A 72089-nucleotide genomic window follows, 5' to 3' on the forward strand; every position below is an offset into this window, starting at 1 on the left:
AGATGTGTGCGTGGCTACAGGGATATGATGTCATTGGTATCACAGAAACATGGTGGGATGGCTCCTATGACTGGAGTTTTGGAATGGAAGGTTACAGGCTCTTTAGAGAACACAGGCCAGGCAGACAGGGAGGGGGAGTAGCTATTTATGTCAGTGATAGGCTGGAGAGTATGGAACTCTGTCTGGGGACAGGTGATGAGTCAACAGAGAGCTTGTGGGTCAGGGTCAAAGGGAGAACAGCAATGGGGGACATTACTGTGGGGATCTGTTACAGGCTGCCTGATGAAGAGGACCCTGTGGATGAAGTGGTATATAGACAGATAGGTGTGGCCTTGCGTTCACAAGCCCTGGTCCTCATGGGTGACTTTAACTATCCTGATATCTATTGGAAGGACGATACAGCCCAGCACAAGCAATCCAGGAGGTTCCTTGATTGTGTGGAAGACTACTTCCTCTTGCAAGTAATAGAGGAGCTGACAAGGAGAGGTGCCATGCTTGACCTCGTGCTCACCAACAGGGAGGGGCTGGTTGGGAATGTGATGCTCCAGGGAAGCCTTGGCTGTAGCAATCATGAGATGGTCAAGATCCTCAGGACAGTGAGAGGAGCATGCAGCAAGCTCACTGCCCTGGACTTCAAGAGAGCAGACTCTGGCCTCTTCAGGAACCTGCTTAGTAAGGTTCCATGGGATAAAGCCCTAGAGGGCAGGGGGGCCCAAGACTGCTGGTTGATATTCAAGGATCACCTGCTCCAAGCTCAGGAGCGTTGAGTCCCAACAAGAAGGAAATGCGGCAGGAGGGCCAGGAGACCTCCATGGATGGATAAGGAGCTGCTGAGGAAACTTAGAGGGAAAAAAGAAGTTTATAAAAGGTGGAAGCGAGGACAGGTGGCCTGGGAAGAATACAGGGATATTGTCCGGGAAGCTAGGGACCAGGTTAGGAAAGCTAAGGCGCAGTTAGAATTAAGTATGGCAAGGGATGTGAAAGATAACAGGAAAGGCTTCTATAGGTATGTAGCAAACAAAAGACAGACTGGGAACAACATGGGCCCTCTCTGGAAGCTATCGGGAGAGCTGGCTACCCTGGATTTGGAGAAGGCTGAGGTTCTTAATGACTTCTTTGCCTCAGTCTTCACTGGCAAATGCACTGACCATGCTGCCCAAGTCTTGGAAGGCAGGCGCAGGGACTGTGACAATGAAGACCTCAGGCCCACTGTAGGAGAGGATCAGGTTTGAGACCATCTTAAGAACCTGAACGTGCACAAGTCCATGGGACCTGATGAAATCCATCCGCGGGTCCTGAAGGAGCTGGCGAATGAAGTTGCTAAGCCACTGTCCATCATATTTGAAAAATCATGGCAGTCAGGTGAAGTTCCCGATGACTGCAAGAAGGGTAATATAACCCCCATTTTCAAGAAGGGGAAAATGGAAGTCCCAGGGAACTACAGACCAGTCAGCCTCACCTCTGTGCCTGGCAAAATCTTGGAGCAGATTCTCCTGGAAAGCATGCTAAGGCACATGAAAAACAACGAGGTGGTTGGTGACAGCCAACATGGCTTCACTAAGGGCAAATCCTGCCTGACCAATTTGGTGGCCTTCTATGATGGGGCTACAGAACTGATGGACAGGGGCAGAGCAGTTGAAGTCATCTACCTGGACTTGTGCAAAGCGTTTGACACTGTCCCACACAACATCCTTGTCTCTAAATTGGAGATAGATCAATTTGATAGATGGACCACCTGGTGGATTAAGAACTGGCTGGATGGCTGCACACAAAGAGTTGTGGTCAACGGCTCAATGTCCAGTTGGAAAACAGTAATGAGTGGTGTCCCTCAGGGATCGGTGTTGGGACCTGTCTTGTTCAACATCTTTGTTGGTGACATGGACAGTGGGATTGAGTTCAGCCTCAGCAAGTTTGCCGACGATGACACCAAGCTGTGTGATTCGGTTGATACGCTGGAGGGAAGGGATGCCATCCAGAGGGACCTTGAGACACTTGTGGGGTGGGCTAATACCAACCTCATGAAGTTCAACCAAGCCAAGTGCAAGGTCCTACACCTGGGTCAGGGCAATCCCAGGCACAGCTACAGATTGGGCAGAGAAGAGATTCAGAGCAGCCCTGAGGAGAAGGACTTGGGGGTGTTGGTTGATGAGAAACTGAACACGAGCCAGCAGTGTGTGCTCGCAGCCCAGAAAACCAACCATATCCTGGGCTGCATCAAAAGAAGTGTGACCAGCAGGGCAAAGGTGATCCTGCCCCTCTACTCTGCTCTTGTGAAACCTCACTTGGAGTACTGCGTACAGTTCTGGTGTCCTCAACATAAAAAGGACATGGAGCTGTTGGAGCAAGTCCAGAGGGCCACGAGGATGATAAGAGGGCTGGAGCACCTCCCGTGTGAAGACAGGCTGAGAGAGTTGGGGCTGTTCAGCCTGGAGAAGAGAAGGCTGCGTGGAGACCTCATAGCAGCCTTCAATATCTGAAGGGGGCCTACAAAGATGCTGGAGAGGTGCTCCTCATCATGGACTGTAGCAATAGGACAAGGGGTAATGGTTCAAACTTAAATAGGGGAAGTTTAGGTTAGATATAAGGAAGAAGTTCTTTACTGTGAGTGTGGAGTGGCACTGGAATGGGTTGCCCAAGGAATTTGTGAATGCTCTTTCCTGACAATTTTTAAGGCCGGGTTGGATGGAGTCTTGGGTGACATGGTTTAGTGCAAGGTCCTTTGCAACCCTATTATATGATTCTGTGATTTAAAATGAAGTGCAAAATTGTAAGTAAGTCCAGTCACAGATGAGTCTGTAGAGTTGTGCTCAAGATAGACGAGGTCTACCTATGGCAGGCACAGCTGCACACTCATAATCTAACTGTCTTAGCCATGAATCGTGAAGATCTGAGCAACACTGCTGATTACATCAGTTTGATTTACTTAACATAATCTCTTCCTTTCGAAGAAGGATATTAACTAAAGATTTCAGTTAAGCAATAAAACCTTTCTAATTAGAATAAAAAAATTACATGCTTGTTCTCTTTCAGGCACTTTTAAGATCATAGTTTATTTACTGTAGGTAAAAAGCTAGTGTACAGATTAAGGGATCCCTTAAATTTCAACTTTACAGTTATATACCATCTAGTATTCTTGCTCTGAATATTAACAAAAAAAAACCCCCAACAATGTTTCTAAACACCTGTAAGCCCCACTATAAATCTTTATTGTTATGAGGAAAAAAAATCAATGCTTAATTTGTTCAATACATATTTACACTATGAACTAAATGGGAGATAACAAGCAGTGGCAAAGAGGCAATTTTAAAAAACCAAAGTTTTATATATATATTTTTTTACAATAGTGTGATAATCAGCATAATTGTATAAAAAAAATTAAAATATAGCAGAACATCCCATTAGAGAAATTTTAATCATCTGAACTGCAGTCATTACTTGCTAGCCATTTATACGCAACACCTGCTAGGACTGACTTTTTGTTTTTAAAGTGTAAAATAGATTGCAAGGTCTAAGAGACAAACATTAATTTGTGTACAAACAAAATTAAAAACTGCATTCAAGAATTGTACTTGTCATGAGTCTCTTCCATACGGGGGTGGGGTGGGAGAATTAAAAAAAAAATACAATCAATGACAGAAAGTGGTCCCTTTCTACACACTAGTTATCAAAAGCAATGCATAGACTGAGAATACCTGGATGGCAAACTCTGTAGACACTGGAAACAAACAGCTTACACATACATGCTCTTTATAGAAGGCCTTTCTTTCCATCAAAGAGTGGTGGTAAATGGTATCACATCTAGTTGGCAACCAGTCACTAGTGGTGTCCCTCAGGGCTTGGTATTAGGGCCAGTGTTGTTGAATATCTTCATTGATGATCTGGACAAGGGGATTGAGTGCACCCTCAGTAAATTTGCGAACAACACCAAGTTGGCTGGGAGCGTTGATCTGCTGGAGGATAGGAAGGCATTGCAGAGGGATCTGGACAGGCTGGATTGATGGGCTGTGGCCAATTGCGTGAGGTTCAACAAGGTTAAGTGCTGGGTCCTGTATTTGGGCCACAACAACCCCGTGCAACACTAAAGGCTTGGGGAAGAGTGGCTGGAAAGCTGCTCGGTGAGAAAAGGATCTGGGGGTGTTGGTTGACAGCTGGCTGAATATGAACCGAGAATGTGCCCAGGTGGCCAAGAAAGCCCATAGCATCCTGGCCTGTATCAGAAATAGCGTGGCCAGCAGGGCCAGGGAAGTGATCATCCCCCTGTACTCAGTACTGGTGAGGCCACACCTCAAATACTGTGTTCAGTTCTGAGCCCCTCACTACAAGAGAGCTATTGAGATGCTGGAGCAGGTCCAGAAAAGGGCAACAAAGCTGGTGAAGCATCTGGAGAACAAGTCTGATGAAGAACGGCTGAGGGAACTGGGATTGTTTAGTCTGGAGAAGAGAAGGTTCAGGGATGACCTTATCGTTCTCTACAACTACCTGAAAGGAGGTTGTAGTGAAGTGGGGGTCGGTCTCTTCTCCCAAGTAACAAGTCATAGGACAAGAGGAAACAGCCTCAAGGTGCGCCAGGGGAGGTTTAGATTGGATATTAGGAAAAATTTCTTCGCCAAAAGGGTGATCAGGTATTGGAACAGGCTGCCCATGGAAGTGGTGGAACACTGTCCCTGGAAGTGTTCAAAAAAAAAAACCCCGTGTAGATGAGGCCCTGAGTGACATAGTTTAGTGGTGGCCTTGGCAGTGCTGGGGGAACAGTTGGACTTGATGATCTTAAAGGTCTTTTCCAACCTAGTTGATTCTATGATTGTAAATGGCAATGGCTGATAGCAAATAAGGGACACCGGGTATACAACTAAGTGGATCTTGCAAAATACTAAGATGGGGCAGTTGTTAATATCCAATTTGAACTATACATACAATATAATGGAATGTATCCCATCCCAAAACTGATTTATGAAACAATTGTATCTTTCTACACTAGCCTTTCAACTCAGCTATCATTCTAATGAAAACATAAGTGCATAAGAGACTTGCATGAAAAGTAAAATTTACGGGGCATTTCACAGGAACTATTGACAAAGCTGCTTAATGGCATTTTTGCTTTTAAAGTAATTTTGTTAGATATAATTGAAAAAATGTCTGTGTATAAAATGTCCTGACAGATACTTCAATGTGGAGCTTTGGTGATTTTAAAAGGCCCTTTTTCAATCTGTTATGAATTATACTGCAGATGTATTGATGGATGCACACATCTGTGTCAGCTGAGACTAGTGATCCAACTGCATACGCATGTCCTCCTTGAGGCACTTTCCATGTTAAACCACTTCAATAACAGTAAGATGAAAAATAGATTAAATAAAGTATTTCAGATAAACTGAATAGGAAATAGAATGCCAATATGGCAATAAAACCTTTTTCTGTTGTTTTTAAACAGGAAGGTCTCTTGTACCAGCAGAATCCTGTATACAGATACACAGAGAAGGAGGGAATGCACCACTTACTTACTTATAATTCTCATTAAATAAGAGCTGATTCATCATGTGAGAAGGTACAAATGACAGAAAACATGAATAGTTAATAGAAGAGAAACAATTGGTTTACATGAAAGAGAAAATTTCAGTCCGAACAGTTATTTTGTGAAAGCTGCTACAACAGCCCACAAAACCTCATTTGTGTTGGCTTTCATACATTCAGCCTCAGGGTCTAAATCCAGAAGCTGCCGCACTCTCTTTGTGGCTAAATCATACTGCTCATCTAAAAGGGGGGCAAAAGCATTCTCCAGAACATCTGAAGCATGGGCTAAATAAACAAGTGCCAGCAAGCGCTTGTCCATGCGGTGAGGGTCATTCACCCATTTGTCAACAACTGCTTCTTGAACCTTCTTGATGAGGCGCTGTTTGATATTGTTGTTGGTGAGAGGGTGCGTAGTCATGTCAAAAAGAAGGAAGTTCTGTTTCTCTGTTGTCAGTACACCTTTTTCCACTAGATTTTTAGCTAACCGTTCACGGACATTTCGTAGTTGGTAGTGCAACTTCAATGGGTTCCATGTTTCACCTAAAAAAAAACCCAAGCAAAAAAGCCAAGAGTTAGGCAAAGTTTAAGCTGTACTATTACAGTGATTCCCCCCCCCCATTGCAGAATGAGCTATCAAATTCATATAGTTGACTATTACACTAAGATATTGTGCCAAAACCAAACACCACACACAGTCATGAAGAAAGAGTTAATAAAAACAAAAAAAAGCATCTCCTCCAATCTTGCCCATTTGTCTACTTCCAACCTTTTATCAATTCAGAAGCTGGAAGAAGTGCCATTGCCATTTTTCTGCCGCAGAGACAAGCTAATGAACACATACCCTATATGTCTTCATTTCTCTGTTTCTTCAGGTTTACACTCTTCTCTCCCTTCCTGCCCCCACCAGGTGAAACAATGACATGCACTGCGTGAGTGTGGGTGTGTGCGTTACACATGGGCACATGTTACACAAGGGCTTTGATGTTTCTATAAAAAATATTTCTAATGTTTTGGGTTGTTTGTTTTTTTGGGTTTTTTTCTGTTAAGGCAGAAGAACTGAGCACTTCAGAGTGTATGTGCTTAGAACAGGGAATTTTAAAAGCACAAAATCAGCATCAAGAGCTACTGAGAAAGCTAAAGTCACTGAGCACTGAGAAATCCATCTTTGCTTAAAAGTTTATTTAACAAGCTAAAATTTTAGGTCCAGCCTACCTAAGTATTTATTTTAAGTATGTCCTGGGTTCAGCTATAGCAGTCATTTTTCTCCTTCTTAGTAGCTGGTGCAGTGCTGCGTTTTTGACTTTCAGCCTGGGAACAACGCTGATAACACCGATGGTTTTAGTAGTTGCTAAGTAATGTTTACTCCAACCAAGGACTTTCTCAGTCTCATGCTCTGCCAGGGAGGAGGGGAAGCTGGGAGGAAGCAGAGACAGGACACCTGACCCAAACTGGCCAAAGGGGTATTCCATACCACGGCACGTCATGCCCAGTATATAAACTGGGGGGAGTTACCCAGAAGGCCCAGATCGCTGCTCGGGTCGGCCTAGGTATGGGTCAGGAGGTGGTGAGCAATTGTATCCTCTCCCCTTGTTATTTCCCTTATCATTATTATTATTGGTGGTAGCAGCAGTAGTTTTGTATTATACCTTAGTTACCGGACTGTTCTTATCTCAACCCATGGGAGTTACATTCTTCCGATTCTCCTCCCCATCCCTCCGGGAGCAGGGGAAGGAAGAAGGGGGGGAGTGAGCGAGCAGCTGCATGGTTCTGAGTTACCGGCTGGTAGCCCAGGCCGCCCAGCCGATAAACACTAAACCAGCAAATATTGGCTGCAAGTAAGGTACGACATGCTGAAACTCTGAGATCAAGCACAACAACTCTGAGAGCCAACAAATCAACATTGTGACGAGTGACTATTAATCCAAAACAATGAGTGCTTATCACAAATATGATTAGACACACTCTGGTCAGATCTGTCGTTATCTCAACCCTTCGTGACTCATGTTGGGCATCACAAAGAACTGTCATGGTTTAAGCCCAGCCAGTAATTCAGAACCATGCAGCCGCTCGCTCACTCTCCCCCTTCTTCCTCCCCCTGCTCCCAGAGGGATGGGGAGGAGAATCGGAAGAATGTAACTCCCATGGGTTGAGATAAGAACAGTCCGGTAACTAAGGTATAATACAAAACTACTGCTGCTACCACCAATAATAATAATGACAAGGGAAACAACAAGGGGAGAGGACACAACCACTCACCACCTGCCAAGCGATACCCAGCCCGACCCAAGCAGTGATCTGGGCCTTCCGGGTAACACCCCCTGGTTTATATACTGGGCATGACGTGCCGTGGTATGGAATACCCCTTTGGCTAGTTTGGGTCAGGTGTCCTGTCTCTGCTTCCTCCTGGCTTCCCCTCCTCCCTGGCAAAGCATGAGACTGAGAAAGTCCTTGGTTGGAGTAAACATTACTTAGCAACTACTAAAACCATCGGTGTTATCAGCGTTGTTCCCAGGCTGAAAGTCAAAAACACAGCACTGCACCAGCTACTAAGAAGGAGAAAAAATGACTGCTGTAGCTGAACCCAGGACACCTATGGAGGAGATATTCCCTCACACTCTCCAGTCCCCCACCAAACTATTTACAGTAGGAGTAGATTCTGGAAAAGTTAAAGATCCTGAATATCCTTTCAATGCCCTTGAAAGCATCCTACTCCTTTTGCTGGGAACCAGCTTGTTGCTGCATATGCTCTCCATGTTTTTACTATGGCATGACCACCATGAGAATGCCCGATCATGTCCAATCTCAAAAGGTAAGCAGGGTCTGGCTCAGGTCTTGTCTAAGGTTAAATGACTATTTAAGAATACTACCAAGAGATCCTCCCTGAGGTTGTACAGTCATGAGTGGCAGGGTGTGTGGGATCGTATGGCGAAGCACTTAAGCCAGTTGGCCCCTCCAGTGCTTTGGAATTTCACTCCTAAACAAAAAAATTAGCAGAACACTTAGACGAGGTGTGCTGTTGTTCTGGCAATACCAGAGAGGGACAACTAGCTGCAATGTGCTGGGGCTTGGCCTATGCCTATAGGGATGAGATAAAGAAGTACGAATTTTCTGTAAAGAGTTAAATTCAGTTAGACTTTGTGGCCTTGTAATAGATGACATTGAAAAAATAGGATATTATAATAGATGACATTGAAAAATAATATATTGTAATAGATGACAGTGAGAAAGTATCTTGGGTAAATGTTTCACGATGACCAGCCAGAACTGGACTAGTGGTAGTTGGCTTGACAACAGGACTTTCAAAACTTGAAGTTTAGCCAAAGGACAAGGTGATGAAGAGGAAGATGATGAAGAAATGACCACCAGGGGTCCCAAAGACCACTACCATAATAGAGTGAGCATGCGGGAAGAATAATCTAGAAATTTGATGCCATGTATAAGTAACTTCATAAATATGCATGTAATGTAATGAATATGTATAATTAACAAGGATATAATCACAGTTTGTTTGATGCTCGGATGGGACACGCTAGGAGAAGCTATCCCCCGTGTTCCCCAGCGCCGCAATAAAGAATACCTGCTTGTCAACTTAAAACTTTGTTGGCGAGTTCTTAACGAGTTCTACGAATCAATCTGGTGACCCAGATGGGACCCTCTCTGCTCGGCTGCAGGACCCACTGAGGGCTCCCTTGGGTACCCCCAGGGAATTTTCTTGAAGGGACCCCTCAACTCATTTGAATCACTGCGGGAGCAGACAAGGACCATCTCCACACTAAGGTATTCTTTCTGATATTGATTGAAAGACCAGTAGTGAAAAAGAGAGCTTTATTGTGTGGTGCCTCCCGTAAATTGTGGCAAGAGCTGCATAGGCAGAGGCATATACCCGGCTGCTAGTGTCCGTATGGTATACACTGGGTTATAAAGTGGAAATTAATATAGACTTGGGAATACAGAATAATCCTAATGGGAAATCAACAAGGTGGGGAAATATTAAAAAAGAGCCCATTGGGCTGTATTCTGAGTCATTGGAAAGAGATCGGGGGATGTCCGGGCAGATCGGTAAACAAGAAAACATTGGTATTGTAATCAATGGTGGCCATTATATACATTAGAAGATCAGGAAAAATGGCCAAAAAATGGAACTTTGAATTATAACACTTTGTTACAATTAATGTTGTTTTTAAGGCAACATGGAAAATGGGATGAAGTAATGTATGCAGACATGTTCTTTATTTTAAGAAATCATCCCGAGTGGCAGAAAGAATGTGAGATTATATATATATTATGATTATAATACTAATCATTGTTGGTGTAGCTGGAATTTGTCTTTGTTTTAAAAGATTGTGTGTCTGGTGGGATCCCGTGTGTGAGTGTATAAAATGAGTAATATGAAACCAACAGAGTGGCAAAAGTTTTGAGTTAATCATTAAAAGCCAAGATCCTGACTGGGGAGAAGTAGATGTAATGCTGGATGCATTAACTGAAACAGAAAAACAGCTGGTGTTAAAAACTGCCTGCACTCATGTAATTAAGTGCTCAGATTACTGCAGGATCATTAGCAGGCAGAGTGGAAAATCATATTCCCACCACAACACCAGATTGGGACTATGATATGCCTGCAGATTATGCTGCTTTGAAAAAAATATCAAAATTGGATAAAATTTGGATTGGAAAATGCAATTCCAAAAACAGTAAATTGGTCAGCCCTATTTGTTATAAAACAAGGGCAAGCCGAAACACCGAGTTTTTGGATAGGTTGAAAGCAGCAGTGTAAAAGTTCACTACATTAGATCCCTCCTCAGAGGAAGGGAAGCACCAGGTAGCCAATCTATTTTTAGGGCCATCATCAGAAGATGTTAGAGAGAAGCTTCAGAAGTTTAAAAAAACAGATAATTGTGATACAGAAAAATTGACAGAAGAAGTGTGGAGAGTATACAGAAACTGGGAACAGATAGAGAAGAAAAGGTTGGGTCATACTATAGCCACAGCCACAGTGGCAGCTTTAGGACAGGCAGGGATTGGTAGAGGAATTAGCACAAGAAGTTGGGGCAGAGGTAGAGGAGGAATGTCAGGAAGAAGTGAAAGAGCAAAACCTTTTCTTGTGGGATCAGACCAGTGTAAGGAGAATGGACACTGAAAGCAAGATTGTCCTAAGTTGAAGAATGCCCAGATAGATAGCTCCGGTGATGGAATTGGAGCTGGATTGACAGGGACCTGGGGAATCTACCCTAGTGGATCCACTGGTTAAATTGAAGCTAGGGACTGGAGAAAATGAGGCGGACTTTTTAGTGGATACAGGAGCAACTTACTCAGTGTTAAACCAGAGTTTGACCCCATTAGCAAAAGAGTTTGTTATGGTTGTGAGGGCTACTGGCAGCCAAGAAAATAAAACCCAACATTCTTTTTGAAACCTTTAAAGCACAAACTGGAAACAAATAGGAATGCATAAGTTTTTATATATGCCAAATTCTCCAAAATCTTTGTTAGGGCGAGATTTACTAGAGCATTTGGAAACGTTTAAGGAAGGAGAAATGGAATTAAGAGTTAAGGATGAACAATTAATTGAAATCCTGAGTTTATCTTTAATTCAACAGAAAAGCGAAAAAGGAGGACCTCCCTGAAATAGAAGAAGTCTTTAATCAGGTATATCTGGGGGTATGGGCATCTGAGGTTCCAGGTAAGGCAAAAAATGCTTTGCCTGTCAAAGTAGAAATAAAAAGGGAGGCCCACCCAGTTCAAATAAAACAATATCCCTTAAAATTGGAAAATCGGAAAGGAATCAAAGAAATTATAGATAAATTCTTGAAGTATGGATTATTGATTGAATGTAAATCAGAATATAATACTCCCATTTTACCAGTAAAGAAACCAGATGGGAAGAGTTATAGGTTAGTTCAGGATTTAAGGTCAGTCAACAAAATTGTGGAGGATATTCATCCAGTAGTGGCTAATCCATATACCTTGTTAACCAAATTAAACAATAACCAAAAATGGTTTACCGTCCTTTGGACTTAAAGGATGCATTCTTCTGCCTGTCTCTAGCAAAAGAGAGTCAAAATTTATTTGCTTTTGAATGGGAAAACCCTGACACAGGGAGAAAAACTCAGTTAACTCGGACAGTGTTACCTCAAGGATTTAAAAATAGCCCGACGATCTTCGGAAACCAACTGGCATGAGAGTTAGAGTCTTGGAAGACACCTACTCAGATGGGAACCCTGCTGCAATATGTTGATGATTTGTTAATTGCTACTGAAACTAGAGGAATATGTTCAGTGGACTGTAGAGCTGTTGAATTTCTTAGGATTAAGTGGATATCAAGTATCCAAACAAAAGGCTCAACTAATCCAGACTCGAGTGTCTTATCTAGGATACGAAATAACAGGAGAACTACGAGAACTTGGAGCCACTCGGAAGGAGGCTATTTGTCAGACACCACAACCAACTACAGTCAAAGACCTTCGGACGTTCCTAGGAATGACAGGATGGTGTCAACTTTGGAATCATGATTATGGTATCCTGGAGACTTCCACTGAACCATTAACTCATGACTGTCTGACCACAATAGAAACTGTATACTCCAGTCGACCAGATTTAAAAGAAGAACCTTTGGAAAATGCAGATTCCTGGTTTACCAATGGCAGTAGCTTAATGAAAAACGTTAAACGAAAAGAAGGATATGCTGTAACCACAACCTCATGAGTGAAAGAAGCAAAACCCTTGCCCTGTAATACATCTGCACAAAAAGCAGAAATAATAGCCCTGACTAGGGCTTTGGAGTTGGCAAAAGATAAACAGAAAAATACATGGACTGACTCTAAGTATGCCTTTGGTGTAGTTCATGCACATAGTGCTATTTGGAAAGAACGAGGACTTTTACCACACAAGGAAGACAAATCAAACATGCAACAGAATTTTTGTGATTATTGGAAGCTGTGCAACTACCTAAAGAAGTTCAACTACCTAAACGAGTTCTATGAATCAAGGGCCCTGTTCTATAAAGAGCAGGAAAAAGATGTCCCTGGATCTGATGGCAAAGCAAGAGACAACGCAGCTACCCCAAGCACAGCAGCTACACCGACCCCAGTGACAAGCACAGCAGCTACTCAAACCCGGACCACAACAGAAAACGCAGCTACTCCAACTCCAAGCACTGCAGCTACACCAACCCCAGCGACATGTACAACAGTTACTCAAACCCCAACAGCAACAGACAATGCAGCTGCTGGCGCTACTCAACCGCCAAGTACAGCTGGTGCACCAACCCCGGTGACAGACACTGCAGCCGCTCCAACCCTAGTGGCAGAGAGTGCAGCCACTCCAACCACAGTGAAAAACACTGCAACTAAACCAAATGGCCAATTAGTGTCAATATTGGTTGCCCCTGTAAGCAAGGAGAAAACCAAATAAGAGGCACAAAGGGCAACCCGTGCAGTAAAGAAAGATGAAGACCCAATGCGCCGACTACAGGGGACAGCATCTGAACAAGAGTTATTACTACGTGAATCAGAGGAAGAAGAAGAGGTGACGTCTCAACCCCGGACCTCGACCGAGCTGCGGAATATGCGAAAAGATTTCACCCTTCTTCCAGGGGAGCACATTGTCACCTGGTTGCTCCGATGCTGGGACAATGGGGCCGACGGTCACGAACTAGAAGGTAGGGAAGCCAAGCAGCTGGGATCACTTGCTAGGGAAGGAGGAATTGACAAAGTGATTGCAAAAGAGAAACAAGCCCTCAGCCTTTGGAGGCGGCTCCTGGCACCTGTGAAGGAAAGGTTTCCCTACAAGGATGATGTTATGAGTCACTCAGCCAACTGGACCACGATAGAGAGAGGCATCCAGTCCCTGAGGGAATGAGCCATTCTAGAGATGATCTATCAAAGGCCAGATGCCGGGAATGCATTCGAACATTCAGATGAAGTCAAATGTACGTGACCCATGTGGCGGAAACTTACACGGAGTGCGCCACCATCATATGTCCACTCATGGGCATCAATGACTTGGAATGACGCAGCACCACCAAGAGTGGATGAAGTGACACATCAACTCTGAGAGTTCAAAGAAAATCTCATCCCTTCCATCATTTCAGCTATGGAAAAACTGCCCCAGGATTTCAAAAAATTGAGAGATGATCCATCCAATCTATCCAGCTCCCCAAGGGTACAAATCCCTGTCTCAGCTATTAAAAGAAGGTGCCCTACTGCCCAAGAGAGAAAATATAGGAGGTACACGCCACGGGCCACCCAATGGTTTTACCTACGGGATCACAGAGAAGACATAAGAAAGTGGGATGGAAAACCTACCTCAGTTCTGGAGCAACGGGTGCGTGAACTGAAGAGGAGAACAATGGTCAAGGATGATCCTCCCATGAAAGTTGCTGCTCCAGTCTCTGGTAAGCAGCTTCCCAGATGGAGTGGAAGAGCTGATTTTACTCCAACTCCTGTGATAAGGAATACTAATCCTTTTCTACAAGACATAAGTGGACAATCTTATGATCACTATTAGAGGGGCCTTGCCTCCAGCCAGGTGGAGGAGAGGGACAATTGGGTTTACTGGACTGTGTGGATCAGATGGCCTGGCACATGAGTCCCACAGGAATATAATCATCCTAACTAGGAAGGACTGGCAAAAGCACCCCATTGTGACTGGTCCAGACACTCCATGCATCCTTGGCATAGACTATCTCAGGAGAGGGTATTTCAAAGACCCAAAAGGGTACTGACGGGCTCCCCGATTCCAATCCATAAGCTGATCCGTAGACTGGAGAGCCAAGGAGTGATCAGCAGGACCCGCTCACCCTTTAATAGCCCCACATGGCCAGTGCAAAAGTCTAACGGAGAGTGGAGACTAACAGTAGAATATCATGGCCTGAATGAAGTCACACCACCACTGAGCGCTGACGTTCCAGACATGCTAGAACTTCAACATGAACTGGAGTCAAAGGCAGCCAAGTGGGATGCCACAAGTGATATTGCCAATGCATTTTTCTCAATCCCTTTGGCAGCAGGCTGCAGGCCACACTTTGCTTTCACTTGGAGGGGCGTCCAGTACACTTGGAACCGACTGCCCCAGGGGTGGAAACACAGCCCTACCATCTGCCATGGATTGATCCAGACTGCGCTGGAACAGGGGCAAGCTCCAGAACACCTGCAATACATCGATGACATTATCGTGTGGGGTGATACAGCGGAAGAAGTTTTTGAGAAAGGGAGGAAAATAATCCAAATCCTGCTGAAGGCCGGTTTTGCCATAAAATGGAGTACGGTCAAAGGACCTGCACAGGAGATTCAATTTTGGGGAATAAAACGGCAAGATGGATGTCGCCAGATCCCCATAGGTGTGATCAACAAGATAACAGCAATGTCTCCACCAACTAACAAGAAAGAAACACAAGCTTTCTTAGGTGCTGTGGGGTTCTGGAGAATGCACATCCCAAATTACAGTCTGATTGTAAGCCCTCTCTATCACGTGACGCAGAAGAAGAATGATTTCAAATGGGGCCCTGAGCAACAACAAGCCTTTGAACAAATTAAACAAGAGAGACTTCATGCAGTAGCCCTTGGACCAGTCCGGACCGGGCCAGATGTGAAAAATGTGCTCTACACCACAGCCGGGGAGAATGGTCCTACCTGGAGCCTCTGGCAGAAAGCTCCAGGGGAGACTCGAGGTCGACCTCTCGGCTTTTAGAGTTGGGGATATAGAGGATCTGAGGCCGGCTACACTCCCACTGAAAAAGAGATACTGGCAGCCTATGAAGGGGTTCAAGCTGCTTCAGAAGTGATTGGAACTGAAGCGCAGCTCCTCCTGGCACCCCGGTTGCCTGTGCTGGGCTGGATGTTCAAAGGCAGGGTCTCCTCTACACATCATGCAACTGATGCTACATGGAGTAAGTGGGCCGCGTTAATTACTCCACAAACTCAAATAGAAAATCCCTGTCGTCCAGGAATTTTAGAAGCCATTATGGACTGGCCAGAGGGCAAAGATTTTGGGATGTCACCAGTGGAGGAGGTGATGCATGCTGAAGAGGCCCCACCATATCATGAACTGTCAGAGAGTGAGAAGCAATATTCCTTGTTTACTGATGGGTCCTACTGAGTTGTGGGAAAGCATCGGAGATGGAAGGCAGCTGTGTGGAGTCCCCTGCGACAAGTTGCAGAAACTGCTGAAGGAGAGGGTGAATCGAGTCAGTTTGCAGAGGTGAAATGTCCAAGCTGGCCTTGGACATTGCTGAACGAGAAAAATGGCCAGTACTTTCTCTCTGTACTGACTCATGGATGGTGACAAATGCCCTGTGGGGTGGTTGCATCACTGGAAGTAGAGCAACTGGCAACGCAGAGGTAAACCACGACAAAGTATTAAAATCCCCTCCTGATATAAAAGTACCTATGCATTTTAAGAGGCGAAGGAAGAAACAGCGTAAAGTATTTCTTACAGAGATATTTTTTTTTCCCATAACTAATGTGAGAATTTCTACATCAGAAAGCTTTTTTAAAAAATCACTGGTTATTGAACACTACTACGACTAAACAGATTAAGGTTAAGGTTTAATTTCCTTACCGTGTTTCACAGGGCAGAGGTAATTTCCTTGATTTTTCTAAATTTGGAAATTTGGAGGTTCCTCGATTGTGTGGAAGACTACTTTCTCATGCAAGTAATAGAGGAGCTGACAAGGAGAGGTGCCATGCTTGACCTCGTGCTCACCAACAGGGAGGGGCTGGTTGGGAATGTGATGCTCCAGGGAAGCCTTGGCTGTAGCAATCATGAGATGGTCAAGATCCTCAGGACAGTGAGAGGAGCATGCAGCAAGCTCACTGCCCTGGACTTCAAGAGAGCAGACTCTGGCCTCTTCAGGAACCTGCTTAGTAAGGTTCCATGGGATAAAGCCCTAGAGGGCAGGGGGGCCCAAGACTGCTGGTTGATATTCAAGGATCACCTGCTCCAAGCTCAGGAGCGTTGAGTCCCAACAAGAAGGAAATGCGGCAGGAGGGCCAGGAGACCTCCATGGATGGATAAGGAGCTGCTGAGGAAACTTAGAGGGAAAAAAGAAGTTTATAAAAGGTGGAAGCGAGGACAGGTGGCCTGGGAAGAATACAGGGATATTGTCCGGGAAGCTAGGGACCAGGTTAGGAAAGCTAAGGCGCAGTTAGAATTAAGTATGGCAAGGGATGTGAAAGATAACAGGAAAGGCTTCTATAGGTATGTAGCAAACAAAAGACAGACTGGGAACAACATGGGCCCTCTCTGGAAGCTATCGGGAGAGCTGGCTACCCTGGATTTGGAGAAGGCTGAGGTTCTTAATGACTTCTTTGCCTCAGTCTTCACTGGCAAATGCACTGACCATGCTGCCCAAGTCTTGGAAGGCAGGCGCAGGGACTGTGACAATGAAGACCTCAGGCCCACTGTAGGAGAGGATCAGGTTTGAGACCATCTTAAGAACCTGAACGTGCACAAGTCCATGGGACCTGATGAAATCCATCCGCGGGTCCTGAAGGAGCTGGCGAATGAAGTTGCTAAGCCACTGTCCATCATATTTGAAAAATCATGGCAGTCAGGTGAAGTTCCTGATGACTGCAAGAAGGGTAATATAACCCCCATTTTCAAGAAGGGGAAAATGGAAGTCCCAGGGAACTACAGACCAGTCAGTCTCACCTCTGTGCCTGGCAAAATCTTGGAGCAGATTCTCCTGGAAAACATGCTAAGGCACATGAAAAACAACGAGGTGGTTGGTGACAGCCAACATGGCTTCACCAAGGGGAAATCCTGCCTGACCAATTTGGTGGCCTTCTATGATGGGGCTACAGAACTGATGGATAGGGGCAGAGCAGTTGACGTCATCTACCTGGACTTGTGCAAAGCGTTTGACACTGTCCAGCACGACATCCTTGTCTCTAAATTGGAGATAGATCAATTTGATAGATGGACCACCTGGTGGATTAAGAACTGGCTGGATGGCTGCACACAAAGAGTTGTGGTCAATGGCTCAATGTCCAGTTGGAAAACAGTAATGAGTGGTGTCCCTCGGGGATTGGTGTTGGGACCGATCTTGTTCAACATCTTTGTCGGCGACATGGACAGTGGGATTGAGTGCAGCCTCAGCAAGTTTGCCGACGCCACCAAGCTGTGTGGTTCGGTTGATACGTTGGAGGGAAGGGATGCAATCCAGAGGGACCTGGACATGCTTGCGAGGTGGGCCAATGCCAGCCTTATGAAGTTCAACCAAGCCAAGTGCAAGGTCCTACACCTGGGTCGGGGCAATCCCAGGCACAGCTACAGGTTGGGCGGAGAAGAGATTCAGAGCGACGTGGTTTAGTGCGATGTGTCCCTGCCCATGGTAGGGGGGTTGGAACTCGATGATCTTAAGGTCCTTTCCAACCCTAACTGTTCTATGATTCTATGATTCTAAATTTGTTAAGTGGATGTGGCTATACAATAATAAAAATCAGTACTGTGGTGACACCTTGTGACCAATATCTTCAATTACATAGGCACTTGCTTTAAACACAGATGCTTATTAGATCTACAGGAAGACCTGACATTTTGATCCAAACTTCTGTATTACCTATACTTGCTTCCCTTAGAGGTTATCTTATAAACAAGATCAGCCTGACAATCATTGCCTTAAATGTCCATATAAATATTTCCATGATGGCTTTGAACACTAACTTCAAGCAGCACTCTTCACATCACTGATAATTATGGATAGAGTAGCTATTTTCCAGGATAAGGCCCTAAAGAAAAATTCTAAGAGTTTATCAACAACCCAAAAGAAAACCAAAATATTTGTCTTCAAAGGGCAGTTCTGTAACCATGTAAAACACAAAGAACCCTAATGCCGTCCAAGAACTAGTAATTAAATACCCATGTGTAAGTAAAAATTATTGATCTAAGTCTCAAGCCACAGCAGTGACAATAACTATCTTCCCAGAGCCAACCAAAAATTATCAGGTCAGGAAAACCTTAGCTTAGCTCAAGAAAAACCTACAACATTGTTCATTCATTAGTTGACCTTTTTTGAATGTGCTCCGCACTGTGAGAGAAGGTGAAATGTCAGCACAAATTATGTATCTGGGACAAGAAAAAATGTTTGTGCAGGCTGTAAAAGTGAAGGAGAGCTGAGCAAGAACTAAACTGCAAGGCTACGCAGCAGCCATGCCCCCTACTGACAAGGGCTGCTTTGTTCTCCTCTCTCCCCCCTCTGCCTGACAGTCAAGGAACAAGAAGGAAGGGATGGCAAGGGTACAAGTATGAACTGTATGTGAGCATGCAAGGAAGGCTGCTCCAGGTGGTACAGGACAAATGGGAAGAACATAATGAAAACAAGAAGGCAGAGAAAGCTGGAGGGATTTTGCTCATTTTTGAAACTCTTAGTTATCTGTTGTTACAAGTAACAGATTTAGACAGACAACTTCAAGTCTCATTACCCCCTACCTCCCAAAACAATGGGTTTTCTTCCTGCACTGTTTGCACAACTAAGTACAGCTCTGATCTACTCCAGGGAAGCAGCATTTTGTGTGTTTTGTATAAACAGACAAACCTTAGTGATGAATTTTGGCTACAGGGAAAAAAAACCAAAACCCCAAACAACCAAAACCACAACCCCCCCCCCCAACCAAACCAAAAATAAAAGCATTGCATGTTAATGGTCATTGTTAATTTCATTTTAATTTATGCAGCCTGAGATTACAAACATTGGTGAGGTATATGAAAAGTGTTAACTGCAATTGTAAAGATGAAATCTAATTGACATTTCATTTTTTCGGCAACAATTTATTAGCTTTACAAGAAGAGCTGTGTGCAAAGTACTCATCTTGAAGACTTTGTTTTGAATAACTAGAAGTATCTAATATTTGAAAATATTTGTTACATTTTGCCAGTTAATGGAAAAATAGAAAGAACTCCTGACTCTATTGTCTCTTTATGACTAATGGCCAAATCACCCTCAGTTTTTACATCTGAACGGTGAGCTCCTTATCTCCTTTATCAAAAGATCTGAATACTGAATCTATACAGCTATACTCCAAACTTCCACTAACCCTAATTTCCAATTACAGAGAAAGGCAGTTATATCTCCAGGGTGCTGTCCTGATTTACTCCAGTCAGCAGAAGACACCTCTTCCACAGAGTAGAGATATCCTCTGACACTTCCATCTAGATCCTTTCTGTACCAAGTTAAGTCAAAAGCAACAGTTACTTTTATTTGATTAAAGGCTACAATCAACAAGAGACTATTCTAGAGGACAGACTAAGTTTTTTGCATACTATCTCTCCCAAAATCCTACAGTATAATCTCTAGTGATGCCAGATAATTATCTTGGGGGGGGGGGAATAGATTATGTTCAAGGCTTACCACTAAGCAGTTCAATCCAATTTTGTACTGTTTCAGGAGGTTGGGTCTCTTTTATGTGTTTAAGAGCTTCATCAAGCAGAACATCCCCTGTAGGAGCATCTGATTTGCAAATCACCTAGGATAGAATAAAACACAGGAAGTATTTTGACTTAATTAATATACCATAAATATCCAACAATAAAAACTGGAAAAGTCTACCTGTTATCAGAACCAAAGAAAAATTTAAAGATTGAGGAATCTTCTCTAAATATATGCAAGTTTAAAAAATACCTAGTTGTTAAAAAAACTATTTAGGATTTTAATTACAAAGCTACGTTAAGTCTTAAGTTATCTAGAACTTAAATTAACCTTAATTGACTAAAACTATAGTATTAATAACATGCTTAATACCTAATTTTTTAAGGAAGATAATCCACTAACCTGGCCAAGTCCTTTACTTCCTCCCCAAAACAAAGTATACTAACAGTGTCAAATTGCTCTCTGATGGCAGTCAATTTTACTGCTTCAAGTCAATTTATTCAGAATACTGCAGTTAAACAATTAGGCCATGTAAAATTGAGAAATCAATTAGAAAGTGAAAAAGGAGGAAACATAGTGTTTTTCTTCCATACATGGATGGATAAAAATAGGTTCAAGACAATATCTATAAGTTTACAGCTCTAAAGAACATGTTGACCAGCAAGGACTTGGGGTGTTGGTTGATGAGAAACTTAACATGAGCTGGCTTCAGTGTGCGCTCTTGAGCTTATTATCCCTTTCCAATGCTAATACCATAGGATCTTCAGGTATATGTATACACCCTTTTCACAAATCTGAATTACTCCGCAAATCAAAGAATAAATCGACATATGGTAATTCACCCCACTTTGCCTCCCTGCAGCAAAACAGCATCACTTGCAAAATCATAACCAACAGTTATGTTAACAAGCCATTTCTCCCAACCTTTTAACTTATACATTGGCCACCAATGTACGCATCAAGGGGTCACCCCCAAACTTCTTCCAGTACCTTAGGATACAACCTAAAGGAGAATGCTTTGGAATCCCTTCCCCTTGGGATTGCAAAGACTGTCCTGCACCATCCACTGTGGTACCCAAAATTCCAAAACCTGAGCTGTACTTCAGGCATCCCCATAGTAACGTACAGCTTTATCTAACGCCAGCAGCAAACCTGTACCAAACCCTTTTAGCCCAGCACTGCGTATTACCACTGAGTGCAACCTACGTGCAAGCAAATACCTTAAAGTTAATGTCTGTCATGGTTTAAGCCCAGCTGGTAACTCAGAACCACACAGCCACTCGCTCACTCCCCTCCTTCTTCCCTCCCCCCCACTCCTGGAGGGATGGGGAGAAGAATCGAAAGAATGTAAATCCCACAGGTTGAGATAAGAACAGTCCAGTAACTAAGGTACCATACGAAACTACTACCACCACTGCTAATAATAATAATAATGATGATAAGGGAAATAACAAGAGGAGAGAATATGAAACTAAAAGTGGAAAGGAAAGGAAAACAATAAACACAAGTGATGCACAATACAATTGCTCACCACCCACCAACGGATACCCAGCCTGACCTGAGCAATGAACTGGGCCTTCCGGGTGACTCCCCCTGGTTTATATACTGAGCATGATGTGCTGTGGTATGGAATACCCCTTTGGCTAGTTTGGGTCAGGTGTCCTGTCTCTGCTTCCTCCCGGCTTCCTGTGCCCCTCCTCACTGGCAGAGCATGAGACTGAAAAGTCCTTGATCGGGGTAAGCATTACTTAGCAACAACTAAAAACATCAATGTGTTATCAGCATTGTTCCCAGACTAAAGTCGAAAACACAGCACTGTGCTAGCTACTAAGAAGGAGAAAAATAACTGTTACAGCTGAAGCCAGGACAATGTCTTTACCTATTTGTCAGAAGGAAATGTGCGGAGTACTTGCCAGACCAGGGAATTGAAAGATCTCCTCAAAAATACTTCAGTGTGTGCTGGAGCTCTAGTGATTCCTCCAGTCTGCCAAACTCCCAATGCAGGGTCCCATCTGGGTCGCCAAAAACTGTCACCGAAATCCGGGAAATAAACTCTCCAACCAGAATGACAGGTTAGAAACCGACATTACCTTATTACAGTACCAGGTGCATGGGGGATCGCTCTGCCTATCATGCACACCAAAAAGAGATAGCTTACAGCTTATATATCTTCATTATATACATATTCACCATAATTCTGTGAAGTGCACACCCAATTCTTGTTACTCAGTGCATATGGTAATTTGGGTAGATAAGGCTGCGGCGCAGGCACTGTGAATTTGAGGAATGGTCTCTGGGGGTCGTGGTGGTCATTTGGGGAGAAATATCCCACTCATTTTACTCTTTTATGGAAATCCATTAGTTAAGGACATTGGAATGTGTGTTTAGTCTTTCCAATTACCTACATGTTCTTGTTTGGGCTAATTTATGACCCTGAGAGGCTCCTGTAGCTGTTTTCTTTTGCAGCTGTTTACCTATTTCTCAGGCCTTATCAACAGGAGGAAGGCCCACATCGATTTGAAAGAAGACATCTGGTCCTCTTGTTGAATGCCTTCCTTATCTTGAAAGTCCTTGTAGCTTTGTCTATGTCTAAGTCTCTATATACAGTGAAATACTAATTTAATTTGGTATCAGAGATCTTTGGCTAGAAAACAGGAAAAAAGAAAGTTTATGACCGTTGGAAGAAGAGGCAGGCAACTCAGGACTACAAAGATGTTGTGAGGCTATGCAGGGAGAAAATGTGAAGGGCCAAAGCCCATTTAGAACTTAATCTGGCTACTGCAATAAAAGATAATAAGAAAGGTTTCTATAAATATATTAACAACAAAAGAAGGGCTAAGGAGAATCTTCAGCCGTTACCGGATGCGGAGGGAAACGTAGTGACAGAGGATGAGGAAAAGGCTGAGGTACGTAATGCCTTCTTTGCCTCAGTCTTTAATAGTAAGACAACTAGTAAGTTATTCTCTGGATACCCAGCCCCCTGAGCTGGAAGACAGAGACAGGGAGAATGAAACCCCCATAATCCAAGGTGAAATGGTTAGCGACCTGCTACACCACTTAGATACACACATAATTTTATGGGGCTGGATGGGATCCACCCAAGGGTACTGAGGAAGCTGGCAGAAGTGCTCACCAAGCCACTTTCAATAACTTATCAGCAGTCCTGGCTAACTGGGGAGGTCCCAGTTGACCGGAAGTTAGCAAATGTGACACCCATCTACATGAAGGGCCAAAAGGAGGATCCGGTGAACTACAGATCTGTCAGTCTGACCTCGGTGCTGGGGAAGGTTATGGAGCAGATCATCTTGCGTGCTGTCATGTGGCACGCACAGGACAACCAGGTGATCAGGCCCAGTCAGCAGGTGTTTATGAAAAGCAGGTCCTGCTTGACTAACCTGATCTCCTTCTATGACAAGGTGACCTGCTTAGTGGATGAAGGAAAATCTGTGGATGTTAACTAGACTTCAATAAAGCCTTTGACACTGTTTCCCACAGCATTCTCCTAGAGAAAATGGCCGTTCATGGCTTGGACGGGTGTACTGTTTGCTGGGTAAAAAAATGGCTGGATGGCTGTAATGGATGGGAACCTAGCTGAGAGTTGATTCCCTCTCATGACTGAGAGACATAACAAAGTATGTTTTTGTCAAAGTGTATCCAGTAGAGTATATATGTTTATGTTCATTGTGACCGTTTGTTGGAAAGAGGCAGGAAAACAGGTGTGCAGCTGTCCTATGACCTTCATACTTGGCCACACTGGGGCACCTGGCCAATGTTCTCAGCGTGGATAACAGTGAGATCATGAGAAACTGCATGGCCCCATGAGTAAACAATTAGAGATCTGGCATAAAGCTGGTTGTTCTTCTAAGGGTATAAAAGCAGGACCCTCTTGTGGCCGAAGCCAAAGCCTCACCTATGGGTGGACTCACCGTGTAGGAATTTTCCCTATTACCTAAGACTCCCAAGATCAGCTGCAACAGGGCTTCCCAGCTTGAAGTGCGGGCCTGGATGATGATTTGGTGGTAATTGGTGATGTATTTCTTCTTAATCTCTGTTCTCTCTATGCAGTAATGATTTGATACATTGCTAATTTTCCTCTGCACTTTACATTTACATATATCTGATTTACTTTATTGTACTTATTAACTATATATATAGACATATACCCAATTTGCATCAGTGTGCTTATTTACTTTAGTGTGCTTGTTTAATAAACTGTGCATATTATACAGCTAGTGTGTGGTCATTTTCTGGCATACCCTGCCTGTCAGCGGAACAATGGCCAAGCCCAAAGAGTGGTGGTGAATGGAGTTAAATCCCGTTGGTGGCCAGTCACAAGTGGTGCTCCCCAGGACTCAGTATTGGAGCCAGTTCTGTTTAATATCTTTATCAATGATCTGGATGAGGGGATCGAGTGCACCCTCGTGTTTGCAGACAACACCAAGTTGGGCAGGAGTGTTGATCTGCTTGAGGGCAGGAAAGGCTCTACAGGGGGATCTGGGCAGGCTGGATCAATGGGCTAAGGAAAATCATATGAGATTTGACAAGGCAAAGTGCCAGGTCCTGCACCTGGGCCACAACAACCCTGTGCAACACTACAGGCTTGGGGAAGAGTGGCTGGAAAGCTGCTCGGTGAGAAAAGGATCTGGGGGTGTTGGTTGACAGCTGGCTGAATATGAGCCAAGAACGTGCCCAGGTGGCCAAGAAAGCCCATAGCATCCTGGCCTGTATCAGAAATAGCGTGGCCAGCAGGGCCAGGGAAGTGATCATCCCCCTGTACTCGGTACTGGTGAGGCCACACCTCAAATACTGTGTTCAGTTCTGGGACCCTCACTACAAGAAAGACATTGAGGTGCTGGAGCATGTTCAAAGAAGAACAATAAAGCTGGTGAAGCTTCTAGAGAACAAGACTTATGAGGAGCACCTGAGGGAACTGGGGTTGCTTAGTCTGAAGAAGAGGAAGCTCAGGGGAGACCGTACTACTCTCTACAACTACCTGAAAGGAGGTTGTAGTGAGGTGGGTGTTAGTCTCGTCTCCCAAGGTAGAAGCAATAAGACAAGAAGAAATGGCCTCAAGTTGTGCCAGGGAAGGTTTAGACAGGATATTAGGAACAATTTCTTAACTGAAAGGGTTATCAAGCATTGGAACGGGCTATCCAGGGAACTGGTGGAGTCATCATCCCTGGAGGTATTTAAAAGACGTATAGATGTGGCGCTTAGGGACATTGTTTAGTTCTGGACTTGGCAGTGTTAGGTTGTCCTGGGTTCAGATGTAGCAGTCATTTTTCTCCTTCATAGTAGGTGGTGCAGTGCTGTGTTTTCGACTCTAGTCTGAGAACAGTGCTGATAACACATTGATGTTTTTAGTTGTTGCTAAGTAATGTTTACCCCGATCAAGGACTTTTCAGTCTCTCATGCTCTGCCAGGGAGGAGGGGAAGCAGGGAGGAAGCAGAGACAGGACACCTGACCCAAACTAGCCAAAGGGGTATTCCATACCACAGCATGTCATGCCCAGTATATAAACTGGGGGGAGTTACCCGGAAGGCCCAGATCACTGCTCGGGTCGGGCTGGGTATCGGTTGGAGGGTGGTGAGCAATTGTATTAAAAGAAGGCGCCCTATAGCCCGAGAGAACATATAGGAGGTACACGCCATGGGGCACCCAATGGTTTTAACTGCGAGATCACGGAAAAGACGTGAGAAAGTGGGACGGAAAACCTACCTCAGTTCTGGGGGAACGGGTGCGTGAACTGAAGAGGAGAACAATGGTCAAGGATGATCCTCCCAGGAAAGCTGCTGCTCCAGTCTCTGGTAAGCAGCTTCCCAGATGGGGTGGAAGAGCTGATTTTACTCCAACTCCTGTGATAAGGAATACTAATCCCTTTCTACAAGACGTGAGTGGAGAATCTTATGATCACTATTAGAGGGGCCCTGCCTCCAGCCAGGTGGAGGAGAGGGACGATCGGGTTTACTGGACTGTGTGGATCAGATGGCTTGGCACACCAGTCCCACAGAAGTATAAGGCTCTAGGAGATACCGGTGCACAGCATACCCTGATGCTGTCAAACTGTCAAGGGACAGAACCCATTTGTATTTCTGGAGTGACAGGAGGATCCCAAGAGTTGACTGTACTGGAGGCTGAAATCAGCCTACCTGGCAAGGAGTGGCAAAAGCACCCTACTGTGACTGGTGCAGATGCTCCATGCATCCTTGGCATAGACTATCTCAGGAGAGGGTACTTCAAAGACCCAAAAGGGTATAGATGGGCTTTTGGTATCGCTGCCTTGGAGACAGAGGAAATAAAGCAGCTGTCCACCTTGCCCGGTCTCTCAGAGGATCCTTCTGTTGGGGGGTTGCTGAAGGTCGAAGAACAACAAGTGCCAATCGCGACCACAACAGTGCACCAGCGGCAATATCGCACCAATTGAGAATCCCTGATTCCCATGCGTAAGCTGATCTGTTGACTGGAGACCCAAGGAGTGATCAGCAGGACCCGCTCACCCTTTAATAGCCCCATATGGCCAGTGCAAAAGTCTAATGGAGAGTGGAGACCAACAGTAGACTATCGTGGCCTGAATGAAGTCATACCACCATTGAGTGCTGCCGTACCAGACAGGCTAGATCTTCAATATGAACTGGAGTCAAAGGCAGCCAAGTGGTATGCCACAACTGATATTGCCAATGCATTTTTCTCAATTCCTTTGGCAGCAGAGTGCAGGCCATGGTTTGCTTATACTTGTAGGGGCATAAAGTACACTCGGAATCGACTGCCCCACAGGTGGAAACACAGCCCTTCCATCTGCCATGGATTGATCCAGACTGCACTGGAACAGGGGCAAGCTCCAGAACACCTGCAATACATTGATGGTGTTATCGTGTGGGGTGATACAGTGGAAGAAGTTTTTGAGAAAGGGAGGAAAATAATCCAAATCCTTCTGAAGGCCGATTTTGCCATAAAACGGAGTAAGGTCAAGGGACCTGAAAAGGAGATTCAATTTTTGGGAAGAAAATGGCAAGATGGACGTCGCCAGATCCCCACAGATGTGATCAACAAGATAACAGTAATGTCTCCACCAACTAACAAGAAAGAAACACAAGCTTTCTTAGGTGTTGTGGGGTTCTGGAGAATGCACATCCCAAATTACAGTCTGATTGTGAACCCTCTCTATCATGTGACCTGGAAGAAGAATGATTTTAAAATGGGGCCCTGAGCAACAACAAGCCTTTGAACAAATTAAACGAGAGAGACTTCATGAAGTAGCCCTTGGACCAGTCCGGACCAGGCAAGACATGAAAAATGTGCTCTAACCGCAGCCGGGGTGTAGGAATGGTCCTACCTGGAGCCTCTGGCAGAAAGCTCCAGGGGAGACTCGAGGTCGACTCCTCAGCTTTTGGAGTCAGGGATATAGAGGACCCGAGGCCAGCTACACTCCCACTGAAAAAGAGATACTGGCACCCTATGAAGGGGTTCGAGCTGCTTCAGAAGTGATTGGCACTCAAGCACAGCTCCTCCTGGCACCCCGGTTGCCTGTGCTGGGCTGGATGTTCAAAGGCAGGGTCTCCTCTACACATCACACAACTGATGCTACATGGAGTAAATGGGCCGCACTAATTACACAGCAAAATCCCAGTCATCCAGGAATTCTAGAAGTCATCATGGACTGGCCAGAAGGCAAAGATTTTGGAATGTCACCAGAGGAGGAGGTGATGTGTGCTGAAGAGGCCCCACCATCTAATAAACTGTCAGAAAGTGAGAAGCAATATGCCTTGTTTACTTATGGATCCTGCCGTATTGTGGAAAGCCAGCTGGTTGGTTAACACTAGGGGATCTGCCAGCAGGAAGAACAAAGCATTTAATATTGGGTAGCTTTTAGCGCTCCTTAAACAATGGGGGAAAAAATAAAAATGGAAACAAACACACCAACCCACTCCCAAAATTCACATTATAAAATTAAAAATGAAAAAAAAAAAAACACCACCAAAAAAAAAAAAACCCAAAAAAACCCAAAAAAAGGAAAAGAATAATTTTGCTTGTATTCTTTATTGAAGATATGAACAGGTTATTTTTCCATTTTCCTGAAAAGACACAGTTGAAATTTCAGTTAGAACCGACAAGGTTTTTGTAGAATGAAACTAACTGATAAAGAACATTCCTGAATGCCTAAGGAGCCAAAAGATTTGGAGAGGGGGAAAAAAGTGCAAACTAATCAATGCCGAATATGCTTAAATGAAGCTAAAAGAAGTAGGAGCTGTTTGTCTGAATAGAGATTCGATTCTTCAGAAGAGAAAGAAGCTGGGAGAAGGTTAGGGAATTTGTAAGCTTACCTTTAAAATAATTACCAAGGGATAGTATTGACAGAGAAATGTGCCATAAAAGAGAATTTATTTGTGATGGATAGACAACATTTGACTATGTTTTCAATAAACTTATTTTAAAAGTATCATCTGATGCTGATGAAGTAAAATTCTTCAAACAGTGTGACTTTGCACATTCTGTAGTAAGGAAAAAATCAAGTGGCAAAAGTAATAAATTAAGGCACTTTAAACCTTCAGCCTAATTCAATAAAGAACCTTAAAAATGTGCCCATCTTAAAGGTCAGTGAGTGCAACAAATTTAACACACCAGTCACATGCTTAAACTAGATACAGTTTTGTGTTCTCAGGGGCCTGAGGTACAAGGATCATTACCTTCCCATGCATTGCAAACACTAGCTGCAACACTCTGTACACCAGAATTAAACTGGTGACTTGCAGGATACATCTGGCAGGCTGTCAGTTAGCCATCACTCTCAGCCCCAGCCCACCAACACTGCAAAATCCAATTCCTTCAGCAGATTACAACTGGTGCTACTGGCTCTCAACAGCAACTGCTGCCACTGCACCCTGACCAGAGCCACTGCCAACTGTGCTAGGTTCCCAACAGCAGCAGGAACACATCAAGAGAACAAACAGGAGCAGAGAACAGAAGATTTTACAAGGCACTTCAGCTCACCATTTAAACTCTTTAGGCAATAACTCTCTGCATATAACTTAGGTCACTACTCAGAATTCCTATTCCCATATAAAGAAAGAAAAAAAAAGTCTTTTTCTTACAACCAGTTGTAATTTATAGCTACTGTATTGCCTGGAGCATAACACAGAAGTAAACGTGACCCTTTTTCTTCACTTACCTTTCTTGATAATAGACTTTTGCGCCTCATTCCACAAGCCTCTAACTGAAGACGCCCTCGCAATGCCAATTCAATTAACATACAACCGCGCAATCCCGAGGAGATGCAATCATTCCAGAATGATGTGTAACCCTGTGAAGAATGAAAGACAGTAAGATATTTCCACCTCCACCTGAAAGCAAATAGAAAAAGAGGCTTCTTTAAGCAGTTCTCTGGCCCTCATACACTTCTGAAGTACCATCCCTAGTCAACTACCATTTCTGTACTGAAAACATGAAAGAGTAAACAGAATCCTCCCCTATTAGTTTTGACACTTAGTCTCTGCTCTTTGAAGAGCAGGGAAACTTCAGAAAAGTGATACAAAACAGCAAGATATCAAGAATTGTGAGATATAAAGTGTAGTCTATATGAAGTCAAAATAAACTTATTACATTTTTAAGACATCGAGCATTTGGTATTACCAATATCACACAGGCTTATTCAAGTTTCCAAAGAAATATTAACATGATTTTATATTCGTAAACAATACAGCACCAATGAAGTAATAACAACTTGAAAAAAATCGATATTACATAAAATATGGAGTAGACTGGAAATTAAAAGGGCAAGGACAGGTGACATTACAGTGGGAGTCTGCTACAGGCCACACGACCAGGAAGACTGAGTGGATGAGGTCATTTATAGACAGATAGGCGCGGCCTTGCGTTCACAAGCCCTGGTCCTCATGGGGGACTTCAACCACCCCGATATCTGTTGGAGGGACAACACAGCAGGGCACAAGCAATCCAGGAGGTTCCTGGAATGCATTGACGATAACTTCCTTCTCCAAATGACAGAGGAACCAATGAGGAGAGGGGCTATGCTGGACCTTGTCCTCACCAACAGGGAGGGGCTGGTGGGGAATGTGAGGCTGGAGGGTAGCCTTTGGCTGCAGTGATCACAAAATGGTAGAGTTTGAGATCCTTAGGGCAGCGAGGAGGGTGCACAGCAAGCTCGCTACCCTGGACTTCAGGAGAATGGACTTTGGCCGCCTGAGGGATCTGCTTGGTAGAGTCCCATGGGATAAAGCACTGGAGGGAAGAGGGGCCCAAGAAAGCTGGATAATATTCAAGGCTCACCTCCTCCAAGCTCAGGAGCGATGCATCCCAACAAAAAGGAACTCAGGCAAGAACGCCAGGAGGCCTGGTGGATGAACAAGGAGCTCCTGGGCAAACTCCAGCATAAAAAGGAAGCCTACAGAGGGTGGAAGCAAGGACAGGTAGCCTGGGAGGAATACAGAGAAATAATCAGAGCAGCCAGGGATCAGGTTAGGAAAGCTAAAGCCCTGACAGAACTCAATCTGGCCAAGGATATTAAAGGTAACAAGAAAAGCTTCTGTAGGTACATCGGGGATAAAAGGAAGGGGGAAAATGTGGGCCCCCTCTGGAAGGAAACAGGAGGGGACGATTGTCGCTGTCTGACTCGTACAAATACTGAGTCTTGACTAGGGGATACATGTGAGGAGGTGTAGGAGAGGATGGAAACTATTTCATTATTGCCAAAGAGAAGTAACTGCTTGGCTGGAGAAGAAAGAGTTAAAGAAGAAGCAAAGTACACTGTGTGATTAAGCAGAGCAACCCAGCTGGACAGGAGTAGGAGAACAGAAAGATAAGGAACTGGCTATTCTGGGACTGTTTGTGAAACGACAAAGAATGTTGGAAAAAACAAAACTGTAAACCAGGAACTAATCATGATGTGATAAAATAGTTTGGCATAAAAGTTAGAGCAATAGGCAATAAAGTGATTCGCTGCATGAAGATGCTCTGAGTCCGTGCCTTACATACGCCACAAGGAGGGTTTTCTACTGCATCTTTTGCTCTCTGTAAATCCCCCTGGGGATATATTTGCCTAATTCCTCTCTCTTTTAACTTTGACTCCACCTCCCCAAACGAGTCACTTTCTTTCCACAATTCTCCTCTTAAGGTTTCCTTTAGTAAAGTATTCTGATTTCTTTCCTCCTCTAACAACTGTTTGGTCTCTTCTAATTGCGCTCTCAGCATTCTGACTACCATTTTCAGGGAGTCTACCACAGCATCATCTTGACACAGTCTTTGCCTCCTATCTTCCATGGCTGTTGCCAAACTTGCTCCCAAAACTGCACAAATTATAGATTTTCCCTTTCTGGGCTTAACTTTAGCCTCCTTTTGCAATATCATTATCCTATCCACTATAGTCTGCAGTTGGAACCAATGATTTTTTGCCCATTCTTGCCCTTGGGGAGATGGGCGAGCATGATAAATTTCCAAAAAGTCATCCAGTTTATACAAATCTCCACCCCATAGGTCAGTGGGGACAACATCACGAACATCTGTAGATGAACGGGTACTCATTGCATCAAAGAGGGGTTATTCATCCTGAGAGGGCCGCACCGTAAATTCACTATTCCCCCTTTTCACTCTCAGGAGGACACACTTTTTAATTTCATCAGAGACGTGCACTGATTGATTGCATCAAGGAGGGGTTATTTCATCCTGAGAGGGCCACACCATAAATTCACTATTCCCCCTCTTCGCTCTCAGGAGGACACACCTTCTAATTTCATCAAAGAGACGTGCACTAATTGCATCAAAGAGGGGTTATTTCGTCCTGAGAGGGCCACACTGTAAATTTACTATTCCCCCTCTTCACTCTCAGGAGGACACACTTTTACTCGTCTCTTGTTCAACACACACACACACACATATTAGAGTCTCTCAAAAAGCACCTGGGCACTTTCTGTTTCACCGAGAATCCTGTCCGTGACGCCAATTGAAATGTCGCACACCGGTCAAAGGCCGGAGCGTGGTTTTACTCGTATTCTCGGGAAGAGAATTAAGACTCAAAACGGAGTCAAGCGCCAAGGAACTTTATTTGCCCAGCAACAAATGCCCACCAACAAATTCCAGAGAGAGAGAGAGAGAGAGAAAGAGAAAAGAAGGAAAGCAAGAGGAAAGAATCAGAAAGAGAGAGAGAGAGAAAGAGAAAAGAAGGAAAGCAAGAGGAAAGAATCAGAAAGAGAGAGAGAGAAAAGAAGGAAAGTAAGAGGAAAGAATAAAAAGGTTCATAGCAATAGCTACCACCCTGGAGCTGTGGCGTCCCGACAGTCCGATTAGTTCCAAGTCCAGTGGGGGAGATGTTCTTCCTTCTATGCTGGTTGGTGCCGTTCTTTTATAGAGTTGCAACCACATCCTCCACCCGGTGATGGTGCACATGCCCAATACTGTCACTAGGGGGTCTTCTCCCCCCCGTGGTTCCCTAAGGCAAACATCCTGCACCAAGGTGTCAATTGGTGAGCGATGTGGAGACAGATATCCTTCACGAACATCTGCTGTGGGGGTGGTGTCGGTTTTCCTGCCATACCGATGTGGAGACAGACATCCTGCTGTGGCAGTGGTATCGGCAATGTCGGTCTTCCTGCCATAGCAATGTTGAGCCAGACACCCTGCTGTGGCGGTGGTGTCAATGTCGGTCTTCCTGCCATAGCAATGTTGAGCCAGACATCCTGCTGTGGCGGTGGTGTTTTCACCGATACAGCCTCTTACACCCCCTCTGGAAGGAAATGGGAGCCTGGAGAACAGAAGGCTCTGGGGAGACCTTATAGCAGCCTTCCAATATCTAAAAAGGGGCCTAAAGAAAGCTGGAGAGGGACTTTTTTACAAGGGCATATAGGGATAGGACAAAGGGGAATGGCTTTAAAATGAAAGAGGGTAGATTTAGATTAGATATTAGGAAGAAGTTCTTTACTGTGAGGGTGGTGAGTCACTGGAACAGTTTGCCCAAAGAAGTTGTGGATACCCCATCCCTGGAAGTGTTCAAGGCCAGGCTGGATGGGGCTTTGAGCAACCTGGTCTAGTGGGAGGTATCTGTGCCCATGGCAGGGGGGTTGGAACTAGATGATCTTTAAGGTCCCTTCCAACTGAAATTATTCCATGATTCTATGAAATGTGGCAAACAGCACAAAGCACAGAACAGATTTGTAGCTTGAATACAGCAAACCAAAAGACAAAAGTTTTCAGGGAAATATTTGGAACAGCTACTGTTTTTCTCATTTTAAACCTTTGAAAACCTATATTTCTAAAACTCGATGCATGTTGTTGTGGCAGGTTGACCCTGGCTGGATGCCAGGTGCCCACCAAAGCCACTCTACCACTCCCCTCCTCAGCTGGACGGGAGGGAGTGGAAAATATAATGAAAGGCTTTTGGGTTGAGATAAGGACAGGGAGATCACTCAGCAGTTACTGCCATGGGCAAACCAGACTCAGCTTGGGGAAAAGAAAATTTAATCTATTACCAGTTAAATCAGAGCAGGATAATGAGAAATAAAAACTAAATCTTAAAAACACCTTCCTCCCACCCCCTCCCTTCTTCTCGGGCTTAGCTTTACTCCCAAATTCTCTACCTCCTTCCTCTGAGTGGCACAGGGGATGGGATGGGGAATGGGGATTGCGGTCAGTTCATCACACTTTGTCTCTGCTGCTCCTTATAGAATCATAGAATAGTTTGGGTTGGAAGGGACCTTCAAAAGTCATCTAGTCCAACCCCTCTGCAATGAACAGGGACATCTTCAGCTAGATCAGGTTGCCCAGCCTGGCCTTGCCTCCTCAGGGGGAGGACTCCTCACACTCTTCTCCTTCTCCAGCGTGGGTTCCCTCCACGCTGTAGGCAGTCCTCCAAAAACCTCTCCAATGTGGGTCCTTCCCATGGGCTGCAGTTCTTCACAAACTGTTCAAGCATGGGTCCACTCCACATGGTGCAGTCCCTCAGGAACAGACTACTCCAGCATGGGTCCCCCACAAGGTCATAAGACCTGCTGCTCCAGCGTGGGCTCCTCCCTCTCTACAAGTCCACAGGTTCCATCAGGAGCCTGCTCCAGTGCAGGCTTCCCACAGGGTCACAGTCTCCTTTGGGCATCCACCTGCTCTGGCATGGGGTCCTCCACAGGCTGCAGGTGGATATTTGCTCCACCATTAACCTCCACGGGCTGCAGGGGGACAGCCTGCCTTGCTATGGTCTTCATCAGGGGAGAGAGATTTCCAGGAACATGATAAGATTTGTTTCCATTTAGCACTTAGCTATTTTCAAGAGCTGTATTATATAGATGACCAATACTTCTAAAAATTCTACACAAGCTCTGAATCTCTAGAAAGTAATTACTGAAATATGTCACATTTATTTTAAAGGCCATAAATACAAAGTTGGAAAGGCATTTGAGAAGTTATCTAATCAGCCTGATCTACTCAGAGCTGATACTTTGCACGTAGCAGCTACTCTCATAAGTCAGCCATTCTATAAATTAAGATTTTGGTTGGCATCACACATTTCTTTGCCAAAAAACATACTTGATGGGAAAAAACAAACCAACCAAGCAAAAACTCAACACCCCAAAAAATAAAAACAAACAAACAAAAAAACCAACCAAAGAAAAAAAGATGACTCCTACATTCTACTATCTTCAATCAAATAACCTCTTTACATAAAAATATTTTTTTAAATCAGACAACACATATGCAAACTAAAAATCTATTGGATAAACAGCTGTGTCATAACTATACACTTCTTTCTATTCACACAAAGTGTTATATTATTATGCTAGCAATTCAAGTGTTGTTAGAAATTTTTTTCCCTTGTTTAATAATGAAAACGGAATTTATTTTTAAAGTGAGTGTTTTTCAATGAAGTGAGGTTAACTACATCACTCCCTGCAGCAATTGCCAGATGTAAACTCCTCTGCTCTAGCAGTTATTCAACATACATGGCCTCAGGCTGTGGTGTGCAAAGAAATACAGGATCATAGGATAATTCAGTTTGGAAGGGACCACAGGAGATCTCTAGTTCAACCTCCTGCTCAAAGCAGGTTCAGCTATAAAGTCAGATCAAGTTGTTCAGGTTTCTATCCAGGCAAGTCCTGAAAACCTCCAAGGATAGAGACTGCACAACCATCTAACAATTTTTATGAAGTGATCCTGAAAGTCAGCTCAAAAAGATTATGGTCTTCATAAATGGAACTGATTGCTCTAGTGGGCTAATGACATTAAAATCATAGAATATATACTGCCTCACCTTCTGTTTTGGGGCGGTTTGTTGGGTTCCCCCCCCCCCCCTTTTTTTTCCCAGGCTCAGAGTTTGCAGGTGATCCACAAGAGAAAGAACATCATATCTCAATATGCAGAGATTATACTGCTATTAAACAGTGAGGAAAAAGATATTCTATAACAGTCAATGTCATCCTGAACATTTTCAATCCATTAAACTGATCTTTCCAGATAGTTCAGGCAGATAGACTGATCATTTTTGGCACTTACTGCAAAGACCTCAGACAACTCAAGGAACCTTCACAGAAGGTCAGCTTAGCACACAACAGTCTACCTAAATTATCCTTTATATTAACTCAAACTTCCTGGTGTACCCAAAACAGAGTAAAGCAGACATTTATCTTCAACATTGCAAACAGTTCCTTGACACCTACTTTAAATGGCATACAGCGTAACTATAAAAAGGTGCACAAAAGAAACAATAATGCTCAGCATTATAGAACTACTGCCTATTAAAGAGACCATAGATGGACAGTGAAGAAAAGGGGTAGACAGAATAATAATGTACATAGAGGGAGAATAGCAATATAGAATAATGTACTATTTACACAGGAAACTTTTTTTTTTCCACAGACAAGAACTAGAAGGTGGCAAATTAAGCTAGCTCACAGGTTGGAAAAGTCAAAGGCCAACTTCTTTTCTATGTTTCTGTTCAACTGTTTTTATAGGAAGGTAAAAGTTTATAACACCGTTCTCATATTATATTCCAAATACGTAACAGTCTCAAAACACTTAGATTGAAGATCAAAGATCACTATAGATGCAAGTCATTCCACTGTTTAATGCTCTTAAACAGCACTATATTCTCACAAATACACCACCAAATATTTTTGCTTTATCTGTCTTCCTACAAGTCTTTTATAGTTTTATAAACATCCAAACTCAATGAAATAGTTATTTCATTGAAGTTGCTAAGCAGGGAATTATTTTTATCTGACAGCAATCACACTAGAATAGCACTTTAAGCTATGAATAGCTCGCAAGACAAAATTTTAAATCTACATTGATTCAAAGATCAAAAGAATGTTTACAACTGTCATGTTTGTTTACACAAAGACAGCACAAAAGCATTTTTTGTCAGAGCTGACCTAGAAATTTTCAAGTAAAAACTAGTTTTGCTAGACAAGCATAAAGGGAAATGAAAATAAAGTTTAGAACAGAAACTTGTTAACATGTAAGCTCAGACTTTCCACTCACATATGGCAAAGCACAGAGCTAAGACTAAGATCCTCTTTCTGCTTAAAGAATAAGTTATCCAAAATCCATGTTCATTAGACCATTTCTCTCCCACCACTTCTTGTAGCATTTATTCACTTTCTCCTCTACCCATGCCCCTTACCCAATTCCCAAGCTCACACATGTATATCTTCCTGTTCAGTTATCCATTAATCACTTGAAACACTCACTTATTAAATACCGTCCATCTCCTAACAACAGCCCTGTGCCTCAGTGTTACCCGACCTACCTTATCTTCCACTCCCTGCTTTTACATTGACTCTTCAGCTGCATTTCCCCACCACCAAACTGTGACACTCTCTCTCCTACTGCAGCCCCCTTCCCCACCTCATATAATACATTAACTTTTCACTTCCAGGTTTATAAAGATCTGAATCTTTGTGACCCTCATGGATTTCCTTAGACCTGTTCACGCAAATGGTGCAGACAAGATAGCAAAGAATGTACACTATATATGGTGAGCAGCCATCTTATTCTTGTCTCTGCTCCAAGAGTGGGGGGGGGGGGGGGGAAGCCACATGATTATATTAGCATACATACAAGCAAGTAAGCCTTACGGATATACTAGGTCTAGTTTCGCTGAGCAAAGCACAAGCTCTTGCAGCTTCTTCCCAGTTACTGTAAGAAAACCCCATCTCAGATCTGCATACAAAACAGTGTAAACATATACTAGGATCCAGTTTCCTACAGATGCTGGCATGCAGAGTGCAACAGGAGGCAGGGTTCATACACATAGCCGACAGGAAAGGAAGGGACAGGGAAGAGACCCTGAATAGAAATGCCCTACCAACGTCCCTTAAAACTTTAACTTACATTATTCCCTAACAACACACTTTCCCAGTTTGCCTCCAAGATCCCTGACTCTCAAACTTCACAAAGCTATACTTAAAACGGAATAGGATTCTAGCACTTACAAAAAAATGTTTATAAGGATTGCTAGAAATTATAAGAACTCCTGCATAGATGAAGAACTAATGTCATTCTGGAGGTCATCACCAAGCATGTACAAGATAAGAAGGTCATCAAGAGGAGTCAGCATGGATTCACCAAGGGTAAATCTTGCTTGACCAATCTAATAGCCTTTTATGATGACATGGTGTTGTGGTTTAAGTCCAGTCAGTAACTCAGAACCACACAGCCGCTTGCTCAACTCCCCCCCTTCTTCCTCCCCCCCCTCCCGGAGGGATGGGGAGGAGAATCGGAAGAATGTAACTCCCACGGGTTGAGATAAGAGCAGTCCAGTAACTAAGGTATAATACAAAACCACTACTACCACCACCAATGATAATAACGATAAGGGAAATAACAAGGGGAGAGGATACAATTGCTCACCACCCGCTGACCAATGCACAGCCCCACCCAAGCAGCGATCTGGGCCTTCCGGGTAACTCCCCCCGGTTTATATACCGGGCATGACGTGCCGTGGTATGGAATACCCCTTTGGCCAGTTTGGGTCAGGTGTCCTGTCTCTGCTTCCTCCTGGCTTCTTGTGCCCCTCCTCACTGGCAGAGCATGAGAAACTGAAAAGTCCTTGATCGGGGTAAGTGCTACTTAGCAATAACTAAAACATCGGTGTGTTATCAGCATTACTTCCAGGCTAAAGCCAAAACACAGCACTGTACCAGCTGCTAGGAAGAAAAATAACTCTTACGGCTGAATCAAATCAAAAGATTTCATAAATCAAAAATTATTTGTAAAAATGTTTTTTTTAAAGACAGATAAGACAACACTTTCTCCATCTCTGATCCCAAAAGGCACTGGAGTAATGACCACTATAATATACTAAGTATGTAAACAATCAGAATGAGAAGATTCTAACATGACCAGACCGCCTGAAGATATTTGGCAAAGATCAGTGCCAAGTGTGTTAGCAATTTCTACACAAATCAATGCTGCTTTAAGAACATGCATGAAACTTCAAAATCATTTTACTTAAGCACAAAATAGCAACAGCCAGCCTTAATGGAGCAATCATTCAGTTACCTCTTACATTGTTCTACTCAGCTTCCAGACAATTGTCAAGCTAGTTCTATTAAAAAATTAAAAAAAAAAAATAAAAAAATTTCGGTATTTTCTCTATTTCAAGTGCAAATTAAATTGCAGATGCCATTTCTCATTTATAGACATTACACACCTCAAAATATTGAGAAAGTCTCTTTAATGGATAATGTTAAAAAAAAACTTACTTCATAAAAGTGAGGACAAAATACTTTTATGAGACCATGTAATGTTTTATTTCAGAATACTTTCTTTGTTTTACCCATAAGAGTTACTAAAAATCTCTTCCCACTACAGAAATATACATTCTCTCTATAATTTTCAGTTAACTCCTAATAGGAGAGCAGCAGTTCTACCATACCTGGCACAGACCAGAAAAGGGTGGGGAAGAGTGAAAAATCCATTAAAATATCTGATTCAAAAGAAAGGAAAAGAAAAGAAGCACTTGCAGAGTTCCAACCCTAAGGCTTCAAGATACACATATGGTAATTAAAAAACAAAAGTAAAAATTTATGTGTTTAACTTCCTTGGTTAAGGCCACCTGTTTACAGAACCTTCTACAGCACAACATAGACTGTAGCTACCAACGCATTCCCTGATCTAACCCAGTGAGTCTCAAGCTATTATAGATTACTTTGCAGACTACAGAGCTATGGCAAATAGAAATCAGTTTTATAAGTCTTTTAAAAAAGCATCATAAACCCATGTAATAGTCTGTGAAGAGAGCTGAGGGTTACAATAGCTTGCTCACCATAAAATAAATTATTTATTTATCTTAGCAACAACAGGTCCCTCGGTCCCATCCTCAGATCCACATAGACTCATAATCAGTTTTAGAGGTCTTGGCCCTGACTCAGACTCAATTTACATTTATGAAGAACCACAACAGCAAAACTTCTCTGGGATAATGCATGTAACACTGCCCAGTCTAAACTTCTCTTTCTAAAGAAAAGGAAAAAAAAAACCATAACCTTATGCAGCCTTTCAGTTCTTAAAAGGGGCCTATAAGGAAGATGGGGAAAGACTTCTTAGCAGGGCCTGTTGCGATAGGATGAGGGGTGATGGTTTTAAACTAACAGAGGGGAGATTAGGGCTGGATGTGAGGAAAAAATTTTTTACAATGAGTGTGGTAAAATCCTGGTCCAGGTTGCCCAGAGAGGTGGTGGATGTGCCATCCCTGGATGTGGTTCTGGGCAACCTGATCTAGTTGAAGATGTCCCTGCTCATTGCAGGGGGGATTGGACTAGATGACCTTTGGAGGTCCCTTCCAACCCAAACTATTCTATGATTCTATTCTAAATGCCTTTTCATTTTATATTCAGACTTAATGGTACTCCTTAAACCCTCACCCAGCACCCTCTACTTAAAAGCATATAAAAAGATCTATTGTAACCAAACTGAAATAAACCAAAGCAGAACCTTCTGAAGAAGAAACATCACCAGTTATCCGAAACCCTGTTCTCGGGAAATTCCAAATTCTTTTTTTATGAAAGACACAAACAGACTTCAAAATTTAGTAAAGAATGCAATTTCTGAAACTTAATTTAGAGACAGCAGAAACAAAATGTTTTAACCCTTTTTAGCCATGGTAGCCCCATCAGAAGGGGAGCTGGCCATCCTGGAAACTAACAGAAAGTCAAGATAGACAATTACAGCTGCTGAGGAGTCTGAAAGTCCTAGCTCTGAGGCAATATATCTGACAGTCTATTAAAAAGACATGAAACCCCTAACTTCAGGGTTTCTCAGCTAGGAGGCATAATCTAGATTAGAGAAAGCTTTCACTTCAGCAAACAGTAAATTCTGAATTTACAGGTAGCCTGTACATTACAATATTTCAGACAGCTCTACTTGGATGCTGAAAGATAGAAAAACTATATTTCCTGAACTCTGCTGGAGTTTGCTATTACTTTTATTACTTCTGCATGGATGGCATCCAAATACTGTTGATGGTAGCAATATAAAAGCTCTGAGACATAGAACTATTGTTTTGTTTATACAGAAACAACTATCTAGCTTTCCCAAACAAAGGTTTCTTCCTTGCTATCTATTCTTTCTGATATATGGCAGACTATTTTTATGGTATGTTCTCAGAAATCACAGATGACAAACATACTGGAAAATATTCACCCTCACAAAATTTACATGCCAGCATAATAAAAATACAACTTGGAGACCTGTAAAAGACACAAAGTTCAGTTCTACTTTTAAGATGAGAATGAGAAGAAACAATTGTCAAAAGATGCATAGCCTGAGATGGACTAACTAAAGCAAATATGGAAGAACACTGAAAGTCAGTTTATGTCATTTGTAGGATTAGGCAAAGCAAATTGAGTAGTCTCCTGGTATAAATTATATATTGGCAAAGAGCCTGCTTACTTCTAACATTTATACCGTATGTGTCATGAAGCGAGAATACCTGAATGCTTGTTTTGAGTAGTTATCTCAATACTGAGAAAAAGACTCATGTTTTGTATTCAGGTATCTTTTCTTAGAGGTACTTAAAGTGGCAGAGAGAAACACCAGGGGGAAAAAAGCAAGACAAGAAACTGAGGACAATGACATCCCAGTGTTTAATTACTTTCCTAGCAAAAGCACATCTTTCAAATCACTACTTTGTGCACACCACTTCAACTATTCTGCCATCAAGAGACTCACTTCAGTTTTACCGATCAATGTCATAGCATCTAATTTTAACCTTGCACAAAACCATGTAACTTGACAAGGTCTGCCCTCCCTGTCATGGTTTAAACCCAGCAGGCAACTAAGTACCACACAGCTGCTCACTCATCTCACCTTCCCCCCCATCCCCAGGTGAGATGGGGAGGAGAATAAAAAAAAAATGTAAAACCCACGGGTTGAGATAAGAACAGTTTTGTATTATACTTTAGTTACTGGACTGTTATCTCAATCCGTGGGATTTACATTCTTTTGGGTCTCCTCCCCATCCCTCTGGGAGCAGGGGGGAGGGAAGAAGGAGAGGAGTGAGTGAGCGGCTGCATGGTTCTTAGTTACTGGCTGGGCTTAAATCATGACACCATTCCTTCAGAACTGAGGTAGGTTTTCCATCCCACTTTCTAATGTGTTCTCTGTAATCCCGCAGGTAAAACCATAGGGTGGCCCGTGGCATGTACCTCCTATTTCTTCCCTCTCGGGCAGTAGGGTGCCTTCTGTTAATAGCTGAGATGCAGGTCTGTACACATGGGGAGCTGGATAGATCGTCTCTCAATTGTTTGAACTGGGACAGGAGTTTTTCCACAGCTGAAATAATGGAGGTGGCGAGACCATCTTCAAACTCCCGGAGTTGATGACTCACTTCATCCACTGTTGCTGCTGCTTCCTTCCAGCTCATTGTTGCTGTATGACAGCACACTCTGTGTAAATTTCCGCCACATGGGTCATGTACATTTGACTTCATCTGGATCTATGAGTGTCTTCTCGGTGTCTGACTTATGATAAATCATCTCTAGAACGGCTAATTCCCTCAGGAACTGGAGTCCTTTATCATGGTCCACTTGCCTGGGCGACATATAACATTTTTCTTGTAGAGATACCTTTCCTTCACAGCTAACAAGAGCCACCTCCAGAGGCTAAGTATTTGTTTCTCTTTTGCAATCTCCTTGTCAATTCCCCTTTCCCTAGCAAGTGATCCCAGCTGCTTGGCTTCTTTACCCTCTAATTCAAGAATGTTGGTCCCATTGTCCCAGGATCGGAGCATCCAGGTGATGATGTGCTCACCTGGACGATGGCTGAAATCTTTTTGCATATTCTGCAGCTCAGTCAAGGACAGGGATCGAGAAGTTACCTCTTGTTCTGCCTCTTCCTCTAGTTCTGGTATTGCCCCCTCTAGTCCTGGTATTGCCCCCTCTAGTCCTGGTATTGGCCCTTCTTCGTCTTCCTTCACTGAACAAGTTGTTTTACATTTCCATTTCCTCTTGCATATGGGGTAACTGATACTGACAGAGGTTGGTTCTCTGGTTCAATTATATTATCTGTTGCTGGGGTCTGAGTGGTTGTCGTGCTTGTTGTCAGGGTTTGAGTAGTCGCAATACTGGTCACAGGAATTAAAACAGCTGCAGTGCTTGTTGCCAAAGTTTGAATAGCCACTGTACTTGCTGCTGGGGTTTGAGTGGCTGCAGTGCTTGTTATGGGGGTAAAAATAACTGTGGTGCCTGTTGCCAGAGTTTGAGTAGCTACAGTGTTTGTTGTGGAGACTGAAGTGGCTCCAGTCCTTGTCGCAGGGGTTTGAGTAACCATAGTTCTTGCTACTGGGATTTGAGTAGCTATAGTGCATGTTGTAGGGGTTGAAGTAGCCAAACTCCTTGTCAATGGAGTTTGAGTCCCTCTTTTTCTCCTTCGAGCTGCAGTGCTACTCATGTGGGTTGGAGTAGCCACATGTAGCTATTTAACCCTAAGCAAAATATGAACCATATTCAACAACATACCCATTCCTGCAATAGGGCCAGGCTGGTTTCAGCATCCCAAGAATATTCAAAATTTTCAAAATTCTCAAATGTTGCTGTAAATAGCCTGGTGGGGGCGATGTGGGGGGATTTCTCCTCCATCGGTTGCTCTCCAAGGAGAAAAAGGAAAAGGTATGATTATTAATAGTTCCCATTAGATGGCTCCCAAAGTATAGAGGTGGTGGCAATGCTGAGAACACATACCAAATCAGTTTCATGACCAGCAATTATATCATCACAAACCACTATTATAAAGTACAACAAAACAAGAACCTTACCCAAGCCCCAAAGGCAAGAAACACCAAAACAGGGAATGTATACTGCAAGCAAGATATGAAATAATGTCACTCTGAGACCAAGTGCAACAACTCTGAGAGCAAAAGAATCAACATTGTGACCCGTGACTATTAAACCAAAGCAGTGGATGTTTATAATGAATTTGTTTTGACACACTCTGGTCAGATCTGTTGTTATCTCAACCCTTTGTGCCTCACACTGGGCACCAAAAAGGACTGTTGTGGTTTAAACCCAGGTGGTAACTACCACACAGCCACCTGCTCACCTCCTTTCCCCCTCCCAGGCGGGATGGGGAGGAGAATTGAAAGAATCTAAAACCCATGGGTTGAGAGAAGAACAGTTTAATAAATAAAGTCAAATATAGTGATAATAGAAAGAATACCAGCAATAACAATAATGATAATAATAGGAAACAAAAAAAAAAAAAGAGAAAGAAATGAAAGCTCAGAAAACACAAGTGATGCACGATACAACGTCTCACCACCCACCAACCGATACCCAGCCTGACCCAAGCAGAGATCAGTCCCTTCCAAGTAACTCCCCCCCAGTTTATATACTGGGCATGACGTGCCATGGTATGGAATACCCCTTTGGCCAGTTTGGGTCAGGTGTCCTGTCTCTGCTTCCTCCTGGCTTCTTGTGCCCCTCCTCACTGGCAGAGCATGAGAAACTGAAAAGTCCTTGATCAGGGTAAGTGCTACTTAGCAATAACTAAAACATCGGTGTGTTATCAGCATTACTTCCAGGCTAAAGCCAAAACACAGCACTGTACCAGCTGCTAGGAAGAAAAATAACTCTTACGGCTGAAACCAGGACAATGTCAAAGGGAAAAATATTGAAACTTCAAGTCTGGATATTTCATTTGTAATTAAAATAAACTGGATTCCACTTCATACTAGATTAAGGGTCTATGTCAACCTCTAGCTAGCTAGCTCTTTGCTACAAATCTTACCTTTCGAGTAAACCATTCCATTCTCAACCCAGAAGGTTGCAGGAACATCTACTGATATACATCCTGATCTACAGAACTTCTGATAACTTGTACCTGGTTTAAAGAAAAAAAGCAAGCCAGAGTGCCAAAATGTTTATTACTGGAATACTACAAATGTGGGGACTTTGATGGCTGACTGCAGTCCTTCTTCATTTCCTCTTTTGATGCAATTTAAATCATTAGCCGTTTTACTACAACATAAATTTTAGTCTAGTTATAAACAGAAGGTAAATCAGTAAGGAAAATCTCTGAAGTGTTCTAACAGCCAAACACTAGAAATAATTTAGGTAAGCACTCATACATATTTGACAAAATATAATACTGTTGACAAGAAATTTGTCAGGTATTTGATTAACTTGCCACTGCATTTAAGAATAAATAACAAACAGCAACTGCTGTTGACTACTGAAAGCACTGTATTGGGTTTGCATGGCAAGGGTTTGGTAGCATGGGGGGGGGAGGGTGGCTACAGGGGTGGCTTCTCTGAGAAGATGCCAGAAGCTTCCCCCACGGCCAACAGAGCCAATGCCAGACAACTCCAAGACAGACTGTCACTAGCCAAGGCCGAGCCAATCAGCAACGGTGGCAGCACCTCTGGGATAACATATTTAAGAATGGGTAAAAACTTCTGTGTGACAGCAGCTGGGGGAGAGAAGAGTGAGAATATGTGAGAGAAACAACTCTGCAGACAGCAAGGTCACTGAAGAAGGAAGGGGAGGAGGCACTCCAGGTGTCAGAGCAGAGATTCCCCTGCAGCCCATGGAGATTAATGTTGGAGCACATATCCACCTGCAGCCTGTGGAGGACCCCATGGTGGAGCAGGTGGATGTGCCTGAAAGAAACTGTGACCTTGTGGGAAGCCCACACTGGAGCAGGCTCCTGGCAGGACCTGTGACCCCATACAGAGGAGCCCATGCTCAAGAAAGTCTTCTGGCAGGACCTGTGACCCTGCAGGGGATCCATGTTGGAGCGGTTTGCTCCTGAAGGACTGCACCCCATGGAATGGACCCATGCTGGAGCAGTTTGTGAAGAACTGCAGTCCATGGGAAGAACCCACATTGGAGAGGTTTATGGAGGGCTGCCTACCATGGGAGGGAACCCATGCTGGAGAAGGGGAAGAGTGCGAGGTGTCCTCCCCCTGAGGGGGAAGGAGCAGCAGAGACAACATGTGATGAACTGACCACAACCCCAGTTCCCTGTCCCCCTGTGCCACTCAGGGGGAGGAAGTAGAGAAGTCAGGAGTGAAATTGAGCCCGGGAAGAAGGAAGGGGTAGGGGGAAGGTGTTTTAAGATTTATTTTTTTATTTCTCATGATCCTACTCTGATTTGACTGGTAATAAATTAAATCTTCCCCTCCCCCCCCCCTTTGGGGGATGGTCAAGAGACCTTTTCTGTGTTTGTCTCAAAACAACTCAAAAAGTTACAAGGAACTGACAACTTGTTATCACTTGGGCAAACGGCTGGGGGCAGAGCAGGAATCCTGCTCCACGAAGGTGGGGGATGCCTTCCTGTGTTGTCTGCCCTGAGGCCGTGAAGAACTGCCCCGGCAACAAACTGCCCGGATACAGCACAACAGACCCTACTGTGCCTGTCAGGAAACAACGTTAACTGGGTCTGGGGGCTCACCAGATACCCCTGCAAACAAGTCTCCACCTGTGGGAGGGTTCCAAGAGAGCCTAAAAAAATAAAATAAAAAAACCCCAAAAACACACCCCACCAAAAAACCCCCCAGAAAACCACTCTCCTATGAGTAAAGGTTCTTCTATCTATACTTAGAAATTATAAATGGTAGCTTCTTACATGTGAGGCTTTTTTTAATGCAATTTACATAGTGTTAAACCATATTCACCAATGTTTAATATTAGAAATAAAATTACACCCTCCAAAAAAAGGAAAAAAAAAAAAAATCAAAGCTAAGTTATCAATGCAGTTATCACTGACTTCTGATTAAGAAGCTAACTTTAGGGAAACATGTTCTTAGGCCAATTCAGACTATTTATTTATTTAAAACTCAACACTAAATTATTTTATCCTGTTGCAATAAAAAGGAAGGATGTTATCAGCTTTAAATTTACTGGCTTTCAATTGAGCTTATAGCTCACATACTGCCTTTGCCTTTCCCTTACACTTCATGTAGTTTGACAATTATACTTTACAGACCCTTTATTGCCTTTCTCTGCTTGCTGTCATGACACAATCTCACATAAATGCCACATGAAATCAATTCTACTGGAAGTAAAAACTTTATAAAAAACATTTCCAGATGCACTTAAGATGTACTTAAGTTTTGCTTACTTATTTGAACAAGAGAACAAAACGAAACAGACAAGAAAACCAGACCAAAAAAAAAAAAACAAAACACCCCAACAAAACCTTTGACAATGAATCTATAGTTTTATAGTTTAGGGGAAAAAACATGGAGACAAAGAGGTTTACATAGTGTAAAAGAGAAGGGTACACGCAGACACAAAACCAAAATACAAACCCTAGCGATTAATGTCTAACAAAGCTCCGAAACAGTGTATGCTGCAGTTTGTGCACATAAGCCCCCTACCCTAGAGATGACATTATCATTCTTTTTGTCTATTTCAACTGCAAAATCCCAAGGGAGTCATGAATATCTGTGCCACTGTAATCACTTAGTTCCTTTTTTCATACAATGAAATATTATCTGCAGTGTTTGCCACTGCTGCACTTAACAAAGATGATTTACAATTTTGATGCACACTGGTGCAAAGCCGGATTTTTAGGCCCAACATTAGTAACTTTTGATACACTGGGAATACTTGCACCATATATTCTTTGTAGACAGACAGAACGTTTCCTGCTTTGAAATCTTTACAGCCTAATGCTTGCAAATTCAGAAGACTTAGCACACAATCATGGGGGGAAAAAAAAAAAAAGGCTGAAAGATCACTCAGTCTATCCCACTTTCCTCAAGGCAGGACCTCCTAGACAATCCTGCCAGATGTCGGTCTTGTCATGCCTAACCTACTTTCTTTCAACTATTCACATATGCAGAAAGAGAAACACACATACACATAACTCTTCAGATTCAACAGGTGGAAGAACAGAACACTGTGAATATCTACTGACTTTATTAGGATTCCATGGCAAGGTCCATCTGGAAAAAAAAAAAAAATGGGATTACAAGAATATGACCCAAAATACACAATCTGAGAGAGAAATAAAATATGTTATTGTGGCAGGTATATATACAGAGATACCTACATGCATTAAAGAAACCCCAGATGTTAACTAGGAAAACTACTCTTTAACCTATTCACTATAAACCAGCAAATTTATTCTAGATGCAATGTACAGTCAAAGAACATATAACAGCACCTCCCCCCCCATTATGCTGTGCTCGTAAATGCACAGTTTTAAGAGACAGTCACACAAGTAAAAAAAAAAGCAGGTTGCTTAATTAAGTTCATATTATGACTGTCCTGGGTTCAGCTATAACAGTTATTTTTGTTATTTTTCTCCTTCCTAGTAGCTGGTGCAGTGCTGGTTTTTGGCTTTAGTTTGAGAATAATGCTCATAAACACACCAATGTTTTAGTTGTTGCTCAGTAGCGCTTACCCTGATCAAGGACTTTTCAGTCTCTCATGCTCTGCCAGTGAGGAGGGGCACAAGAAGCCAGGAGGAAGCAGAGACAGGACACCTGACCCAAACTAGCCAAAGGGGTATTCCATACCACAGCACATCATGCCCGGTATATAAACTGGGGGGAGTTACCTGGAAGGGACTGGTCACTGCTCAGGTCGAGCTGGGTATCGGTCAGCAGGTGGTAAGCAATTGCATTGTATATCACTTGTGTTTACTGGTTTTTTTTCCCCCCCTTCCCCTTTTAGTTTTATATTCTCTCCCCTTGTTATTTCCCTTACCATTATTATTATTGATGGTAGTAGTAGTAGTTTTGTATTATACTTTAGTTATTGGACTGTTCTTATCTCAACCCATGCAGTTTACATTCTTTTGATTCTCCTCCCCATCCTGCCCAGAGCAGGGGGGGAAGGAGGGGAGTGAATGAGCAGCTACATGGTTCTGAGTTACCAGCTGGGCTTAAACCATGACAGACACATATCTAAAATAAAGGCATATTTAAAATAAAGGCATATCATGCTTCACCATAAACCACATCCAACTAAACTGACAGGACTGACTTTCTGCAGCGTGCAGGCTTTTTATATTGATTACCACTTTCAAATGAAACAAAAAAATCCAGCACACAGGTAGAAGTCTACCTTCCTCGATGACTATTATTTACAGTATCATGACACCCAAATAACTATAAATACAGTAAAAACACAGAATTACATAAAATCATAGAATAGTTTGGGTTGGAAAGGACCTTAAAGATCATCTAGTTCCACCCCCCCTTCCATGAGACCAGGTTGCTCAAAGCCCCATCCAGCCTGGCCTTGAACACTTCCAGGGATGGGGTATCCACAACTTCTCTGGGCAACCCATTCCAGTGCCTCACCACCCTCACAGTAAAGAACTTCTTCCTAATATCTAATCTAAATCTCCCCTCTTTCAGTTTAAAGCCCTTCCCCCTTGTCCTATCACTACATGCCCTTGTAAAAAAGTCCCTCTCCAGATTTCTTGTAGGCCCCCTTCAGGTATTGGAAGGCTGCTATAAGGTCTCCCCAGAGCCTTCTCTTTCTCCAGGCTGAACAAGCCCTCAGCATGTCTCAGTGTGTCTTCATAGAAGAGGTGCTCCAGCCTTCTGATCATCTTCATGGTCCTCCTCTGGACTCACTCGAGCAGGTCCATGTCCCTCTTGTGTTGGGGGCCCCCCAAGAGCTGAATGCAGTACTGCAGGTGGGGTCTCACAAGAGAGGAGCATAGAAGGAGAATCGCCTTCCTCAACCTGCTGGACACACTCCTTTTGATGCAGCCCAGTATATGGTTGGCTTTCTGGGCTGCGAGCGCACACTGCCATCTCACGTTGAGTTTCTCGTCAACTAACATCCCCAAGTCCTTCTCCTCAGGGCTGCGTTCAATCTATTCTCCGCCCAGCCTGTAGGTATACTTGGGATTGTCCTGACCCTGGTGCAGGACCTTGCACTTGGCCTTGCTGAACTTCATGAGGTCTGCACAGGCCCACCTCTCAAGCCTGTCAAGGTCCCTCTGGATGGCATAATGATGTTATTTCCTCATTTTGACACACTTGTCATTCATTATTCAAGGCCCATTTTTGTCAAACAGATCTCTACAAAGTTTAAGACACTCTTAATGCGCATTAGTCTGGAAAGTCTTATTAAAATGAGCTTTTAATAATCCTAAAGCACCTGAGCACCCTGTAAGTAACATATAGTTGTGTCTGACAAAATGCATAGGAGTAGACAAGTCTCCCACATTAGAGCTACGGGTAAGTATAGGAGTATAAACATCGCAAGTCTAAGCAGGGCCTCCAAGTCAACCACCAATGCTGTCAGAGGCTCCACGTCCCCATCTTCCCCCAAGCCCTACACTGCCTTCCTTGAAACGCTACAAATATTAGAGCCCCTCTGCAAACCCTGCATCCAAAGGGCAATCCGAAATCTCCACCAGGTTCCCTTTCGCCCAACATTCAAGCACTTTCCCCACCTCCTCCAAAATGCCGAGCTTGTCCCGGCATATGCACTTACCCCTAGTGACATTATAGCCCCCATTCCCAGCAACACCTCTGCCCCAAACCCACCAAGCAGCATCCTTGCCCCCATCCCACCTGTACTCTAGTGCCACTTAAGGTTCCCCTTCCTCATCAACAACATCCATAAGCCCCCGAATAACCAGTGTCCCCTCAGGCACGCTTTCCCTAGGGCCCCTCAGCACCTCGGGGACTCCTCAGCCCACCCCAGCCCCGCCGCGACGGCCCCGGCCGCACCTCACGGTCCTTGAGGCCCAGGAGCAGCACCTCTTCCATGAGAGTGAGCCGTATTTCCTTGGAATCGCCCTTCTCATCATCGCCGGGGTCGTCCCTGCGGCCTTCATCCTCCGGGCCTCCACCCGCCCCCCGCTCCTTGCCGGCAGCGGTGCTGCGGGAGGCCTCAGTACGGCGCTGCACCAGGCCGGAGCTGCGCTGGGTCAAGGAAGTCATGACTGAAAGCGGCGAGAGAGCAAAAGCCCGCCACGCGGAGAAGGGCTTGGCTACAGCTCGGGGCGGAGGAGAAGAAGGGACGGGAGCTGCTCCTACCTCCGCCCTATCCGCACCGGGGCAGCGACCGTCTAGGGGGAGTCATGGGGAGCGGAGCTCAGCCGCGGCAGGGGAGACGGAGGCAGTGGGGGCCAGCATGCCCCCCCTACGGCGGCTGAGCTGGCGGAAATGGCTTTTCTTCCAATATGGTGGCGCAGATTGATGTTAGCGGAGAATGTAGCTGCAGCAGGCGGGGGGAGAGAAACGACCGGAAAAGGCCGCGGGCGGGAGGAGTCTCCTGCGGGGCAGGAGATAGGGACGCGACACCCCAGGGACGCGGTTGCCTCGGTCTCAGAGAGTGCGGGCGGTGCGGTGCTGGTTGTTACTGACTGTTACTAACCATTACCTGGGCCTGTAGAGGACATTTAATCCAATACTCCGGGCGGAGGGGAGGGGGGCGGCTGGTTCGCCGGTGCCTGCCGTGGCATAACCCATAGGCTGGGTAGTCCACTTAAATTAATTTTTTTTTCTTTAAAAGTGCCTTATTTGCAACCTTAAGTCTGCTTGACTTCATTTTTAGCCAAAAGACCACGTCTGATTCCTAATGCAGCCCCCAGGAATATATCTTTTTATATATACACGCACACACTCATTGACTAAGCTCAGGTGAGCACAGAGAGCTCTCAACAGTCTTGACTTGGTCCCTTCCAACCCTAACAATTCCGTGATTTTCTGAAGTAAATGGAGTCCCTCAGCTCTGCTGTCGATGAGGCATCTTTTCAAACCTTTAGCTCTTTTGAGCATGGCATGCCAAAAACTCAAAACTACTTATCAAGGCTAAATAACATATATGTTTCCAGGTAGCATATTTTATTAAAGAATAAAGGTGCTTAAGATGCAAGGATGGCCTCTACTTTTTAGTCCACAATTAGGATATTACATTTGGCTGTAATGAGATATTTAGATTAAAAATATACATATATAATATGTATCTAAAATATAAATATTTACATAAATAGATATGAAAATATATCTATTTAGGTGCATTCTGTTTACCAAGAGCTCCAAGTCACTTCGTAAGTCATTATTTCCCACACCCCCAATTCTTGCATAATCTGCTAATGTGATTTAGTGATAATTCAGTATAGCTTCTGCAAGATGGTTGATAAAAAAGAATAGCAGATGGACAAAACTGATCCCCAGAGGATCTGAATCACTCACACAAGTGTTTGCCTATCATAAAATCATAGAATGGTTAGGGTTGGAAAGGACCTTAAGATCATCTAGTTCCAACCCCCCTGCCATGGGCAGGGACACCTCACACTAGACCATGTTGCCCCAAGGCCCTGTCCAACCTGGCCTTGAACACTGCCAAGGATGGAGCATTTACCACTTCTTTGGGCAACCTGTTCCAGTGCCTCACCACCCTCACAGATATATATATCTGAACTTCCTCTGTTTAACTTTAAACCCATTCCCCTTTCTCCTGTCGCTACAGTCCCTGATGAGTCCCTCTCCATCATCCCTATAGGCCCCCTTCAGATACTGGAAGGCTGCTATGAGGTCTCCATGCAGCCTTCTCTTCTCCAGGCTGAACAGCCCCAACTTCCCCAACCTGTCTTCATACGGGAGGTGCTCCAGCCCCCTTATCATCCTCGTGGCCCTCCTCTGGACTTGCTCCAACAGCTCCATGTCTTTATGTTGAGGACACCAGAACTGTACGCAGTACTCCAAGTGAGGTCTCATGAGAGCAGAGTAGAGGGGCAGGATCACCTCCTTTGACCTGCTGGTCACACTTCTTTTGATGCAGCCCAGTATACGGTTGGCTTTCTGGGCTGCAAGCACACACTGCCATCTCATGTTGAGTTTCTCGTCAACTAACATCCCCAAGTCCTTCTCCTCAGGGCTGCGTTCAATCTATTCTCTGCCCAACCTGTAGCTGTGCCTGGGATTGCCCCGACCCAGGTGTAGGACCTTGTACTTGGCTTTGTTGAACTTCATGAGGTTGGCATTAGCCCACCTCACAAGCGTGTCAAGGTCCCTCTGGATGGCATCCCTTCCCTCCAGTGTATCAAGCAAACCACATAGCTTAGTGTTGTCGGCAAACTTGCTGAGGGCGCACTCAATCCCACTGTCCATGTCGCTGACAAAGATGTTGAACAGGATCGGTCCCAACACTAACCCCTGAGGGACACCGCTTGTCACCGGTCTCCAATTGGACATTGAGCTGTTGATCGCAACTCTCTGCATGTGGCCATCCAGCCAATTCTTTATCCACCGGGTGGTCCATCCATCAAATTTATGTCCCTCCAGTTCAGAGACAAGGATGTCATGTGGGACAGTGTTGAATTTTGTTCCTCTTCTGTGTTTTGAGGCCTGCCAATTACAGTCCACTTACTGTAGGACATTCTGATATTTTTATCTTTCTAGTTTTTTTGGTCAAATGCCAAACTAAAGCTTAAGGATTTAACATCACTTATTTTTATGAAATAAGCATTTGCTCAAACAAGAGAGCACAATAGCATTGCAATATCTGTTTTCTAGAAATGTATTTTCTGAGTAGTACTTCAGTCCTATATGAGCCACTTGGGTATTTTATTGAGGATTATGATCAGGATAACAGGAATGTACTTAACTGGTATCATGGTATAACCCCAGCTGGAACCGAAGCACCACCCAGCTGCTTGCTCACTCCCCTCCCCCCCTCACAGTGGGATAGAGGAGAGGATCCAAAAAGTAAAAGTGAGAAAAATCGTGGGTTGAGACAAAGACAATTTAATAGGTAAAGCAGAAGTGGCACATGCAAGCAAAGTGAAACAAGGAATTCATTCAGCCTACTCACTGGTGGGGTGGCATGAGGAGCAGAAAAGGCCTTGACTCTGTGTAAGCACTGCTCAGCAATAACGGAAACATCCCTGTATTATCATCAACACTGTTTCAGCACAAATCCAAAACATAGCCCCATACTAGCTACTTTGAAGAAATGTAAATCTATCTCAGCCAAAACCAATGCATTATCCATCCCTTATTCCATACAATTCATGTCATTGTAATGGTTTAACTCCAGGTGGCAACCAAGTGCCATGCAGTGCTCCCTCACTCTCCCCCCCCCCCCCGCGTCCGGTGGGACGGGGAGGAGAATCAGAAAAAAAAGGTAAAATCCGCGGGTTGAGATAAGAACGGTTTAATAACTAAAGTAAAATATTATAATAATAACAACAACAATAGTAATAGGAAAAAGAGAGAGAGGAATAAAACCCAAGAAACATAAGTGATGCACAGTACAATTGCTCACCACCCGCTGACCAATGCCCAGCCAATCCCCGAGCAGCAATCAGTGGCTCCCGGCCAACTTCCCTCAGTTTATATACTGGGCATGATGTGCTGGGGTACGGAATATCCCTTTGGCTAGTTTGGGTCAGGTGTCCTGTCTCTGCTTCCTCCTGGCTTCTTGTGCCCCTCCTCAGTGGCAGAGCCTGGGACACCGAAAAGTCCTTGCATTACTTAGTAACAACTAAAACATCGGTGTGTTATCAGCATTGTTCTCAGACTAAAGCCAAAACACAGCACTGCACCAGCTACTAGGAAGAAAATTAATGCTATCCCAGCCAAAACCAGGACACCAGCACAGACTGCTCACTCAGCAACAAGAACACTCCTCCAGGCACTGCCATTTTTATGTTTTGACCTGTATTCTAGGTCCCTCTCTTGACTGCAAAGCAGAAAGCTTGAGAATTTTGTTCTGGAAACACTTTCCTATGGGGTTAAACCAAGCCAAATATGGATTGATTTCCTTTGGGTTAATTCTGCACTGGATTATATCTACGCAACACCATTTATCTTCAGTATTATAAAATTATATTATCTCTAGATCATTTCTATGTGATGGCTTTTATAAAGAGATCTCACTGGCTATCACTTTACCATCCATGAAAATACTTGATTCTAAAGAGCTGCTATTCAAACAGAAATTTCTTCATTGGGGATTTGCAAGGAAGTTTTGAATTAAATCAGACTGCAGACCACATTCTTAGTTCAATAATTTGAATTGTTGGGACAAAAGAAAGGACATATTACCTGCATAGTATAGTGTCATGGTTTAAGCCCATTGGCAAGCATTTGAGCATCAAACACAACATAGTGTCTGAGGCTAGCCAGTTATTTAAAAATATGTTGCTGTCCAGTTGAATAAGTACATTTTCATGAGTACCGATTGCATTGTTAGGAGTTCATTAATGATCTATAAAAATGTAAGAACTCCTGCTATGTATTTGTTTAGCACCAAGCACAAGACTACCTGGACATATCTAAGTAAAGTTGCACAATATCTAACCATGAGACACAAGGGTGTTTTTTAATACTAGTATTTGAAGCAATCACAGTGGATTCAAACAGAGCAGAAACCTGACTAGTAATCAGGAAGCATCCAAAAACTCACAGCAAAGCAGTAATTTTACAATCAATAAGCCTTGTACATCTGCAGTGTGTTCATGTTTTTGCCTTTTAGTGGCACTTTATTTTCCTCCTGGAAAACTAGATTGAGGAAGAAGAAAGGGGATTTGGGGCTTCATTCATGACGCCAAAAAGAGCTAAAACACAGCACCAAAAATACACAGTATAGCTGGAAAGGTTATATGGCTTTTTTTCCTAGGGATTCTAGAATTGGGATGGGGGGACTCACCAGATGAAAGCCTCGCTGACTGCAGAGTGAACTGGCAGCAGAGAACATTTCTCCACATGCCCACACACAGAATCATACACTATCTTGACTTGGAAGGAACCCATAAGGATCATCAAGACTGTTGTGGTTTAAGCTCAGCCAGTAACTCAGAACCACGCAGCCACTCACTCACTCCCCCTGCTTCTCCCCCCGAATCGCGTAGGGATGGGGACGAGAATCGAAAGAATGTAAACCCCACAGGTTGAGATAAGAACAGTCCAGTGACTAAGGTATAATACAAAACTACTACTACCACCACTAATAATAATGATAATGATAAGGGAAATAACAAGGGGAGAGAATATAAATCTAAAAGGGGAAAAGGAAAAGAAAACAATAAACACAAGTGATGCACAATACTAACCACCTGCTGACCAATGCCCAGCCTGACCAGAGCAACGATCTAGGCCATCTGGGTGACTCCCTCCAGTTTATATAGTGGGCATGACGTGCTGTGGTATAGAATCCCCCTTTGGCTAGTTTGGGTCAGGTGTCCTGTCTCTGCTTCCTCCTGGCTTCCCCTCCTCCCTGGCAGAGCATGAGACTAAGAAAGTCCTTGGTCAGAGTAAACATTACTTAGCAACAACTAAAAACATCAGTGTTATCAGCATTGTTCCCAGGCTGAAAGTCAAAAACACAGCACTGCACCAGCTACTAAGAAGGAGAAAAATGAGTGATACAGCTGAACCCAGGACAGTATCCACCCCTTATTCCATACCAGTGACATCATGTTCAGATCCCATTTTTTTTCCAATATACCATCGCTTTTTGTCTCATACATATATATATAACCACACACACACAAAGAGAGAGATATCATTCCTTAGTTCATGGACCAATCCCTATGAAGTTGCAGAAATCATTCAGTCCATGAAGTCAGGCTCCATCTCTTGTAATAGTCTTTCAGGGCAGGAGAGATGGTGTCTAGTGTTGGATTGTTGCCTGCTGATAACACCACTGAACTCGTCTGGTCACTGCTGAGCTCGTCTGGTTTCATCGAAGTTCATTCTTTGTGGGGGTGATGATCGGAGGGAAGTCAGGGTCAGTCGATGGTGACCCGAGGACAGTTCTGCTGCTGCTGGCTTTTCCCGTGACTTTATTCTCTGCTGATGATCATGACAGCACATATCTTCTTTTCAAACCCCTAGTGGTGGAGATGGGCATCTAGCTGATGGGCTATAAAAGTGTTACAGAGCAGGCGACAGCATATAGTTGTGTTCATTGGCTGTTTTCCCCCAAAATTAAATCCCTTTGACATATACACTGGACTTCCCCATCTTCCCTCATTACCAACCAAGTATATCCAGGTCCCTGAGCAAAAGCAACCCCACAAGCGGGTTTTCCTTTACCTGAAGCAGGAATAACCCAGACTGTCTCCCGCAACAAATTCTTTATGTACAACACAGGAAACCCTCTACGTACCCCTCTATGGTACATCAAAGTTCTGATTGGGCTGGGCCAGCCCTGTTGGCAGATGCCCTCGTGTTGACCAACCAGGTGGCTTTTGGTAAATGTGTATCCCAGTGTTTGAAAGTCCCACCACCCATTGCTCTCAAGTGTAGTTTTTAACAGCCTGTTGTACCACTCGATTTTCCCAGAAGCTGGTGCATGGTAGGGGATGTGATATACCCACTCAATGCCATGCTCTTTGGCCCAAGTGTCTATGAGGTTGTTCTGGAAATGAGTCCCATTGTCTGATTCAATTCTCTCTGGGGTGCTGTGTCACCCAGGATAGTGTTCTGGGCAGTGGTATGGGGGACAGCATATGTTTCCAGCCATCCAGTGGTTGCTTCCACCATGGTAAGCACATGGCGCTTGCCTTGGCGGGGCGGTGGGAGTGTGATATAGTCAATCTGCCAGGCCTCCCCATATGCGTACTTCAGCCATCGTCTTCCATACCAGAGAGGCTTTAACTGCTTGGCTTGCTTAATTGCAGCACGTTTCACATTCATGAATACACTGGGCGATTGTGTCCATTGTTAAGTCCACCCCTTGATCACAAGCCCATCTATATATTGCATCTCTGCCTTGATGGCCTGAGGTGTCATGGGCCCACCAGGCTAAAAATAATTCACCCTTATGTTGCCAATCTAAATCCTGCTGAGCCACTTCAATCTTAGAAACTTTTTCCACCTGTTTGTTGTTCTGGTGTTCCTCAGTGGCCCAACTCTTGGGTACATGAGCATCTACGTGGCGTACCTTCACCACCAGGTTCTGCACCCGAGCAGTGATATCTTGCCACAGTGTAGCAGTCCAGATGGATTTACCTCTGTGTTACTAGTTACTCTGCTTCCATTGCTGCAACTACCCCTACAGGACATTTGCCACCATCCATAAGTCAGTATAGTGATAAAGTACTGGCCATTTTCTCTTTCAGTATTGTCTAAGGACAGCTGGATGGTTTCGCCTCTGCAAACTGACTCAATTCACCCTCTCCTTCAGCAGTTTCTGCAACTTGTCGAAGGGGACTCCATACAGCTGCCTTGCATCTCCAATGCTTTCCTACAATACAGCAAGACCCATCAGTAAACAAGGCATATTGCTTCTCCCTTACCGGTAGTTTATTGTACAGTGCGGCCTCCTCAGCATGTGTCACCTCCTCCTCTGTTGACATTCTGAAAACTTTGCCCTCTGGCCAGTCCACAATGACTTCTAGGATTCCTGGATGACTGGGTTTTCGTATTGAAGCTTGTTGTGTGATCAGTGCAACCCACTTACTCCATGTAGCATCAGCTGTATGATGTGTAGTGGAGACCTTCCCTTTGAACATCCAACCCAACACGGGCAACTGGGGTGCCAGGAGGAGCTGTGCTTCAGTGCCAATCACTTCTGAAGCAGCTTGAACCCTTTCATAAGATGCCAGTATCTCTTTTTCAGTGGGAGTATAGCCAGCCTCGGATCCTCTGTATCCCTGACTCCAAAAGCCAAGGGGTCGACCTCAAGTCTCCCCTGGAGATTTCTGCCAGAGGCTCCAGGTAGGACCATTCTCCCCGGCTGCAGTGTAGAGCACATTTCTCACATCTTGCCCAGTCTGGACTGGTCCAAGGTCTACTGCATGAAGTCTCTCTCGTTTAATTTGTTCAAAGGCTTGTTGTTGCTCAGGGCCCCATTTGAAATCATTCTTCTTCCGCGTCACATGATAGAGAGGGCTTACAATCAGACTGTAATTTGGGATGTGCATTCTCCAGAACCCCACAGCACCTAAGAAAGCTTGTGTTTATTTCTTGTTAGTTGGTGGAGACATTGCTGTTATCTTGTTGATCACGTCTGTGGGGATCTGGCAACATCCATCTTGTCATTTTATTTCCAAAAACTGAATCTCCTGTGCAGTTCCCTTGACCTTACTCCGTTTTATGGCAAAACCAGCCTTCAGCAGGGTTTGGATTATTTTCCTCCCTTTCTCAGTAACTTCTTCTGCTGTATCACCCCACACGATGATGTCATCAATGTACTGCAGGTGTTCTGGAGCTTGCCCCTGTTCCAGTGCAGTCTGGATCAGTCCATGGTAGATAGTGCTGTGTTTCCACCCCTGGGGCAGTCGATTCCAAGTGTACTGGATGCCCCTCCAAGTAAAAGCGAACTGTGGCCTGCATTCTGCTGCCAAAGGGATTGAGAAAAATGCATTGGCGATATCACTTGTGGCATCCACCTTGGCTGCCTTTGACTCCAGTTCATATTGAAGTTCTAGCATGTCCGATACGGCTACACTCAATGGTGGTGTGACTTCGTTCAGGCCACGATAGTCTACTGTTAGTCTCCACTCTCCATTAGACTTTTGCACTGGCCATATGGGGCTATTAAAGGGTGAGCGGGTCCTGTTGATCACTCCTCGGCTCTCCAGTCCATGGATCAGCTTATGGATGGGAATCAGGGAGTCTCAGTTGTTGCGATATTGCTGCTGGTGCACTTTTGTGGTGGCGATTTGCACTTGTTCTTTGACCTTCAGGAACCTCCTAACAGAAGGATCCTCTGAGAGACCGGGCAAGGTGGACAGCTGCTTTATTTCCTCCGTCCAGCTCCCTGGTCCTTGCAGGACTACCTAAAACTAAACCCTATGACTAAGATCATCCTCCAGATGCTCCTTGAACTCTGACAGGCTTGGGGCCATGACTACTTTCCTGGGGGAGCCTTTTCTAGTGACTGACCACCCTCTCATTGAAGAACCTTCTCCTAATATCCAATCTGAACTTCCCCTGTATGAACTCAATTATATGCTGTTGCCTGCTATATAACACTTCTATAGTAACTTCTATAGCACTTGCTAAGTAATGCTTGCTTACTCCTATCAAGGGCTTTTCAGTCTCATGTTCTTCTAGTGAGGAGGGGCACAAGAAGCCAGGAGGAAGCAGAGACAGGACACCTGACCCAAACTAGCCAAAGGGGTATTCCTTACCACAGCACATCATGCCCAGTATATAAACTGGGGGGAGTCACTCAGAAGGCCTAGATCGCTGCTCGATTCCGGTTGGGTATCGGTCAGTGGGTATTGTGCATCACTTGTATTTATGGTTTTTTTTTCCTTTTCCCCTTTTAGTTTTGTATTCTCTCCCCTTGTTATTTCCATTATCGTTATTATTATTGGTGGCAGTAGTAGTGGTTTTGTATTATACTTTAGTTACTGAACTGCTCTTATCTCAACCTATGGGATTTACATTCTTTCAATTCTCCTCTCCATCCCTCCAGGAGCCGGGGGGAAGAAGGGGGTAGTGATCGAATGGCTGTGTGGTTCTCAGTTACCGTCTGGGCTTAAACCACAACTACTACCAACTTTAGCATAAATCTCACATGATCTGTGGAAAGGCTCTGAAGTTTTGTCCCAGTTAATTCCAGAAGGTCCAAAAATCCACATTTGTCTGCAGAAACCTTAGTTTTTAACGTTTAAACTCCCTGAAGTTTTACCTCAATAAACTTCTGACTACAACTGCATGTCAAATCGTATTCTTCACTGTCTAGATCATCTTGCTCTTGAGAGCCATATACTAGGTTCTCCTTCACTTTTATCGCCTAAATAAACCAGACTGTTTCAGATGCTTAAGCACATCTAAAAAGGTGTGGCATTACCACTCCCCTTTGATAGTTCAGTTTGAGCACCTAAAACAAAGGAAAGAAAATTTGGCTCATTTCTAAGGATTTGGTACTTTTTAGCTTTTTAAATGTTTGTCAGCTCAGTAGTACCAGTTTTAAGTCTTTCAAGTTAACACCTGACTTTGAATGCAATAATGCAGAGCTTTACTGAGCCACAGAAACAATTATCTAGAGCATTTCCACTGAATACCAGCTTACTCTTGTGCAACCCTGAAATGGTTCTGCAGACATAGCCCAAGGTCAAATCAGACAGATGTTATACAACATTAGAAGTACATTTGACATTCACGCTTCTGCAGTTGCTACTAGATAAGCAGACAAAAATCAAGTTCAAATGAACTGTTGATTTATTTTTCAAACCAGTTCATTTTTTTAACTTAAGCTTCACAAAATTACCAACTCACAAGTTATAAGTTATGTTTAATGTAAGTGTCCACATACAGGCTTGCAACATTTTTACTTAGTCATTAGAGCTTGAGGAATGATCTGTATAGACCAAGCAGATGCAGACTGATTAAAATGAGTTTGCAGCCATTAAAACTTTTTATAAATCTATATTCATTCTGTATCCTTATATAAGGGTGTCATTGTTTAAACCCAGCCAGTAACTAAGTACCATGTAGCCACTCACTCACTCCCCCCTTCCCTTCCTAAACTTGCTAAACTCTTATGAATGCTGAAACATTTAAGTTGACTATTAAAAGTTCATCATAGTTAATTTTTCATAGCTTTGACTGGAGATGTTGCTTATTTTACAGGTTCCAGTGTTGTAGGCATATAGTTAAGAAAAATGGGAATTTGGTTATGTAGGCACAGAATTAAAAATTGGAACTTGTGTTGCTGTGGAAAAGACTGGACAGATACAAAGGCCTCACAAAAGGTCAAGATGACCTGGGAACAAACACTGACTAATGAAGAGAATTGACAGCTGGGGAGGAGGCTTTGTGTAGGCTATGTTAAGAAACCAGGCTAAGGAATCTCTTATATCCTCATTATAATGTTAAAAATAACGCCTACAGGTCAAAAGACCCCTGCCCAGAATAAAAGACCCTTCCCTGAGCATGCGTAGTAAGAAATCAATGATGTAATCTTATGTAAATTAACTGACCAATTGGTAAATGGCGAGAGGGTTATGGGGGGTTACTAACCTGAACTGAATTGAATTTTGTATAGAATCATAGAATCATAGAATCAACTAAGTTGGAAAAGACCTTTAAGATCATCAAGTCCAACCATTACCCCAGGACTGTCAAGACCACCACTAAACCATATCCCTGGGTGGTGTGCTAGCTTCGTGGGATACCACCTAGCACCCCTTTTTACACAAACTTAGAACAAACAAATACCTCAGCTCTATGTGTGAGAACTGGCTATTGCACACCAGGTGACGGGCACTGTTTTTGGTGGGTTTGGGACAACAATACTATTTACGTTATTTCAATACATGTAAATGGGTAAGTGTAACTATCCATTATTACATTAACATCTCCCAAAGTTCATTCACAAGCTTTTCCACATATCACTTAATATTTGTTTCTAATGGACTGTTCACAAATTTTCAAGCTGTATCAGGCTGAGGTACTTTATAGCCAAACCAGCCATCCTCAGGGTACTCAGTCCCCTGAGCTGAATGGCAGAGATGGGGAGCTGATGGAAGTCCCCATAATACAGGAAGAAATGGTTAGTGACCTCCTGCTCCACTTAGACATACACAAGTCTATGCTGCTGGATGGGTTCCACCCAAGAGTGCTGAAGGAGCTGGCAGAGGAGCTTGCTAAGCCACTCTCCATCATTTATCAGCAGTCCTGGTCTAGTGGGCAGGTCCCAGAGAATTGGAGGTTGGACAATGTGACGCCTCTCCACAAAAAGGGCAGGAAGGAAGACCCCAGAAACTACAGGCCTGTCAGCCTGACCTCAGTGCCGGGGAGGGTCATGGAGCAGATTATCCTAAGTATGATCACACAGCATGTGCGAGAAAACCAGAGGGCCAGGCCCAGTCAGCACGGGTTCATGAAAGGCAGGTCCTGCTTGACCAACCTGATCTCCTTATCTGATAAGGTGACCCACCTGGTTGATGAGGGAAAGGCTGTGGACATTGTCTATTTGGGCTTTAGTAAAGCATTTGACGCTGTCTCCCACAGCATTCTCCTGGAGAAACTGGCTGCTCATGGCCAGGATAGGTAAAAAACTGGCTGGATGGCAGAGCCCAAAGAATGGTGGCAAATGGTGTCACATCTATTTGATGACTGGTCACTACTGGTGGGGCTGTAGGAGAGGATGGAAACTATTTGATTATTGCCAAAGAGAAGTAACTGCTTGGCTGGAGAAGAAAGAGTTAAAGAAGAAGCAAAGTACACTGTGTGATTAAGCAGAGCAACCCAGCTGGACAGGAGCAGGAGAACAGAAAGATAAGGAACTGGTTATTTTGGGACTGTTTGTGAAACAATGAAGAAAGTTGGAAAAAAAAAACCTGTAAACGAGGAACTAAACATGATGTGCTAAAACTAGCTTGGTATAAAAGGTAGAGCAATAGGCTAAAAATATCTTTTGCTAGAATGGTATAAAAGGTAGAGCAATAGGCAATAAAGTGATTTGCTGCATGAAGATGCTCTGAGTCCGTGCCTTACATACGCCACAGTGGGGCCGGTCTTGTTTAATATCTTTATTGATGATCTGGATGAGGGGATTGAGTGCACCCTCAGTAAATTTGAAGACGACACCAAGTTGGGCAGGAGTGTTGATCTGCTGGAAGGTAGGAAGGCTCTGCAGAGGGATATGGACAGGCTAGAGCAATGGGCTGTGGACAATTGCATTAAGTTCAAAAGGGCAAAGTGCCAGGTCCTGCACTTGGGCCACAACAACCCCATGCAATGCTACAGGCTTGGGGAAGAGTGGCTGGAAAGCTGCCTGGCAAAAAAGGACATGGGGGTGCTGATTGACGGCTGGCTGAACATGAGCCAGCAGTGTGCCCAGGTAGCCAAGAAGGCCAACAGCATCCTAGCCTATATCAGAAATAGTGTGGCCAGCAGGACTAGGGAAGTAATAACCCCCCCTGTACTGGGTACTGGGGTCCTGGTTTAGGCTGGGATAGAGTTAATTTTCTTCTTAGTAGTTGGTGCAGTGCTGTGTTTTGGCTTTGGTCTGAGAACAATCCTGATTACACACCGATGTTTTAGTTGTTGCTCAGTAGCGCTTTCCCTGATCAAGGACTTTTCAGTCTCTCATGCTCTACCAGTGAGAGGGGCAAAAGAAGCCAGGAGGGAGCAGAAACAGGACACCTGATCCAAACTAGCCAAAGGGGTATTCCATACCACAGCATGTCATGCCCAGTATATAAACTGTGGGGAGTTACCCAGAAGGGACTGATTGTTGCTCAGGTCGGGCTGGGTATCGATCAGCAGGTGGTGAGCAATTGTATTGTGTATCACATGTGTTTATTGTTTTCTTTTCCTTTTCCTCTTTTAGTTTTGTATTCTCTCCCCTTTTTCTCCTAAGAAGGAGAAAAATAACTGTTACAGCTGAACCCAGGACACTGAGCGTGTCCTGTCCTGTGCATCTTGGGTGAACTGTTTTCCCACTTGTCGTGGTTTGAACCCAGCCGGTAACTCGGAACCACACAGCCGCTCGCTCACTCCCCCCCTTCTTCCTCCCCCCGCTCCCGGAGGGATGGGGAGGAGAATCAGAAGAATGTAACTCCCACGGGTTGAGATAAGAGCAGTCCCACAACTAAGGTATAATACAAAACCACTACTGCTACCACCAATGATAATAATGATTAGTGAAATAACAAGGGGAGAGGATACAATTGCCCACCACCCGCCGACCGATACCCAGCCCGACCCGAGCAGTGATCTGGCCTTCCGGGTAACTCCCCCCGGTTTATATACTGGGCATTACGTGCTGTGGTATGGAATACCCCTTTGGCTAGTTTGGGTCAGGTGTCCTGTCTCTGCTTCCTCCCAGCTTCCCCTCCTCCCTGGCAGAGCATGAGACTGAGAAAGTCCTTGGTTGGAATAAACATTACTTAGCAACGACTAAAAACATCAGTGTTATCAGCGTTGTTCCCAGGCTGAAAGTTAAAAAACGCAGCACTGCACCAGCTACTAAGAAGGAGAAAAATGACTGCTATAGCTGAACCCAGGACACCACTGCATTATCGGAATTTCAGTACTTAATGCCACATCATGCCCGATTGTCATTTGTTCTGTTTCCACTAACATGCCAATAGCTGCTTCTCGAATGGTGTATACCCTTGTCCAGCTTCAGGTAATTTTCTGTTCCAAAATCCCAAGGGCACTTTCTTCCTATCCTGCTTCTGCCAAAGACTCCAATTGGCATAATTATTGTTTACAGAGACATTCAATTCCACCTCTCCAGCCTGTGCTGCCCAGAGGTCCAGAGTCTGTTGAATTGCTTGTTTAGCTCTTTCAAACACTTGCTGCTGCTCATTTCCCCACTCAGATTCATATTTCTTTCTCATTACTTTATATAATGGAGCAAGTATTTGTCCCAAATGAGGGATGTGTTGTCGCCAAAAGCCAAACCAACCAATAAATAGCTGAGCTTCCACTTTACTTTGTGGGGTAACAAAATCTAAAATCTTCTGCTTAGCTCTGGGCATTATTTCTTGATGACCACAGTGGCACTGAATTCCTAAAAATTTCACAGTTTGGGCAGGTTCTTGAATTTTGTCTGGATTAATTTCCCATCCTTTATTTTTCATATGCTGCAATACTAATTCTAATTGTTCTTGTACTTATTGTTCAGTTTCTCCCTGAATCATTATGTCATCAATATAATGTATCATTTGGACTGTCTTTGTCAAGGACAACTCATCCAAGTGTTCTGCCACAATTCGGTGGCAGAGAGTGGGACTATGGAGCCACCCTTGAGGTAAGCGGGTAAACGTATATTGCCTACCTTGCCAAGTAAAAGTGAACTGATCCCAGTGTTCCTCAGCAATGGGTATTGTAAAGAAAGCATTAGTTATATCAATATCAATCACTGCATACCAAGTTCCAGGGTGCCGTTGTATTTTTTCAATTATTAAAATAACTATGTCTGGTACCGCAGCTGTTAGTGGCAGGGTGTACTTGTTAAGCTCCCTATAGTCCACTGTCATTCGCCATGTTCCATCACTCTTCTTAACAGGCCATATAGGATTATTAAAGGCAGTAGTTGTTGGTTTTAACACTCCCATATCTAATAAATCTTTAATAGTCTGTGAAATCTCCTCATGTCCTCCTGGTATACAATATTGTTTCATTTTGATTACCTTGGTGGCAGATGGGATTTGCATCAGAGGGATTTTAACTTTCCCAACTAAAACTGGCTGAGCTGATACATATGTCCTGGTTCTGAAGTGATACTTACCATCAGGTAAGCATAAAGTCAACACTTTTAAAATGTCAATTCCAATTATATATTCAAAGATAGGAACAATCATCACTGAGTAAGTTCATTTTGGCAGAGTGGCAATTTTCATCTCAATTTTTGTCTGTACTGCTTCAATTTGTTTGCCACCTAATTCTGTAATCAAAACCTTTTGCCCTTTAAATTTTTTAGGATTACCCTAAATTAGAGAGGCCTCTGCTCCAGTATCAATGAGGGCCTTAACCGTTTGACAAGATCTCTTTTTCCAATAAATTTGAAGCTCTACATGAGGATGATGATCTGTCCTCGCCCATCCTTGTGATGGAGCTTGGCCCTCATCTCGGTCCATTTTTAATTCTCTCAATTGTTTTAACGTTTTAACATCTGTCCATGGATAAAGATCAGTGTACTGATCCCATCCCTTTTCATCCCCTGGAACCATTGACTCGCCAATGAGGGGCCCTAAATTGGTAAGTGTACACTCCCATTGAGGCTTGAAGGGGGGAGCAGAAGGTTGAATTGCTTCATCCATCATGTCATCACCTTTGTTTGAGCTTGAATTGTTTACCCTTTTCACAGATTTATGCAATGCACGTTGCTTGTACAATCTCCGCATTTCATTGGTGGGAATCCTGTCAATCTTATCTCAGGCCATCCCATCTTGAGGGTGGTGAGGCACTGGAACAGGTTGCCCAAAGAAGTGGTAAATGCTCCATCTCTGGCAGTGTTCAAGGCCAGGTTGGACAGAGCCTTGGGGGACATGGTCTAGGGTGAGGCGTCCCTGCCCATGTCAGGGGGGTTGAAACTAGGTGATCTTAAGGTCCTTTCCAACCCTAACTATTCTATGATTCTATGATTCTATGATCTTCCAGCAAGGCAGCAAACATCTTTCTGAGAGAGTTGATTCTTTTTCACCTCACCCCTCCTGTTATCACCTCTCATGTTTTGTTTGGGGCCCCATTCCCCCAAATCTCCTAACTGCTGGATTTTTTTCTATGACTTTTCCTATAGGGTTTCCTGTTTGATTTATCAATAAAGTCATCATAATACTTTTATATGCATGTGGTGTAGTCCTAATAACCCTGTTCTGAGTTGAAACTGACAGTGAAGCCTGCAGCATAGCGTCTGCATCTTCAATAAAAACAGCAGTCTTCATTCCCTCCTCCTTAACACACTGAACACAATCCCATAAAGTATACCAAGGTCAATCTGCACCGGGCCATTCCCCTTTTGTGGGGTATTTTCTGTTACAGCCTTCCACTACCATTGCTAATAAATTAGTCTCATCCCCGGTGCCTCAGGAGGTGTCCTGAACAAATGAGTCAGAGCTTAACATTACAAATTTCTTAACATCATCTGGATCCAATTTAATTCCTGAAGCCCCTAAATCATGCAACCTGACGACCCAAGAAAGCAAAGATTCTCCAGGCTGAATCCCACACATCTCCATCCCATTTCTCAGGGTCCCAAGTTCTTCCTGTCTCTGCGATTACTGCATGCACTTTTTCTGGTTTACTCGACCCCTTTGCTTTCAATATTTATATTGGGCTTCCCAAACAGCCACTTTTTCTGCTACTGTTTGATAAGTGCCCAATTTACCAGTTAATAATCAATTCTGGCATTGCAACATAACTATTTTTCCCTTTAATTCACAAACTTGTTTTTCCAAATTGATCTTCTCCTTCTGCATTTGCTCTCTCTGCTGATGCTGCTTTTGGTATGCAGCCAGCAGAATCCACCCTCGTCTTTCCAGAGCAATTAATTAATCCCCTCCTTCTACCAAAACTTTTTATAAACATTTAACTACATCAGGAGGTTCTGCCTCATTCAAACAGGAGTCCCAATTCTCCTATAAACCATAACACGACCATTCAGCAGCAATGTTATAATAATGTAATTATTCCCAGCCAGGGATAACCAGCTCCACTGTCTTAGGAACCTTTTTCTTTATCTTAAAAAATGTGATTTTGTTTTGTATCCTGCTGACTACACCAAATTGTTCTGCTGAAAGGCAGACCATACGCTAGCTGTACAACATGCACAATTTATTAAACAAGCACACTAAAGCGAAGCAGCACACTAAAGCAAACAAGCACACTAACGCGAATCGGGTATATATATCTCTATAAAGTAAATAAGTACAACAAAGCAAATCATATATATATAAATAAAGTATAGAGGAAAATTAGCAATGCATCAAATCATTACTGCATAGAGAGAACAGAGATTAAGAAGAAATACATTACTGTCATGGTTTAAGCCCAGCCAGTAACTCAGAACCACACAGCCACTTGCTCACTCCCCCTGCTTCTTCCCCCCCTGCTCCGGGCAGGATGGGGAGGAGAATTGAAAGAATGTAAACCCCATGAGATGAGATAAGAACAGTCCAATATAATACAAAATTACTACTACTACTAATAATAATAATGCTAAGGGAAATAACAAGGGGAGAGAATATGAAACTAAAAGGGAAAAGGGAAAAAAAAACACAATAAACACAAATGATGCACAATACAATTGCTCACCACCTGCCGACCGACACCCAGCCCAACCCAGGCAGCGACCTAGGCCTTCCAGGTGACTCCCCCCAGTTTATATACAGGGCATGATGTACTGTCACGTTTATGTACTGTCACTACATGTACTAGCCCCTTTGGTTACTTTGGGTCAGGTGTCCTGTCTCTGCTTCCTCCCAGCTTCTTGTGCCTCTCCTCAGTGGCAGAGCCTGGGACACTGAAAAGTCCTTGGTCAGAGTAAGCATTACTTAGCAATAAATAAAACATTGGTGTGTTATAAGCATTGTTCTCAAACTAAAGTCGAGAACTGCTGCTTTTCCCATGACTTTATTCTCTGGTAATGATCATGACAGCACATATCTTCTTGTCAAAGCCCATAGTGGTGGAGATGGGCATTTAGCTGCCACAGAAGTGTTACATAGTAGTCAACAGCATATAGTTGAGTTCATTGGCTGTTTTCCCCAAAAATTAAATCCCCTTGAGGTACACACCGGACTTCCCCATCTTCCCACATTACCCACCAAGTATATCTGGGTCCCTGAGCAAAAGCAATCCCACAAGTGGGTTTGCCTTTCCCTGAAGCAGGAATAACCCAGACTGTCTTCCCCAACAAATTCTTTATGTGCACCACAGGAACTTTATCCCCCTCTACAGTACGTAAAAGTTCTGATTGGGCTGGGCCAGCCCTGTTGGCAGATCCCCTAGTGTTGACCAACCAGGTGGCTTTTGATGTATGCCAATGTTTGAAACTCCCACCACCCATTGCTCTCAGTGTAGTTTTTAACAGCCCATTGTACTGCTCGATTTTCCCAGAGGCTGGTGCATGGTAGGGGATGTGATATACCCACTCAATGCCATGCTCTTTGGCCCAAGGGTCTATGAGGTTGTTCCGGAAATGCTTCCCATTGTCTGACTCAGTTCTTTCTGAGGTGTCATGTCATCACAAGACTTGTTTCTCAAGGCCCAGGAGAGTGTTACGGGCAGTGGTGGGGGGCACAGCGTATGTTTCCAGCCATCCAGTGGTTGCTTCCACCATGGTAAGCACATAGCGCTTACTTTGGCGGGTCGGTGGGAGTGTGATATAGTGAATCTGCCAGGCCTCCCCATACTTGTGCTTCAGCCATTGTCCTCCATACCAGAGAGGCTTTAACCGCTTGGCTTGCTTAATTGCAGCACATTCTTTCACATTCGTGAATAACCTGTGCAATAGTGTCCATCGTTAAGTCCACCCCTCGATCACGAGCCCATCTATATGTTGCATCTCTGCCTTGATGGCCTGAGGGGTCATGGGCTCACCGGGCTAAAAATAATTCACCCTTATGTTGCCAATCCAAGTCCATCTGAGCCACTTTAATCTTAGCAGCTTTATCCACTTGCTGGTTATTCTGGTGTTCCTCAGTGGCCCGACTCTTGGGTACATGAGCATCTACGTGGCGTACCTTCACCACCAGGTTCTGCACCCGAGCAGCGATATCTTGCCACAATGCAGCAGCCCAGATGGGTTTACTTCTGCGTTGCCAGTTGCTCTGCTTCCATTGCTGCAACCACCCCCACAGGGCATTTGCCACCATCCATGAGTCAGTATAGAGATAAAGTACTGGCCATTTTTCTCGTTCAGCAATGTCCAAGGCCAGCTGGATGGTTTTCACCTCTGCAAACTGACTCAATTCACCCTCTCCCTCAGCAGTTTCTGCAACTTGTCACAGGGGACTCCACACAGCTGCCTTCCATCTCGGATGCTTTCCCACAATAGGGCAGGACCCATCAGTAAACAAGGCATATTGCTTTTCACTCTCTGACAGTTCATTATATGGTGGGGCCTCTTCAGCACGCGTCACCTCCTCTTCTGGTGACATTCCAAAATCTTTGCCCTCTGGCCAGTCCATGATGACCTCTAGAATTCCTGGACAACTGGGATTTCCTATTCGAGCTCATTGTGTAATTAGTGCAGCCCACTTCCTCCATGTAGCATCAGTTGCATGATGTGTAGAGGAGACCCTGCCTTTGAACATCCAGCCCAGCACAGGCAACCGGGGTGCCAGGAGGAGCTGCGCTTCAGTTCCGATCACTTCTGAGGCAGCTCGAACCCCTTCATAGGCTGCCAGTAACTCTTTTTCAGTGGGAGTATAGCTGGCCTCGGATCCTTTATATCCCCGACTCCAAAAGCCAAGGGGTCAACCTCGAGTCTCCCCTGGAGCTTTCTGCCAGATGCTCCAGGTAGGACCATTCTCCCCAGCTGCGGTACAGAGCGCATTTTTCACATCTGGCCTGGCCCGGACTGGTCCAAGGGCTAATGCATGAACTATTTCTCGTTTAATTTGTTCAAAAGCTTGTTGTTGCTCAGGGCCCCATTTGAAATCATTCTTCTTCCGGGTCACGTGGTAGAGAGGGCATATAATCAGACTGTAATTTAGGATGTGCATTCTCCAGAACCCCACAACACCTAAGAAAGCTTGTGTTTCTTTCTTGTTAGTTGGTGGAGACATTGCTGTTATCTTGTTGATCACGTCTGTGGGGATCTGGCGACGTCCATCTTGCCATTTTATTCCCAAAAATTGAATCTCCTGTGCAGGTCCCTTGACCTTATTCCATTTTATGGCAAAACCAGCCTTCAGCAGGATTTGGATTATCTTCCTCCCTTTCTCAAAAACTTCTTCCGCTGTATCACCCCACACGATGATGTCATCAATGTATTGCAGGTGTTCTGGAGCTTGCCCCTGTTCCAGTGCAGTCTGGATCAATCCATGGCAGATGGTAGGGCTGTGTTTCCACCCCTGGGGTAGTCGGTTCCAAGTGTACTGGACGTCCCTCCAAGTGAAAGCAAAATGTGGCCTACAGCCTGCTGCCAAAGGGATTGAGAAAAATGCATTGGCAATATCAGCTGTGGCATCCCACTTGGCTGCCTTTGACTCCAGTTCATATTGAAGTTCTAGCATGTCCGGTACGGCAGCACTCGATGGTGGTGTGACTTCGTTCAGGCCACGATAGTCTTCTGTTAGTCTCCACTCTCCATTAGACTTTTGCACTGGCCATATGGGGCTATTAAAGGGTGAGCGGGTCCTGCTGATCACTCCTTGGCTCTCCAGTCTACGGATCAGCTTATGGATGGGAATCAAGGAGTCTCTGTTGGTGTGATATTGCCGCCGGTGCACTGTTGTGGTCACAATTGGCACTTGTTGTTCTTCGACCTTCAGCAACCCCACAACAGAAGGATCCTCTGAGAGACCGGGCAAGGTGGACAGCTGCTTAATTTCCTCTGTCTCCAAGGCAGCGATACCAAAAGCCCATCTATACCCTTTTGGGTCTTTGAAGTACCCTCTCCTGAGATAGTCTATGCCAAGGATGCATGGAGCCCCTGGACCAGTCACAATGGAGTGCTTTTGCCACTTCCTCCCAGTCAGGCTGATTTCAGCTTCCAGCATAGTTAATGCTTGGGATCCTCCTGTCACTCCAGAAATATAAATGGGTTTCACCCCTTGATACCTTGATGGCATCAGAGTACACTGTGCACCGGTATCTACTAGAGCCTTATACTTCTGTGGGACTGATGTGCCAGGCCATCTGATCCACACAGTCCAGTAAACCCGATTATCCCTCTCCTCCACCTGGCTGGAGGCAGGGCCCCTCTAATAGTGATCACAAGATTGTCCACTTATGTCTTGTAGAAAGGGATTAGTATTCCTTATCACAGGAGCTGGAGTAAAATCAGCTCTTTCGCTCCATCTGGGAAACTGCTCACCAGAGACTGGAGCAGCAGCTTTCCTGGGAGGATCATCCTTGACCATTGTTCTCCTCTTCAGTTCACGCACCCGTTGCTCCAGAGCTGAAGTAGGTTTTCCATCCCACTTTCTCATGTCTTCTCCGTGATCCCGCAGGTAAAACCATAGGGTGGCACGTGGCGTGTACCTCCTATATTTTCTTTCTCGAGCAGTAGGGCGCCTTCTGTTAATAGCTGAGACATGCGTTGGTATGCGTTGGGAGCTGGATAGATCGGATAAATCGTCTCTCAATTGTTTGAACTCCTGGGACAGTTTTTCCACAGCTGAAATGATGGAAGGGGTGAGATTGTCTTCGAACTCTCGGAGTTGACGAATCAGGCAATCCACTGTTGGTGATATTCCGTCATTCCAGGTCAT

The 72089-nt window shown here is 44.1% G+C and overlaps 1 protein-coding gene across 1 annotated transcript; it reads right to left on the reverse strand.

Annotated features, from left to right (window-relative positions):
- Positions 1–5435: 5435 nt before the first annotated feature.
- LOC115619181 (Golgi phosphoprotein 3-like) lies at positions 5436–50223 on the reverse strand. Its single transcript, XM_030511227.1, has 4 exons — positions 50011–50223; positions 29041–29172; positions 19856–19970; positions 5436–6051 (listed from the first exon to the last, which is right to left on the reverse strand). Exons 1-4 carry the CDS (start codon positions 50221–50223, stop codon positions 5627–5629), a joined length of 885 nt encoding a protein of 294 aa, XP_030367087.1. The 3' UTR covers positions 5436–5626.
- Positions 50224–72089: the final 21866 nt, after the last annotated feature.

This window comes from Strigops habroptila, chromosome W (assembly GCF_004027225.2).
Source record: "Strigops habroptila isolate Jane chromosome W, bStrHab1.2.pri, whole genome shotgun sequence".
Classification (NCBI taxonomy): domain Eukaryota; kingdom Metazoa; phylum Chordata; class Aves; order Psittaciformes; family Psittacidae; genus Strigops; species Strigops habroptila.

Bases quoted from the DNA above. Each gene is read 5' to 3' on its own strand.
- LOC115619181 (XM_030511227.1), bottom strand. From the start codon at position 50,223: ATGACTTCCTTGACCCAGCGCAGCTCCGGCCTGGTGCAGCGCCGTACT. The intron at 19,971-29,040 runs GTAAGTGAAGAA...ATTCTATCCTAG, and splicing joins AAAGTCTATTATCAAGAAAG to GTGATTTGCAAATCAGATGC. The intron at 6,052-19,855 runs GTAAGCCTTGAA...GTTTTTTTTTAG, and splicing joins TTGGATTGAACTGCTTAGTG to GTGAAACATGGAACCCATTG.